Source organism: Populus alba, chromosome 4 (assembly GCF_005239225.2).
Source record: "Populus alba chromosome 4, ASM523922v2, whole genome shotgun sequence".
NCBI lineage: Eukaryota > Viridiplantae > Streptophyta > Magnoliopsida > Malpighiales > Salicaceae > Populus > Populus alba.
The window spans coordinates 20,942,444-20,992,925 of record NC_133287.1 but is presented as its reverse complement, the minus strand read 5'-3'; the positions used below and the strand labels follow the sequence as shown (position 1 = coordinate 20,992,925).

At 34.9% G+C, this 50,482-nt stretch overlaps 8 protein-coding genes across 11 annotated transcripts; 2 read left to right on the top strand and 6 right to left on the bottom strand.

The window, feature by feature from the left end:
- Positions 1-2,191: 2,191 nt before the first annotated feature.
- LOC118038874 (AT-hook motif nuclear-localized protein 25) lies at positions 2,192-3,757 on the bottom strand. Of its 2 annotated transcripts, none has more exons than XM_035045357.2 (2): positions 3,606-3,757; positions 2,192-3,387 (listed from the first exon to the last, which is right to left on the bottom strand). In XM_035045357.2, exon 2 carries the CDS (start codon positions 3,207-3,209, stop codon positions 2,316-2,318), a length of 894 nt encoding a protein of 297 aa, XP_034901248.1. In that variant the 5' UTR covers positions 3,210-3,387; positions 3,606-3,757; the 3' UTR covers positions 2,192-2,315. The 2 variants fall into 2 exon arrangements, with proteins under 2 accessions (XP_034901248.1, XP_034901247.1); XM_035045356.2 differs by having other exon boundaries at positions 3,547-3,734.
- An 8,528-nt stretch (positions 3,758-12,285) lies between these two features.
- On the bottom strand, positions 12,286-14,821 carry LOC118038875 (3-hydroxy-3-methylglutaryl-coenzyme A reductase 1). The gene is made up of 3 exons (XM_035045358.2): positions 13,439-14,821; positions 12,988-13,334; positions 12,286-12,852 (listed from the first exon to the last, which is right to left on the bottom strand). The coding sequence occupies exons 1-3, from the start codon at positions 14,631-14,633 to the stop codon at positions 12,610-12,612; spliced, it is 1,785 nt and encodes a 594-aa protein (XP_034901249.1). The 5' UTR covers positions 14,634-14,821; the 3' UTR covers positions 12,286-12,609.
- A 4,222-nt stretch (positions 14,822-19,043) lies between these two features.
- LOC118038876 (brefeldin A-inhibited guanine nucleotide-exchange protein 1) lies at positions 19,044-28,523 on the bottom strand. 2 transcript variants are annotated; one of them, XM_035045359.2, is made up of 11 exons: positions 27,159-28,523; positions 26,527-26,844; positions 25,843-26,176; positions 25,220-25,642; positions 24,417-24,709; positions 23,468-23,741; positions 22,690-23,192; positions 22,266-22,587; positions 21,790-22,147; positions 20,539-21,212; positions 19,044-19,856 (listed from the first exon to the last, which is right to left on the bottom strand). In XM_035045359.2, the coding sequence occupies exons 1-11, from the start codon at positions 28,253-28,255 to the stop codon at positions 19,248-19,250; spliced, it is 5,205 nt and encodes a 1,734-aa protein (XP_034901250.1). In that variant the 5' UTR covers positions 28,256-28,523; the 3' UTR covers positions 19,044-19,247. The 2 variants fall into 2 exon arrangements, with proteins under 2 accessions (XP_034901250.1, XP_034901251.1); XM_035045360.2 differs by lacking the exon at positions 27,159-28,523 and having other exon boundaries at positions 25,843-26,186; positions 26,527-26,710.
- A 4,866-nt stretch (positions 28,524-33,389) lies between these two features.
- LOC118038737 (uncharacterized) lies at positions 33,390-36,938 on the top strand (the record flags this gene model as incomplete). Its single annotated transcript, XM_073408926.1, has 5 exons — positions 33,390-33,532; positions 33,568-33,649; positions 33,879-34,242; positions 34,844-34,912; positions 35,653-36,938. Coding segments are annotated over 4 exons (600 nt in total), but the record flags the coding sequence as incomplete, so codon positions are not given.
- Positions 34,897-36,192, bottom strand: LOC118038877 (expansin-A20). Its single transcript, XM_035045361.2, has 3 exons — positions 36,059-36,192; positions 35,604-35,922; positions 34,897-35,502 (listed from the first exon to the last, which is right to left on the bottom strand). The coding sequence occupies exons 1-3, from the start codon at positions 36,186-36,188 to the stop codon at positions 35,199-35,201; spliced, it is 753 nt and encodes a 250-aa protein (XP_034901252.1). The 5' UTR covers positions 36,189-36,192; the 3' UTR covers positions 34,897-35,198.
- Positions 36,939-40,512: 3,574 nt separating the features above from the next.
- LOC118038880 (uncharacterized) lies at positions 40,513-43,817 on the top strand. Of its 2 annotated transcripts, none has more exons than XM_035045364.2 (5): positions 40,513-41,143; positions 41,217-41,479; positions 41,934-42,071; positions 42,872-43,111; positions 43,323-43,817. In XM_035045364.2, the coding sequence occupies exons 1-5, from the start codon at positions 40,537-40,539 to the stop codon at positions 43,434-43,436; spliced, it is 1,362 nt and encodes a 453-aa protein (XP_034901255.1). In that variant the 5' UTR covers positions 40,513-40,536; the 3' UTR covers positions 43,437-43,817. The 2 variants fall into 2 exon arrangements, with proteins under 2 accessions (XP_034901255.1, XP_034901254.1); XM_035045363.2 differs by having other exon boundaries at positions 42,863-43,111.
- Positions 43,818-43,990: 173 nt separating this feature from the next.
- On the bottom strand, positions 43,991-46,722 carry LOC118038879 (pentatricopeptide repeat-containing protein At2g03880, mitochondrial). The gene has a single exon (XM_035045362.2). The coding sequence runs from the start codon at positions 46,635-46,637 to the stop codon at positions 44,703-44,705; it is 1,935 nt and encodes a 644-aa protein (XP_034901253.1). The 5' UTR covers positions 46,638-46,722; the 3' UTR covers positions 43,991-44,702.
- A 398-nt stretch (positions 46,723-47,120) lies between these two features.
- Positions 47,121-50,105, bottom strand: LOC118038881 (probable galactinol--sucrose galactosyltransferase 5). The gene is made up of 4 exons (XM_035045366.2): positions 48,888-50,105; positions 48,587-48,764; positions 47,993-48,360; positions 47,121-47,837 (listed from the first exon to the last, which is right to left on the bottom strand). The coding sequence occupies exons 1-4, from the start codon at positions 50,103-50,105 to the stop codon at positions 47,274-47,276; spliced, it is 2,328 nt and encodes a 775-aa protein (XP_034901257.1). The 3' UTR covers positions 47,121-47,273.
- Positions 50,106-50,482: the final 377 nt, after the last annotated feature.

The following is a 50,482-nucleotide window of genomic DNA, read 5'->3' as shown; positions in this document are numbered from 1 at the left end:
GTTTTTCAGTTATAATTAATCAAGTTGACTATGGCCAATTTGATATTTTAATAAATATAAGATATAATAAAAAAAAAAATTTAATTGGCACATACAACGAATTACAATAATAATAAAAAATGTTCTTTGATGTTTTTGAAATCGTCTTAGTAAGCTCTCTCCATCTAGGTGCACATGTAGTTTACCGATCTTTGATTTGACGCCAACGATTTTTTTTTTTTTTTCTTTTCTCTTACCACCTTGATTTTTAAATTTGACGGGTTAACTTGAATCGGTTTTTTTTTAATTTTATTTTTTAATATTTGATTTGTTAGGAATTGAGGTTCAAATCTTATTTTTTATTTTGCTTACAATAAATTTATTACATTCTCATTTAGTTTTTAATTTGCTTATCAAATAAGATCATGAAGTACTTTTAAGAATACTAGAATAATATCTTCTTATAATATTTGACAGTTTGTTTTTTATAGTTAAATATTATTGCTATATTTTTTTTGTTCAATTTATCTAATTTCATTGATTTTTTTTTTTAATGATGATATTAAATTAACCCTGAAATCACTAACTCAAGCCTCAATTTTAATTTTATTTTTATTTCATTAAAAATACTATAATCACCCAAGTTGTCACTTGAAACAATTTGGAGTAGAAGTAGAGAGGATCTTTACCGAAGTCTGTAACTCCAATAAAATACAAAAGGAAAAGGACAAGAGATCAATTGAATTGCATGTCAAGGTCTGGATATAAAGGACATTACCATCGATGGCCTTAATGCATCTTGTGCTGTGGTGATTAGATGGATTGTATTTTAAAGTATTTTTTATTTAAAAAATATATTAAAATGATAATTTTTTAGTTTTTAAAAATTATTTTTAATATTAGTGTATTAAAATGATCTAAAAGCATAAAAAAATTTATTTAAAAAAAAAAATTTAAATTTTTTTTTAAAAATGATTTTTAAAATACAAAAACAAACCGAACTTAATCAAATAACAGTAATGTACCACGTGCACCGCATATACAACATGGCACCTGGCATAAACCCGCATCATAAATTGTCATAGGAGAAAATAACAAATTTGTTGGAGTGGTTGACCATGCTGTATAATTAATTACAAAAAATGATTAAATAAAACCTAACTTAATTAAGTTAACTTATAAAACTCGTGATTTGATTCACGAAATTATAATAACCTTATAAAAAATAAATTAAAATAAATATAATTTTTAATTTTTAATAAATTTAATATTAAAAAATAAATCATTAAAAAATATTATTTTAATAAATAGTATTTTATAAATAGAGTAGCTATAATTTCCATTTTCGATTGGTATTGTTAATAGCTTCAAGAAATTGATTACGTGAAGAAGGAATTTTTTTTTTTCTAAATTGAAATCATAAGGTAAAAAAATCTCCAAAACACACAAGGGGAGTATCTGAAGTGCGTCTTTAAAAATTTTTTAGAAAAAAAAAAAAAAAAAAAAAAAAAACATGATCTCAATTATTGTCACAAATTAATTTGAAAATACTCCTTATTATTAAATGAAAAAGAAAAAAAAAAGTAATGCACGTGAGACCAGTAGCTTTTTAGCTAGTGGCACATAGCCTCTTGACTCGTGTTAGTGAGTTCGATCCCTAGTCCCTACTTTTATCACAAGGATCCAAATTATTTAACCCCACATATTTGAGAGGGGACATAATAACACCCAAATTTTTCTTTGTGATGGCAATTAGAAAAAAAGCCCAAGAGGAGACGAAATATACAAGAAAAAAGCCCACCCAAGGAAGTAAGAAATAGAGCCCAAAACCTAGTCCATATAGGAGAATAAAAGGGTACCAAAACTGGGCCCAAGAGGAGACGAAATAGGTTCAAACCCAAGCCCATAAATTTTCAATTTTCTCTTGTTGCCTGTTTTCTCCAATTATCTATTTTAAGATGACATGACTCTTCATCATTAGCAGATACATAAAACGATTTTAAAATACTTTCATGATGTTGTGCGATCGCTTTTCCTGAACGTTCCATGATTTATGAGTATATAAGAAGCTACAAGTCACTAAATAAAAAACACAAGAGGCTCTAAGCTTATTTAATTCTTGAATTAATACTGAAAGACACAGAAACGACACAGAATTTCCTGCACTCTTCTTCTTCTTCTTCTTCTTCTTCTTCTTGATCTTGAAGAAATACTGATTTAGCACCAATATCCTTATCTAATTTTTGAAATTAATACGGGAAGACAACAATTAATCAGATCTTTAAATTGGGATTTTCATTATTAACGCTAGTAGCTAGCTAGCTAGCGGTATATACTCATTTAAAATGTAGACCTGCTGAACTAGTAAACATATGATCTCCTTCGCCATGACCGGAAAAAAGGTAGCTTCCCATACAGTTCACTCCCAGATTATAAAAGGGTACACCTCCACCACCACCACTTCCGTCGTTTCCGCCACCAGCAATTTGTCCTCCACCGGATCCAGCCACTCCCGGCGATTGTGAGGCTGCTGGCCGCTGCTGCTGTTGCACATCTACTGCTGGTACTGACTCCCGATCCTCCTCCACTGGTAACCGATCATACATTGCATTTGCAAAGGAGGCAGCCATCAAAACCACAAGACTTGAAGCCATCAAAGGCCCCACCACTCGTCCACCCACAACCTGCCCCTGTCCTCCAGCAAGAGATATCGAAAGGCCACCTGCTTCAGGTGGTGCTGGTGATGGAAGCGATGTCCCAGTTAGGGACAAGATCTCAAACCTCCCGTGCAGCGTCATCACAGCAGAACTACCCCCACCACCTGGCTGCCTCAAAGTAACATTTGTGACTGCTCCGCTACCGCTGAGAATGCAAACTCCATGGGCCCGGCGCCTTGCATAATTTGATATTGATTCAACTATATCTGAGCCCGGGGATATTTCAAGTAGGTTAGATCTTAAAGCATTTGGGGTGTCGCGAGCAATGATTATTGGGGGCTTGGGTTTGTTCTTTGAACCAGCAGGACGGCCTCGAGGCCTGCGTCCAGAGGAGGAATTACCGGCACCTGAACTACTAGTGGTGGCAGATTCAGGATCATTGATGTCGTCTTTATAATTACCTGGTTGTGGAGTTTTGGCATCTCTTTGAAGTTGCAGTTCCGGTCCCAGGAGATGATGAGCAGCATAACGAGACCCTGCACCAGCACCTGGGCTTGCTTCCTGGCCGGACATTGCTATATAATTAATTGCCAGGTGCTGCTGCTGATGACAATTAAATTAATGATCTCCGGCACCTCCGGCCGGAACCTTTCGCGTCCGCGCTGACTTATCGTTGGTAATCAATTGCTGTATATATGTATCACACAATATATGCTGCACTGTGCTTCCTTAGCAAACCTTATCGATCACTCTGACGTAGTATTCAAAATCAAGAAGAGATAGATCATGCATAAAAATCTTATTTAAAAAAAAACAAAACAAAACAAAGAAAGGAAACGGTAGAAAAATAAATATATTATCGTATGATGGAAATTTCAAAGATATATATATATATATATATGGAGCTTACAAGCTAGAATCAAACAGTATGATCATCGACCGATCTCTAGCTAGTTCACCAGTACTTACTACTTTCTCTAACTGATCTATATGAAGATATCCAGATCTTTGAAAGGAAGAAGCCATCGGAGAAGAGGAGGAGAAGCTTATAAGAAACTGCACAGACTAACAGGCAAACTTATTTTACATATCTATGAGATATATAGCACTGCATGCTATATAGAATTAGTAGGTGGAGTACTATATATTATATTATATTATATATTATATTGTATTGTATTGTACAACTTTATATTATTTTAATATGTAGGCAATTCCTTTTTTCATCGAGCTACGAGGGATGTATCGTGTATGGCCAAGTATGGACGTCCAGGAAAACCCAACTTTGAATGGGCACAAATTGAGGAATTTACGGGACGAAAAGGTGAAAAGCTGTGAGAGAGAGAGAGAGAGAGAGATATTTAAATGGCAAAGCAAATTAAAAAGAACAAAAAAGAGAGAAGCTTGCTGTCGTGACAATGAAGACAAGGAGCCTGATGGAACTCCGAGCAGTTCGATGCTTAAAACTATATATTATACCTTTTTTTTTTTATCCTATCACCAGCTTGGGTTTAGCTTGATTTTTTTAAAAAAAATAACATTAAAAAAAAACCTTAGATAAAAGGGATTTTTATTTAACTCTTCCTTACAAAGCACTATTTATTATAATAATGTTTTATTTAATTTTTTCTTTGTTTTTTTTTCAATCAATAGTTTTTTTTTTTTTTTTTTTATATTAGATTTGATTTTTTATTAAATTATCTCATTTTCATGAACATGAATTGCGGATTTGACGGGTTACCACAGTTGACTCGAGTTTATTTTTTTTAATTATTTTTTTCTCATAATTCCATCATTTTTAATGTTGAGTTGATAGGAAATTTGATTTCATGATTTATTTTTTTTGCTTTAAATTAGGTTATCCTGGTCTTATGACACGGGAATAACGCTTAACAGGTTAGCCCAAGTTTACTAGAGTTGTTTTTTGTGTCCTTTTTCTAATTAATTTTTTTTTTTAATTTTATTATTCAACATTGAGTCAATTGGGAATTAAGCTTCAAATATGTTTTGATATGTTTTATATTTGAATATCTTGGACTCGTAATCAAGGTCACAAGGTTTAGCATTTTAACCTTGATTAAATCATACCCTTTTTCTTTTTCTTTTTTTCTTTCTAAGAAGTTATCTCAGTCTTATAACCTGGATCACAAGTCCTTTAACATTGGATTTGATTTTTATTGGGTTGTCCACTTCTCATAACCTAAGTAGCAGGTTAATTTGACAGGTTAGCCTAATTGACGTAGCTCTTTTTAATTGACTTTTTCCCCTTAATTTTATTATTTAATATTGTGTTTGATTAAGAATTAGACTTTATAATTTATTCTAGCATGATTATAATTTTAAAATTTCATCATTTAACACTGTTCAACAATGTGAATTGAAAATTGAGTTTCATGAATTGTTTTAATTTGTTCTTTGTAGGGTTATTTAAGTCTCATAAACAGAGTCGTGAATTTAGTAGGTTAACCCGAGTTAAATCAAGTTATTTTTTTTTATTTCTTTCTATTAAGTTATCCTAATTTCATGATTTATATCATGAGTTTAGCATATCGACTCGAGTTATTTTTTATATATTTTTTAATTGATTTATTTTAATCTCATCATTCAATAGTAAGCTAATTGAGAATTGGACTTTATAATGGAAAAAGAAAAAAAAGAAAAGATAAGGTGATGTGATGTGATAAGAGAAATAATGGAGAAAGAAAATAAAAATAAAAAATTGGTCGCCATGAACACATTGAGGCTCTGTTTCCAACATACTCAGTACTGTTAAAAAGATTTGGATGAGACGATTCTAGCAACACCTTAGAAGAACATCAAAGGAGGTCGTAATTAACTCTAAATTAACCCCGAACAAAACCACTAGCATATTACGACTATATTTGGTGATCTTTAAAGATGTGGTTAAAATTATCTTGTGAAAATCTTTTTAAAGTTACTAGGTGTGTTGAAAATAGAGCTCTGGTATGTCCATGATGACTGATTCTTTCTTGATCATTAAATCTTGAATCTCATTTTTTGGTAATTGAATATTTATAAAAATTCGGGTTGATTTTTTTACATGTTAATTAAATTGAAAAAGACATCATTTTTAAATCGATAATTATTTCAAATAATGATGGTGTTTAACCACTATTTTCAATCACAGTTGTGTTCAACCATTATTTTCAATCACTATTTTCAATCATGTTTGTGTTCATCTATTATTTTCAACCATTATTTTCAAACACGTTTACGCTCAACCATTATTTTCAACTTTAGTTATATTCAAATGTTATTTTCTTCCTAATAATTTTTTAGCATGTGTCAAAGTTCCCAAATTAAAATTTTAAAATATCCAATTATAAAATAAGATCTCGCCATTACTAGCTCACAGTCCCCTTCCACGAATTGTATTTACTTATACATGGACTCCAAGCTAGCTATGAGACAATCATATTATCCATCATATCAAAGACTATGGAAGAAAAGGGTAGGTACCATTTATTTTATTCAACAAGTAGGTAAATATTCTAGTGTTTTTAGTCATGATCACATGTGGGAATTTTGAATGAAATGTCGGTGTAATCATGGCTTCACGGAGCATTTTCACATGCGTTGACCATAATTTCTATTGAAGTTACAAATTGATGCAATACACACACACACACGCCTTCTATTTTGCACAATATTTTTATCTTGGAAATTCTTATATTATTTGAATCATAATGCTGTAATTTTCTCGATTATAATTAAAAAAATCTATTTATTTTTATGGGATTCTGCGCTTTTTGTAGGAAGTTATTTTAGAAAATATTTTTTTTTATGAAAAAGCTTGATTAAGAAGTAAGCGGTAGAAGGCAAGACTAGAATGCGTGTATTCATGCAGAAAACGAGAGGGGAGAGGCTCCAAAATGCAAATTAAATGTAAATGGCGGTTTGCCAGTCCTCAGTACCCAACAATTTAAGGATTGGATGGAGCCAGTCAAGGAGAAGATAGACAGGACTTGTCGCCAAACGTGACAAACCTCGTGGTGCCTGGAATTTGGGATTGCAGAAAAAAAACATTATTTTCCTTCTGGAGAAACATGTTGCCTACTATTTTTTTTATTTTAATAAAAAGTATGGTGAACATGTGGGCTTGAAGGCCCACCAACACTCCTAAGCTCTTCGTTGTTGTGGCCCAGGCATGCCCGCGATTCTAAGCTATTTTTTGATATTTTTTGGGTTTAATTTAAATTTAAAGAGAAAAAATTGTTTAATCTAGTTGAGTTCATGATCTGGAATCACGAGTTTGATGAGTTAAGTCACAACACCTGATCTATTTTTTTTTTTTTTAATATTACTTTTTAAAATTTAAATATCTTCATTTATATTTACCTGTTGATTTTTTTACTTTATATTTAATTATTGTTAATAATTTTTTTCTATAAATTATTATCTATATATATAATTAGGTGATTTTCGATTTACTTTTAAAATTCCTCATTAACATTTTAGAGCCTAGTTGCCTACAGCCTGCCGGTGGTAATGATTTTTGAACTTTATAGAACCGACCACTTTATTTGTACGTAGTGTCCCTGAAGATCAGTGGATTACTGTGTCTGTCCGATTTGAACAAATGGAGTGTGTGATTAAAAAGCAAATTCCTTTTCAGCTGATTGGTTAATCCTTCCAGAGGAGAGATCAGTCACATACATGATGCTGTGCGTTTGATAGCTTTGCCCAGGATTAAAAACTTTGCCAATCAATTATATTATATATTTATATTTATCTAAATACAATTCCTTTCTTGAGCCACGGAAAAGGTTAGCACCAAATAATAATTAACAAACAACACCTTTTGAGTTAATTAGTGAAAGTGGAGAATAATTTAATACAACTAGCGCTGGGCTGGCTCATTGGCCGATTCGAGGAGTACTCCTTCAAGCCTTCTTCTTGCCTTTTGGCTAAAGATTAAAGCCGTGTTATCGTGTTTTTAAAAAAATTTTAAGTTTTTTTTAAATAATTTTTTTATATATTTTTAAATCGTTTTAATGTATTAAAATTTAAAAATAATTTTTAAAAAAAATAAAAATAAAAAAAAATTTATTTTAATATTTTTTTTAATAATTGTTTTTCAATGATTGTTAATACATTAAAATGATATATTTTTTATTTTTTAAAATTAAAGTATAAAAATGATTCAAAATATATAAAAAAATTAATTTTTAACAAAATAAAAAATTAAATTTTTTTAAAAACATGATTTGACACATATTTTTAAACAAGTTTTAAACCATCATTACTACCTACATCACAAACAACCCTCCAAGTCGCGTGGTGCTACTAATTAATTGCTATCATGGTCGCTCGTGTAAGAAATCTTGGAAATTGTAAGAGGATTTCGCAATTAATGAAGGATGAAATGTGCACGGTTCTAACATCATGTGTGTCAGCGTGGTGTGTGTGTGTGTGTGTGTGTGTATAAAGGTAGTAAATTGGCATCATTTGTGAAATAACAACAGTTTGTGAGATTTACTCTGTTCTGAAAATAAAATAAAGATGAAAAAAAAGTTAAATCAGGATTAATTTTGAACTGTATAAATTATAAATATAGTAAAAAAAAAAATAGTGTTTTCCTTGATAAAAATTGCATGGTTGTAAATTTTGCTATTTTTTTTAGATGTTGAAATTGTAATTCCTGTTTTTTTTTAAAAAAAAAAAAATTTTGCTTATTTTTTTCTCTTTCTTTATACTTGAAACTTAGCTGATTTATCATTTTTTCCTTTTCTTACATTAATTTTTTTATAATATTGTTTTTTAGTATTTTCTTTTTTTCTTTTTACACTTTCTTTTGAAAAAAATATCATTTTTTATTTTTTTACATTTTGAATATTTATTACTGTGCCTATTTATGTCATTCTCTTTGTTTTTATCTTTATTCTTTACATTTAAAAAAAAAAATTATTATACAACAACTAAGCAAATAGTATTTTATTGTAGCAATTGTAACATTATTCTATATTTCTGTTATGTTAAAAATTAGCTTGAAATCTTATATATTTTTATCAACATTTATGATTTTTACTATATTTTATTATATGCAAGCATCGACTATTTGATTCATAGTTATATTTTTTATTCGATATCAAAAAAATACGTTAATAAAATCTACATATTAATTATTTTGCGTTAAAAATAAAATTATTCAATCTGCATTGATGTGAGTTGAATAATACATAAACATATTGTTTTTTTTTTTTTTACATTTATTGGCATATGTGTTTCTCAATGTATTTAATTAAATGCATAAATAAATCTTGATTTATAATTTGAATTAAAAAAACACATTTAAAATTTAAAAAGCTTTTATATTTATTTTTTACCAAAAAAAATATCCCACCCTACGACAACACACTAGTCAAATAAGGATGGCCCAATGCCTCTAGTGCTAGACGGCTACTCTACTGGATAAGCATGAAGAATCGGAAGAATGGGCCAGGCCGAGGGCTTCTATGGGCTGCCAAATCGATGACCCAAAACATCTCTTATTGCAATCTCATCAGTACTCAGCGCCCTGTGCCTAAGTAATTTTAATATCATCTTTAAGGCCCACAACCACGATGTCTGATGGGGTATCTCTCATATCAGCATTTTAATTAATTTAATTTATTTTTATCGAATATTAACTCCATGATTAAAAAACAAAGAATCAAAGATGAAATTTCAATCATTAATGCAATCTTTTAAATTAACTAATTAACTACTCCCCTTAAATTAATTTTTCTTGAAACTAATTAGCGAGGGAAAACAATTACAAATATATATTTCAAAAATTTTAATTTTTTTTAAATTTTTTTTAATATTTTTATATTGTTTTCTTGTATTGATAAAAAATAATTTTTTAAAAATAAAAAACAATATTAATTTGATATATTTTTAAATATAAAAATATAGATCATCCCCTCGACATTTCCAAAATAGGTAGCTAATATGGACAAAATATTGTACAATATAATTTTGGTGGATATAATGATTCAACTTTGGCTGTTGCTGCTATGCCAACTGAATCCAAGGTGCTTACTAAACCATAGAAAAAAGTACAAGAAAACGCACAGAATGTTTAGTGGTCCAAGTCAACTTGATTTGTTTTGACTAGTCAACTTACTAGCTCAGCCTAAACCTAGCCTGCTGCCACCATTGACGGAGCAACGGTTAGATTGTTTCTGTACCAATTTTTTCCTTGGAATTCCCTTTTTGTTCTTCTACACTCCGAGCCTGACCTGTTAGTGCAGGGCGGCAGTGTTTTTTGAAAAAAATGGTTTTTATAAACATATATATTTTTAATTAATAAAACTCTTAGAAGATATTTGTCTCACTGTACCGAGCACACAATAATTGGATTTGGATGCACCAATGATATATATATTCTAATTTGAATGGTTCTTATTAATGCGCTCTATTCTTATTTTTTTAATTTTAAATATGCATAATATTTTATTTGTGTTAGACGGCATCTAGGAACACGGTCTAGTAAAATTTAATTTTTTTTATTAAAAATTATTTTTATATATATTTGGGATTGTTTTAATGTATTTATCTTAAAAATAATTTTTAAAAAATAAAAAATATATTATATTAATATATTTTAACATAAAAAATATTTTAAAAAATAACTATAATCACACTTTCAAAAAAAAAAATAATTAATATTTTTTTAGTCCAAAGTCTCAGCAAGAAGTCTAAATTCCAACCCTCCCTCTCGGTTCAACAAGGCGGGTCCAGCCACCCGACAAAGGAATAAAGGCGCCTCAGCTCATATCTTCATTAACTACAAACATAATGTCTGTGACCTAATCCCACAAAGCAGGGGTACTTCTGTACTTTCCGAACTTCAGTTTACAGGAAACCAACCCGTTGATATGAGAATTATTTATTTTTATATTTTTTAAAATAATTTTACTTTTTTAAAAAAATTAATATTTTTTACTATTTTTAAATCGTTGTTAAAAATAATTTTTTTAAAAATAAAAAATTTTATTTTAATATATTTCTAAACAAAAACTACCTAAAATACAATTATTATTAACCTTCAAACATTCCCATGTACCTAAAAGTTAATATTCCTAACATACTAAAAATATTTTTTAATTGAAAAAATATTTAAAATAATATTTTTTTAAATCAACACAGTAAAATTATTATTCAACGAGAAAAAATTTCATCCACGGATGTCCAAAGGATTAGGATTTGCGTGCTTGCTTTTGCTCTCCAAAACTTCGAGCATCAGAAAATTATCCAGGTACAATTAAAGGGGTGTGTGTACAATCGAGTTGAGTTTGAGATTATAATTATATTTAATTTAACTTTTAATATTTTATAAATTATAAATTTAATTTTATTAATTTTTTTAACTCAAGATAGATAAATATATTGGGCTGAGTTATTTTTTTTTTATATATTACAGATATTCACAAGTTGAGCTAATTAAACTTAATTTAGAATTAAGATTTTAGCATAATAAATTAATTTAAATTTATTATAAGCTATAATAAATAATTTAGATTTAATATAATAGAACAAATTATATAAGAAGAAGGATAAAAAAAAATGATAGGCTGAGCAACAAAAGAGAGAGAAATGGAACAAAGAGAGTATTAATATTAAAGATTTTTTAGAATATAAAGTCATACTATGATTGGGTTGTATAGGATATATTGTTAAAAAATCAATTTAATCTAAAAATTTAAATAATTAGATAAGTTTTTAATATATTATTTATATTATTTTTTAATATATCTCTTAAGTAAAAGCTATTTGACTTGGAACTTGCATTGACTTACACAATATTGTATTTAACTTTTTTATTAAATAAATAAAAATGTTAGATTCGAACCGTGATTGCTCGGTTATTAAAGTTTTGATACTATATTAAATAATCATTTTAATCTAATAATTTAAATTGTTACATGAGATTTTAAGATATGATTTATATTATTTTTTAAATATATATAAATTGAATTGATTAAATTTTAAAAACTTTAATTCATACTCCACGACCCATGATATCTATCTCTTATAAATTTTTTTGTTTATTATTATTTATAATATCTAAAATATGACAAGTCAGTTTTGCTGGATAATACAAATTAATATTACAATATTTTTTAAAAATTGTAGACAAAAGCTGCCAAAGCATTAAAATCCCCATGGGAATCTCTGTAACGTATAGAGGTGAAAGGAGACACAGAAATATGAATGAATAATAAAGATGAATTGCACACATACAGAAACACACCAGAGATGGAATTGGATGAATTAAAGAAAGAGCAGTACTATAGAAACATAAAAAAAAACGGAAAGGCATACTGATCTATTCTATGGCTACATCTGCCTGGGGATGAGATCTGAGGGTGTCATGGACCAATTACAGCAAAGTTTCTTTCCCGGTCGTCGGCGGGCCTTCTCGGAAGAAAGCTACGATCGATCCCCGCTCCACTAATTAACTATCAAACAGAAACACAGAAGAAACTGTAGATGGATCGGCAGAGAGAAAGTTTTTGACTTGGTGGTTTGCCACAGATCGATGCAAAGTACGCAGCATCATGTGATCTTGACTTCGAATAAAAATAATACGTGTAAAGAATCATGGCTCCCTGTATGAACTATGTACAAAAGAAACAGGAGATTCGAGTAATTTAAAAGGAGTGGAATATTCTTTCAAGAAAAAACAAATGTTTTGATAATTGTACACAATTTGCTGAATATTTCTTACATGGCTGTCATGGAGAAAATTTGGAGAAATAGAGGAAAGTACAACAGAGAGAACGAAAGAGAATACACATTAACATTGCCTAGCTATTCTAATCTCCATTTATTTTCAACTTTGAATCTCCTATTCCCATCTCTTTCTCTCCGTGTCTTCTGAAGTGCCTCGTTGATATGACTCGTCTTATGGATCTCTACACGTCCGAGGCTTCCTTGCCTCCAGCCCTCGATACATCCACGTATTTTATGAAGAAACCTTGGCAACATCCTTGTTTGCCCGGTTATACTGCATGTGGCTTTGGACAAGTTGTCCAGCTGCAATAGCGGACATGAGGGAAAGCTCTCCAGCAAGAACAGAACCGGCTACAATGGTGGCTAGCAGCCTTGCGTTGGCTCCAGGTGTCTCTCTGCAAGCACCCTTCACTCCGAGCAGGTTCAAGCATGCTGATTGAGATGCAAGCTGGGTACCTCCTCCAACAGTACCAACCTGAAATGATACATCATATAAAGCGAATTAGATTACTAATCAACCAAAAAACACCCAGAGAACATAAGCCTAGGATTAAAATTGCTATCTAATTTAGAGAGCATAAACGACTAAGATAGGATCCATGTGAAGTACCTCAATGGAAGGCATAGTGACTGAGACATGAAGATCCTCTCCGCCGTTAAGAGGTTCCATCATAGTAATGCAGTGAGAACTCTCCACGTTCTGTGCAGGATCCTGGCCAGTGGCAATATAGATAGCAGAAACAATGTTACTGGCATGAGCGTTGAAGCCTCCGAGAGCTCCAGCCATGGCAGAACCAGTAAGGTTCTTGAGCATATTAAGTTCCACCAAGGTATTCACGTTAGTCTTCAAGACTTTCCTCACCACATCACCCTTGATGATTGCCTCGCACACCACTGACTTGCCTCTTCCTTCAATCCAGTTGACAGCGGCAGGCTTCTTATCAGAACAGTAGTTTCCTGATAGAGAGCAATATTATATATGTATATAAATTCATCAGTTTCAATACAGATAACATTTGAACAAAACATGGTCATAGTTTCAATCAAAGAAGCTAGCTTACCAGAGATGCCAATAACATCCATATCAGGGAAATCATTCCGGACAAAGTCCAAGACATTCTGAACACCTTTAGAAACCATGTTCATGCCCATAGCATCACCAGTGCCGCAGGAGAATCTCATGTAAAGATTCTTGCCAGCGAGAGCACACTTGATGTTCTGAAGCCTGCCAAATCTGCTAGACTTGTTAAAAGCCGTGGACACAACCTCAAAATTAGCAGGATCCTCCAAGTACAGCTTCAATTGAGCAGCTCTTTTAGCAGTTCCAAACCTCACAACAGGTGCTCTTGTCATGGCATCTCTCAACAAGACACTTGTAGCACCACCACACAAATGAATTGCCTTACAACCCCTATTCGTACTAGCCACCAAGCACCCTTCAGTTGTAGCCATCGGAACGGAGTACTCCTTCCCATCAAGCAACAAAGGCCCAGCAATCCCTACAGGAATCTGCACGTACCCAACTGGCATCTCACAGCACTGTCCCAAAATCGACTCGTAATCAAAACCCTCCAGGGGTAACCCTGACAAAGACTTGGAAGTAATCCTCTGCAAAGCCTCACGCCTTATTGCCGCAGCGCGCTTGCAATCCCCCAATTTAGACTCGAGTGAATAAGATGGAGTTTTTCCAGCCACCACGGAGTTGATAATTTCTTCATCTTCTTCAGTTAAAGTGGTTGGAAATGGGACTTCATCGACCGCCTTGGGCTTGAGCGGAGGAGAAGGCACAACAACGATCGGGTCCACAGTGAGTTTTTGCGGTGGTGGTGCAGTGCAATCAAGAGCCTGTCCGCAGGGAACTTTACAGGCATCTTCTTTGAGAAGATCTTCTTCATCTTCCTCGTCATCGTGGGCAGCCCAGACATCAGGAGAAGGACGGAGAATAAGGGACTGAACGAAGTCGATGCCGAAGAAACCAAGCATATAAATGAAAGAAGTAAAAAAGGCAAAAATAGCAGCGATTTCAGAGAGAGTGAGAAGATGAAGAGGAGTGGAATTGCGAATCTTCTCACGCCAGCGAGTAAGCAAGAAATAAACAACGGAAAAGAATACGGTGAAGAAGAGAGCATTGGTTATATATAAAGGAAGGGGTAATGCATCGGATGCTTTTGGGCCAATCACTGCACTACTTTCGTCGTGATCAACTAATTTGTGATCATGAATGGATTTGGTTGATCTCCGGCTAGTCCCCTCCATTGTGGCGGCGGCGAGTTACTGTAGGTGAATGGAGGAGGGAATCAGCGAACGGCGGATGGGGAAATGAGAAGCACAGAAGCAAAGGAAGAAAGCTAGAGTTGTGTTTGAATGAATGGTGAGTCGATGGAGATGGAACAGAGGTTGGGTGCTCTATATATAATGATTTCGGACGCTGCTTCTTGCTAGTGCCATCAAGACGAAAAACGTGTTTGGGAGCAGGCTGGCGACCCCTTTAAAAATTTTCTTCTTCTTTAAAATTATTCATTTTTTTATTTAATTTTAAATTTGATCTGTATATATTCTTTTTTTTCTAAAAATTATTTAAATATATTTTTTATTGAAAAATATATTTTAAATACACTAGAATATTAAAAATTTATTTAATTGTTTTTTAAAGTATTTTTCACTTAAAAATAAATCAAAATAATAATTTTAATTGTGAAAATTTTTTAATGTCAATATATTAAAATAATTTTAAAAAATAAAATAAAATAGAAAAATAAATAGAATCGTTGCATATAAAATATTTCATAATCTTCTTTAAAATAAATAGATAAAAAAAATAAAAAAAATAGTGGCGTGTTAGCATGGTAGGGCAAGTTCCAATTAATGAGTCAAACACTAAGCAGACAGGTGTTTCGCAGCTACTTCTTTTGTTGGACACCGTAGGTTGCCTTCCGTTGTCTTGCCAATTTTATACTTTCTTTCAATCTATTTTTAAAATTGTTCTTTAAATCCTTTTTATCTTAAAAAATTATCTATTTACATGTTTTTTTTAAATATTTAAATTTACTAATTTAAAAAATAAAAAATTATTTTAATATATTTTTAATTAAAAATATTTTTATAAAATTACTATTCACCACAAGTTACCAAAACCAATTAGCCTGTTTAGGAGTATGATTACTTTTATTTTTTAAAATATTTTTTATATTGAAATATATTAAAATAATATTTTTTTATTTTTAAAAAATCATTTTTAAAATCAGCGCATCAAAACTATTTAAAAAAAAATAAAAAATTTTATTTTTTAACAAAAAAAAAAAAAAAAACACGTTCCCAAACAGTTAAAAAGTCTTTTTGTTGTCTTTACTAAGCATCCCTCCTGTTTCCATCCATAATTAAACCTGGGGCTTAGTATTTGCCTGATTAATAAGACCACAGAATATTCTTCAAACAAACAGAGATTAGCTCAGAAACGCAGTCCATAGGTGTAGGGTTAATGGTAATCTTCACATGGGTGTATAGAGGGCTGGATAGGAATATATTAATATTAATATAACAAACTGATAAGGCTGCGGTCCAACTACTACTTCAATGCCATATATACCCCTGGTTTGATATGGTTTCGTGAATAATGGATTATTATTGGATGGCTGTCCCCACAGTGCCATGTAAAAAACATGGAGTCGTCATTAAAACGTGTTTCACATCAAGGGATCCATCCATATTTTCAAGCTTCCAATAAGCTACATACATACATTACATGCATGCATGCATGCATGCATGCATATATATATAATCAAGATTAAATAATTTGGACATGGGATTTCCGGATATATTTATTTAGGCAGAGATAGGATATCCACTCGAGCACACCAAAAGAGAAGATTGAAGATTGAAGATTGCAGAATATTTAGCTTTAATTTGCACTAATAAATTATATTAAGTTTAACCATTCAACAAATCCCACAGCCTCGCGCCAAACATTCGGTAAAATATAGAGGGACGGTGTGTTCAAGTTTGTTCATGCATGTGCGCGATGAATTCGTCTTCCTTGTATTATTATAAATATAAATCCTGCCATTACTATATATATATATATATACTATTTCCTGCTGGTTGATTATTAGAGCCAGCTACATAATTAATTACCTGATTAAAAATTATGTACAAACTTGAGCAAGGATGATTTGATCCGCAAAATAATGATCCATGTTATGACAAGATAATTAACAATACATTAAAACGTTCGGGGAAATCACTGGAGCAATGAACAATATTAGATTTCGCAAGTTGCTAGGTGCACCGATATTAAGCATTTTTTTTTCTTTGGTGTTTTTCAATCAATGTTTTTTATTATTATTTAATATTATATTTATTTTTTTAAGTTAGATCTCACTTTACAACATGAATCCAAAAATAATAGGGTAACCCAAGCAGACAAGGATCTGACAAGTTGTTAGGCGCACCAATAATGGACTAGACACCATGCCGAGATAGTTGATAGACCCGGTGCCCTTGAGCTTGGCTGCGCGCCGAGCCGAATGAGGCATGGTTCTAGCAAGCTGTCAAACCCATTGAACTTTGCACCAAGCCTTTTTGGGCATGTATTTGGCAACTAGCTCGACCATCAACCTTTAATTTGGCTACGTGCCAAGCCCAATTGCCATAAATGTGGCTTGTCGCCATAGCTATTGACCGCGAGCTTGGCAGTGCACCAAGCATGAAGGGTTAGAGGTCTGGAGATCATTACAGACCTCATATTATGCCTTAAGGCTCTGTTTGTTTATTCTTATAATTTTTAATATAAAATATTAATGACAATAATATTTATCCCACTACTTATCCAGGTGTATAAAAATACTTTCAATGACCTATCATATTTTCATCTCGTTAATTTTGTGTAAGGGGTATTTGCCACTCGTTAATGTTATGTAAGAGATATTTATCCCTCATTAATGCTACTAAGAGGAAATGATTCTCTAGCCCCCTTTACTTCATTAAAATAACAAGGTTCAAGGCTATAAATACCTCATTGAATCATAGGTAAATGATGCACAATTTCTATTCTCTAGACATTAATACTTTTAAATCTCATAACATCTATCATATAAAAACAAGAACAAATACTTTTATTCTTAAAATTTAAAGTTCTTTCTCTTATTCATTGTAATTATTTTTTTAAAAAATTACTAACTTTATCATTCGAGGATCTTTAATCTGTTTTGCAAATATTAAGTTTTCCACTACCAACCATCTACTTTTTCCAAGCTCTAGAAAATAAAATATTAACATGAACATATAACTACCAATTATCCAAACAAAAAAAGAATCTTATTTTATCTATATGTATATCAAGCAAAATTATTATTTTTGTTTTATTTTTCCTTTCCATTAGACTAGGGGCTTGATATATTAGATGTAAGCCGAGCACGCAGCCCTATTGATTCATGTGCTCGGTATTTATTTATGTAGTTTGATACTTTCAACGAGTTAAGATATGTATGAATACAGGAAATCTGCATTGAATATAGGAAATCTGCAATAATTTTTTTTTTGGAGTAAATAAATTAAAAAGGGAACATGGAGTGATTCTTCCGTGACTGATTAATTTTGACTAAGAAAACAAAATTGGACTAACGCATACATTGGAGTGGAAGATCAAGACCGCCATTTCATTGTGCCTAATCATGGTAAATCATGGGAGGCCCTTAATTTGCTTGCATGATTTGGCTCATGTTTTATAGTGTATGGAAACTAATGCATTCATATTAATTCACATGATGAAGAGTGGATTTAGTTATTTTTATTTGAAAATATATTAAAATAATTTATTTTAATTTATTTTTTATATCAATTTATTGAAACGATCTAAAAATATAAAAAATTAATTTGCAGTAAAATGTATTTTCAAAATTTGACAAAATAGTGATGACATCCGTATAAACTCTTAAATTGAAGACTAAATCAAATTGATGTTGTGCTTGATTTTGTCAATTTTGACATTGAAAGTTAAAAACATGACAAACAGGGAGAAATTGTTTTTTCAGTGAAAAATATTTTTTTTTCCTGAAAAAAAGGCAAATATAATTGCAACGGCATGTTGTTGAAAATGTCGGAAAGCAAACTTTTCTCACGAGTAAATGATTTTTTTTTTTTTTTATATGGTCGATTGGTAACCATAATCTCTGTTATGATGATGAATGCGCAGAAGTTCACGCTCGTTATATATATATAATTAGTTAAATACATGTATAAATATTGAATACCAATTATATTTATTTATACCTTTCTAAGTCAATTTGTTTGAACACGAAAAGGCCTTCCAACGGACCCAGTGGGAGCAAAGTAGCATTATATATATTAAAAAACAGATTTGACCCACTCAGTTTCGACAAGTTCAATGAACATACATTTATGAATCCATAATCCAATTTAAGTAGAGTTTAATCACTAAAAACAGCCAAACAATTATTAATTATAGCATTATCCAACCCCTCGGTGTTCAAATGAGGAAAATTTATTACCATGAACTAGCCCTTGAATAATTCCTGCAGCATCAACATATGCCGGAAAATAAAAAATGGCGACCAGTTCTTTGTCGTTATCAGGCATCTTTCCCTTCGTTTACCGCCCCTTCCGAGCCGGCAGCAGCCAGACATCCATTTTGAAGTTATCAAAGGCATGGACTTCAAACAGCAGAGCGCTAAGAAATTATATTTCAATCCTTACACTATTACATCTGCAATGGCGTGCTTTTCCGGGGGGTGGAAAAGAAAGAAAAGACCAAAAAAAAAAAGAAAAGCATCATCATGGCTTTGTATTCTATCGAGTGAGATCAAAACTGTGATAACATACATGTGTTGACTCTGAAAAAAATACTATGATATGTCATCCCATTATAATGGGGCCTATACATGATCGGAAAATGTTGCTCAGAATACGCTGGACTTCACCTGAGCTGTGCTCACACCGCACAAGGTCAACCAACAAAGGAAATAATTGTCTGGCATAGCCCCTAAATGAATCCCTTTCTAAACCACTCAATACCCGCAAAGCTGACAAAAGCAAAGAAGTCCTTGCTGCTAGTTCTTCCTTTTTGGCCGAACCTGAAGGAAGAATCCAGTGTATCACTGGCTTGTTCGCGGGATCTTGCTGCACGGTCTGCAATCCAGTACAGTTCAGATAAATCTGCAATATCGTTTCACACACTGCTGCAAGTTGTGCCTCGACGTTCAACGCCTCAGACATGGATGGGTTATCATCTAGCAAATCTCGGAGGAAGTCGAGGTATTTCTCGTAGGACTCGTTTTCAAAATGTACCATTGGAGGATCAGATATACCTGCTATAGAGCACGCTTTCAGCAGTTTCTTCAGCAGGTCCGTCTCAGAATTCAGCTGGTGGGCATGGGATGCTATTGAGGAAAATATATCAATAAGGATTCTGACATTGGCCGCTGACAAGAGTCGCTGGTTTGCTTTGTATAAATCACTTACAACCTGACGTGATAAAAGAAAATCAGTATCACCAAAATACTATTGAAATCTCCGTGCATGAAAAACAGTCCATGAATCAAGCTACCAGTTTAACACACTGTTGGTAAAATCTAAAATGGAAGTGACTGCAAAGTCCTGTTAGCAAAATAAAGCTAAAAAGTGAAATGCCATGAAAAGCCAAAGAAAATGTCAGACACTACTGAGTTTTGGAAAGCTCCTTGGTTGATCATAAGACAGAATAACATCAAACAATCTTGTTAGAAACTTTTATATTTCCTGTCCTGCAGTACTTCTACCAAAATATTCTTTCATTGATAGATTGCCAGTCACAGCCCTGGACGGGCAAACCATGCAGTGTATACCAAACCATCTAAAATAATAATTAAAAAGAGAGCAAGAAAAGGGAAATTTGCACTGGAGCCAGTAAAAATAAATGAAAGATACAAATTGCACGTTGATGGCATCTTTCAGATGATTGGGCAACTAAGTCTCTCTCTACATGTGTGTGCGCGGATGTGTGCGTAAACTTAAAAATCTTTCTATATATATATATATATATATATATATATATATATATAGAGCAATGTGTACTTGGAGGCATAAACATCAAATGTAGAAAACAGAAGCACAATTTGCACACATGCACGTGTCTTTTCTGAGTGAATGTGAGAGTTAGAGGGAAAACCTGCACAATAAGTAGCTGCACAGCAATATGACTCTTCACTCTTGAAACCACATATGCTGCAGTTTGGAGATTGTCATCCTCAAGATCATCATTTGTGAAGCCATGATCAGAAGACACATCCGCATCCGCAAAAGGGTGAGAGCTTTCAGGCATCTCAATCCCATCCATGATTCTTAAGACCTTCATAAAACCTGGTAACAATGATGCAGCGGCCTCCTTCAAAGATAGAAAAATCTCTCTATATTCATCTTCTGAAATCCTGCTGCCCAGTTCACCTATTAAACGCAACAATGCAGCAACCCCAGCGCTAGCAGGACCCTTAACAGGACTCCTAATAAATCCCATCAATATAGATACTACACTCTGTAGTTGAGACCTAACAATGTTGAAAAACTTGACAAATAGGAATACTAGACACTGGACTGCGATTGTAGAAGTTTCAGAATCCCATGCACTTCCTACTGAATGAGGTGGTGCTGAAGTTGGTGAATCCTGATCTTTAACATCTTTCATGTCACTGAAGCTATTGAAGATGGGGAAAATGGCAGAGTTGAAAACAGTGGTCCAAAATGAGTGTGAGAATAGATGACCATGGTCATTGAGAATGTTAAATAGCACTTCTAAAGCACTCTTTCGAATAGCTGATCTGGGATCAGATGTAAGTTTCGATAACCCTGCAACCATAACAACGAGACATTAAAAAAATAAGACACGAGTTGCCTGCAATTCTTCATAAAGCATGTGCTGTGTGTCCAAATGGCAGGCTCGTGTATTTATTCATGCTAAAACAAGTTATCTATCCATTCATCTTTTGCTTGATGTTTATAAATAAGATCAGATTATTACATTTCCTTACATGTATTGAGCAAAAAACAAACAGGAGCTATAAGTCACATAATTCAATCGATAAACAGGGTGCTTTAAAGCTTTATCAGTACAAGCATAATTGTCACAAGGGATTGGAAGAATGCAACATGTTAGCAGAAAAAAGTGAATCATCAATTCCTGGATACTTTCTGTTAGCCTTTTCTCTCTTTTTATGGGGGTGGGGGTGGTGGGGTTTAACTTGCAAGCAAATGTCTTTTGAAATGTGGCAAAGTACAAGGTGCACGTGTTCTGTGTACATGGCATAAATTTAAGCAAGGCAGCTAAAAATCAATGTGGAGTACAGCCATCCACATTTTCTGGGCTATTTTGCCGTGCAGAAGTGTCAGGCAGCATCTAAAAAATCTTTCCTTGAAAGCAGGTTACCTGTTAGCAAAGGAATCCAAAAGGACACATGATCATCTTTGTCACTGGAGTCTACATCCGAAGCAACTTCATCTACTATTGGGATGGATGGATCATCAACACTGCTCTTTACGTTGCAAATAAGTCCTCCATCTGCCAGTTTCAGAGCACAGAATCGGAGAAATGCAATTGCATTGAGGCTCACATCACTATTAAATCTGCTATTTGTGAAGGTGGTGAGGCATCTAACACAGTCAGTGAAAGTTGTTGTCTCCGTCTCTGTTATATAAGGAAAGTACTCTCGGACAATTTTTTCCATGGTCTCAAATGCCAACAAGACAACATTCTTCCGCTCATCAGCTGCAGCAACAGTAAAAACCTGAGAGAAGATCATGGCATCACTGGAACAATTAGAAAGAAGAATTTCCCATGGATCAGCATTTTAAAAGTTGACAGAATTAAAAAATTTAAGAAAATAAAAAAGAATGCTACCATACCATAAAAACACTTTTCCAACCAGATTTCACATTACTGACACGACTAAGGACCATCTGTGAAATACACCTAACTATTAATTCCCTGATCTCTGTAGAGCTGCTTTTCTGCATCACAATCACAAATGGCCTCAAAAATTCATTCTGGAAGTTGTAATTTGCCAACTCCTCGCGCTCTAAGAATTTCATAGCAAGTTGTCTCAGAGAATCCATCACAAAAATAGCAACAGAGAGATTTTCTGACAAGCCAACTGATACAAAAAATTCAGAGAGAACATTCCATATGCGGGACCAAACTAATCTGATGCGGTTCATATTATAATGCCTGCAAATAGGGAAAAGAATATAATGTACTCTTTCATATAAATTCTCATGGAACTTCAAGAGGCAATAAAAAGTTCTCAAAGGAAAGGGAAAAGGATGTTACGCAATTTCTACGATTTTCGTAAGGCTAAATACACGAGGATCTGTTGGAGACTGCAACTCAGATATTGAAACTTTACAAAGAGCTTTCACAAAAGCTACTATTGCTTCACTGTTCAACCTTTGGCTATTAGCAAACACATGGTTCAATTCAAAATTCCCAATCTGGTCAAGCAAATTCAAATTTGAAATGAAGTTATTAATCTGTTCTGGAGATACTAGTCCTGGAGAATTGACTCCAACAGCGGTGCTATCATATGAACCCCCTCTAACAATAGCCATTACAGCCAGATTCTGGAGTGTTCCCTTTTTCTTTAGAGAAGGATAACCCATTGACTTCAGTGCCTTTTCTTCTGTTTCCCCATTAGATGGTGTCAAATAAGAGGCATCAGGTGGTGCACCTTCTCCAAGCAGTTGCAGATGCTCAATACGGGAGAGGCAAGTTAAGATATGCTCCCAAGCATCCTGAAGATTATTTCCATCTTCAATGGCAATTGATATTATTGCCTGCATGAATTAAAATATATAGAATTATAAATTAAAAAAATGTAAATGACTGTACAGGAATTGACACCAAATCCATGAAGCCTGCTGATATACAGTATGGCTGTTTGACATGAACTGAAGTAACTAGACCAATCCAATCTATTTAAAGCATCACTGCTTCTGTATGAACAGTTAAATGGCTAGTAAACAAAACACAAAAATTCTTCCTTCAGGGTCATGATTTTTTTATTCTTTTCCTTCTTTTTTTTTTAATAAAATCTAATGATGCGATTTACCTTCACAGCATCTACATTTCTTTGCTTCATATCTGCAGCACAGTGCAGATATGTAAACTTGGCCACAGATGTAACAAAAGCATCTCTCTGGGTCTGCATACCCATGACTGCAGTAACATGCACAGCATATCGAAACCCCTGTAAGCACTGAGAGGCAGCAAGCCTATCATCACTCTGATCAAGAGTCACACTAAAAGCAGCCAGCATAGGACCCCAGCAGACCTCAACCATAAACCTCAGAATCGCTGCATCTGTTACAACATGATAAATAGACCTGCAACAAAAGAATCAAACTACTATTTTCAACACAAGGACAGCAAAGTTGTTAACATGTCTTTTATCATTTGCAACAGCCTAGGTAAGATTGACACGGCCCAGATTGGAAAAGGAAAGCAGCTAGAAGAAGAAAACCATCCCTTCAGAGAAAGGTACCATATCATAAGCATTAGTTTATTTATGAAATTTATGGTGCGCTCAGTTGGCTAAGTCCATCTCAGTTCTTAACTAATTTCTACAAGATTTGGCACATGCACAAGCACGAGAGAGGGGGGGATCAAAATTATTTAACTCAAGCAAACATTAAACCAACTTCAACTCCCCCAAACATCTCACTTTAATTCAAGCCTGGTCAATGGATCATCTGCATTACTGCTAATGTCTGTTGCCCTTCAACCCATCTGTCTCCTATAAGTAGTAAACATACCTTGGTTTTTCTCGGAACCCCAACCAAGTAAGTTTTTCTCTAAGATTTTAGATTGTCAAATATGGCCCATTAGGGATTAAATGAAAAACAGATGTGTTTGAGACAAGGGTCGATGAGAGTCAAGGGACTAAGCTATAGGTTCTCAAACATGAATGATTAAGTTATGATCATGTTCAACCCCCATGAACTAAATAATAATTTACTCTAGAAAGAATCAACTGTGAAACATACTATAACATAGCTTACTCTGATTTTCCTGACTTTGCCTTGAACTGCTCTTGGATATGCCTGATAAGAAGCCCATTTGCACCCAAAGCCTTTTCCTCAGTCTGCTTCCCAGTAACTAGATTGAGTATACCATCCAAACCTAATAGCTTATTTAAGCTGTTACCCTGCTTGCTTTGAGGAACAGAAGAATTTGCACTCATCTTAATTTCATTTTTGACAATGTGATCATAAAGAGCACCCAGATACTCTTCAGGCAAATCCTTGCCATCATCTATTCCTCGGTTGTTCCGAATAAAATCGGCCTTGCTCATCTAAATGGAACCAATTTCAAGAGGGAAGTTAGAAGATAAACAAAATTGAATCTACAGTCATTTAAGCACAATTGACAATATGATGCCCCACTGTAGCCAAATTTATTAATACATGGAGAAGTTCTACTAGCATTTGCTATCCCGTTCTTTATATTTCTCCAATTGCATTTTTCATATTGATAGGTTCCATCTGGAGATTTGCTGCTAACTATCAATCTAACTTAACAACTACCCTGACAAGGAAAATCAACTGTGAAGATTATTTACAATTACAAAAAGGCAATTTTATAAAGAACATCCATAATTCTTTAGGATCAAGTAAGCCTAATCTTCTGATTCAATAAAAAAACCAAAAAAGATGAAAATTGTCCTGAAGCACGGAATAACTATCAGGACCAAAACCAAAGCACACCTTTTATCAACTTATAATAGAAAAGAAGGGAGTAAAAAGAGAAGCTCGCTAGTCATGATAGTGGCCAAAGATAAAGGAAAGAGGTTTTGCAAGGAAACCTTATCTTTCACCATGCTGTTATGAGCATCTGTATTGAGCATTATCACAGAGTATGCAAGAACGTAAGCAGTATCTGCACTGGTAAATGAATTTGGATTGCATTTACAATAGCGCTCAGCAAACTTTTCCATGATACGATCAATCTTCTGTGCTTCTCCAGGTAACCTGAAGCCCCGTAAGAAAAACCTTATCGCTTCACCAAAACCCATCACCTTAAAGTTAAACGAGTCTACATAAGCATGCATAACTCTCAAACAAAACTCATCCCTTTCACCTAAATAGTCACCAATCACTGTTTCATTTAGGCCAGTAGTGTTTTTCAGGAAGGCAGCAACTTCTTCTGGAGAACCACCAACTTTTTTGGCATTTATCAGAAACTCAATGCCCTTGGAAGGTTTCCTATTGAATATGGAGATACCTTTCTGCATTTAATAGAGTAAAGTTGTCACTAAAGGAAAAGCAAGGCCCATTTCTGATAAAGTGTAACAAGGCAAGAAATTCCAAAAGAAAAAAATGGTGGCACAAGAAGCTTGCTAGTGATACTAGTAAAAAAGCAACCAATTATAATATCAGTACCATGTACCACAAATGACCATCCCTTGTAAATAAAAAGGAAACTAACCTGGAGTTCAATTTTATATGCCCGACGTTGTTCAAGGGTAGCAGCATCAGATGTTTCAGAGTTCACTTCTGGATGCAAATCATACTCAGGAGCACTTGCATCTTCTCCATTCAGAGTTGAATGATTCTCAGTTGAAGTTGAACTTTGAGAGATCTTAGGCAAGTAGGAATCTCCAATTCTCAGCTGTTGATCCATCCATGCACCCATTGACCTGATGATGCTAACCAAGCACTTCACAGATTCATGCCTAAAAGTAATATCCTGAACCGAAGACAAAGTTGTTGATGAACCAGGAGGGGGTCCTAGAGCAGTTTTCAGAAGGCCATTGACAATCCTGCAAATATCTGATGGAATTATAAGTGTTTTAATACATTAAAAAAATACATGGAACCAAGAAATGACAAAAGAAATAATAACCAAAATAAAAGACATCAAATGTTTACAAACAAGAGAGAGAATCCACCGACTTTCCCCTATTGATTAAAGAGATCTCATATAACTCTAAGCCCATCATAGTATAACTCTAAGCCCATCATAGTATAAGATCAATGATTCATATACAAACTATAAGATCCTTGTCTTCTGAAAATTTACAAGCAATTAGCTGATCAAATCTCACAACTTCTTGAACAGATGCATATATTGCAAGCAAGGCATGAGTAACAACAGATGCTCATGTAATACCTTTCATATATGTTTGGAGCATCCACATCGCAGTCATAGTTTACAAAAATATCAATAATGATCTGGGAATCTTGGCTGATTTTGTCCAAAAGATTCAGGACAGTCATTTTCTGCAAGAAGCTAGGCTGGTTAACATTCTCAAGCACTCGAAGGACAAGCATGGGAAAGAATATTCCAATTTCCTCCTTCAATCCAGATCTGAATTTCACTAACAGCATCATAAAAATGGAACACTGAAGCTGGAAAATAGCCATAACTGACAACGTACTGTTCTTTATCAATGACAAGCATAGGAATTGCTTGATAATGTTGAGAAACCTGTGCAGGATAGAAGAAAATGTTACATTCTACGTTAAAAAAAAAAAGAGCATGAAAATAGTGCAAAAGAAAAAAGAAGTAGTTAATTAACAACTCATGATGGTAAAATCAGACCAATTTATGCAAAATATTCACAAGAAAACCATATACAATTTGTAAGCAGGCAATAAAATGTTTAAATAAAATCAACTAAAAAGGAAAACAGCAAGGGCTTTCTAAATTGAAATAAAATTTGATGGCAAACTGTGGACAATACAGGTATAAGCATAATGGCTGAAGTTCAAAACACTGTAAATGGATGTATAATGACTTGCCTCTCATCGGTGCGCCAGATTGGACCGCCATTGTCAATGATCACCTTAAGCAACTCAAGAGACAAAATCTTCCCTCTCAAAAGAATTTGATCATCTGGGGTCTCCTGCGATGAGAACTTCATTGACAATTTGCACAAATTCCTAAAAAGAAGAAACCCATCCTCCCTGATCTTACTCCCCCCAGCTTCAACACCACCACTACCACCCACACCACCATCGGTTTCAGCTTCACCATTTGCTTCCTTATCCCTTAATTCACTTTTATGATCCCCTTCACCTACTTTATCATTATCATCACCGGCACCTCCACTACCATTTTGGAGTTTATCAGAAGGCGGACTATGCAACAGCAACAACTTATCATCAGGAACCCCTTCACTTGCCATCATAACCTCATTAACAAAATTCTGACAAAAATGAATAGAACTCCCTTCATTCAAATTCTTATCAGTAAACAGTAACATTTCACTAACAGAAACCGGTTTAACATTGACATCCATAGAATCCTCCTCGACTCTGGTAAAAACAATGAGCATTACCTGTGCAAGTACAGATTTCGCACAGATCTGATTGGTCCCAGTCAATCCACCAAGATAAACATTATAACAAGTCCTAACAACGTGCACTAAACATTCACCGCGAATCAAAACACAAGGAGATCGAACAGCAGAGAGCAAAACTCTAAGCACAGAAAGCTCAACAGCTTCGTCACCAATTCCACAAACCTTACAAACACTCTCGATTATCTTAAAAATGATCACATTTTTTGAACCATTATCGATCTCACCTCGAATCAGGCCTGAGGAAAACAATTTGAACAAGCATTCGAGTGCGGGGTCCACGACCTTGGCGTAAGCGGAATCTAAGGCGAGAAGAATTGGATGGAGAACGAATTCGGCATCCGAAGGGGAGAGCCCGAAGAGAGGAGAGTGAGAATTAGAATCCGTGAGTGATTCGAGCTTGTCGAGGACCGATTTGCAGGAGGAAACGAGGTGAGAGTGCTTCCTCCAGGCGGCGTTTTTAACGATCTTGTCGAGAGAAGGACCTAAGGAACGGCCGCAGCGAGAAGGACCGCCAAGGGTTTGTGAAGCAGACATTCTGGTGATAAAAAGGGATGATGGTATGCCTTGTTGAATCAGTCATTCATTAGAGAGATGTAGATCTGCTGTTGCTGCAACAATGTTAGTGTAGAGAGAAAGAAGATGGAGCATTAAGCATGGTGGAAGAGAATGGAGGAGGAGATTGAATTTGGAAGAAGAAGATGATGGATGGAAAGGGCGCCGATTATGGATTTGATGAAGAGAAGAGAAGAGCCGAGCCGAGCCGGTAGATGCGTTCCTGAGAGGTGGAAATTGGAAAAAATTAGCATATTTTGGATTTGGAGCGCTGTCCTTTAAAAAAAAAAAAAATTATATATATATATATATATATATATATATTATTTCCCCTCTGCCTTTTCAATTTTTTTTATGGTTTTTTATATTAAAAATAATTTTTAAACAATAAAAAATATATATTTATAATTAAAACATATTTTAAATTACAACCCACTACTATAATTGCAAACACTCCATCTAATGAGTCCCACTCCGGTGAAAATGGACCATGCCTACTCCCGAGCATTTAATTAAACTCGGCCTGACATTCAAGTCAGTTTAAGGTTTGATGAATGAGTTCACTTGTATTTATTAAAATAATATTATTTTATTTTTAAAAAATTAAAAAAGTCGTTTTACAAAATAAAAAAAAAAAAAAATCAAAATCAAGTTTGATTGGTTCCAGATCGACCCTTTGACGCCCTACAGGAAATCGAATTAGTCAGGTTTAATAATTGTGCTTTCAAATCCCCACCACACATGAGTGATGTATCTCTTGCTTAGTGTATAAGATAGAAAAAATAAATATATAAAAAAAGATAAAAATTTGCTTGATTAAGAAGATGAAAATAAAAAATATATATTTTTAAAATAAATTTTTATATTTTAAAATATAATATATACTAAGATATTTTTAAGAACCACGACATGTGTTTTTTTTTTCTTGTAATTGTGAATGTTCGGTCAGATTACGCACATCTTGACTAATGCCTTGAAACCCTAAAGTTAATGATTAGGTAAGTCTCTAATGACCCTGAGATTTATGATATTCGAACTAATGATTTCTAGAAAGTAAAATTTAGAACCTGACTAATTAAACTACACTCCTTAAATTGTACATGTATAGTTTTCGGTGATCATTTTATAACACTCAAACTAATAATTTTTTAAAAATAAATTAGAAATTGATTTAAGCTACACCCTATAATTGCATGCATATATATTTTTTTTATTAACATAAATATTTATATCAGTTTGTAGATATTTTAACTAATATTATAAATTCTAAAATTAATAATTATATTAATCTCTAGCTTTCCTAAAATTTATACAACCCAAATTAATAGAAATATTCCCAACCAAGTTGATGGGTTTTGCATTCGAACGTGCTTACTTCTAGCCAAGGTAGCGTCGAAGTGTCTTCACTTATTCGCATGAAGACAAATATAGAATGATTATTTTTCTTGTCTCTACAGAGGTTTTGCATACGAAGATGTATCGATATAAAGACATATAAAGGGTAGTAAGCCTCCGTCAAGACAAACGAATGGGTGCATCTTTCATTTTCCCTGTTGCGCTAAACACCAAAGGAGGCTGATCCTTGTTCAATGCTTCCCAGTTCCCGGTCTATTTCCCTCAGCACTGCAAACCTCTCATCCAATGTCACAGACGCAGCTTGAGAAGAAACAATGTCCCGAGTTCCAGCTTGACGGAGCAGACTATGCCAGAGCCCATGTCAGGGCCGGGGAGCTTTCCGGTTAGCAACGCCGGAGAGGCATGGAAAGGGATTTCCCCTGACATTAATTAGGATGGAAACACGGGAGAGAAGCTTAGGGTTGAGTGACATAAAAAACAGGTACAGTCAAACCAGACCTTTCAAATATGAAGCCTTAGCTTGCTCTCTGATGAAGTGCCGCTATATAAATGCATCACAAATATGCTACCATTTTTGGACAAGAAAGTGCTTGAAATACAAAACCAGATCTAGCTACTCGTTTATGGAGACAACAACAATTGTAGTTAAAAGCACATACGATGACGTCACTTGAAACCAGCTGAACATTGCTCTTGTGCGCCCTCATCATCCGCGCAAGTAAATGAGCCTACCTGGACAACAGATTCCAGCTCATTACGTACTTTCACCGTTGTCTTAGCAGTTGGGATTTTGAAATTGTTATTGTTTTTTAAAATATTTTTTATTTAAAATTATTTTTAATATTATCATAATAAAATAATTATTAATTATATTTTAAAACTTAAAATTGTCTAATTTGGCCCGGAGAGAGGGTAAGACATCTCCGTGGATGATGAATGTTCTAGAACATCCATCAGTTCTAATTTTATTACTGTTATTTTCTACGCATCAATTTTAGTGCCTCCAGATCCAAACCCGCTCCTGCAGCAGTCTGTCTTGACTCTTCAGTAACTGCGAAGCCATCCTGTACAGTCAAAAGAACAAAGTTGTAAGGAATGCTTAAAGAATTGCATTTGGAAAGTACGAGATAAATTAGGGGTCTTTTTTTTTTTTTTTTTTTACAAGAGAGAGAGAGAGAGCGCGCGCAAAAGGTAGGTGGTCTTGAAGATTTGCGAGGAGTCATAATATTCAAAATATTTTTAACTTAATATTTTTATGTTTTAAAATATTTAAAATCCATAGATAGAGGTGCAAGGCCAATCATATGTAAATCTGGTAAGATGCTGAGAAAAATATAACTAGATTACATCATAATCCGGATCATTATAAATTTAGTAAAATATCATGTCTAATATTCGTGGATTTATTCAAGAGTTAAACCCATATGATCATGGATATGATAGGACATAGATTTATTTTCTTTAAATTTTAGTTATATGTCAAACCTAATTGAACTTAAAGATCCAAGTTAAAATCATAAAGTTCTATGTTCAAATTATGTATATGAATTATTTATGTATTAAGAGGTAATCATCTCTTCACTTATAAATGTATAAAAAATCTCTTAAAAGGTTTATCGTATTTTTCATTTTATCAATAACATATAAGAAATATTGATCTCATATTAATTATATGTAAAGAATATTTATATCTTATTAATATCCATAAAAAATAAAAGGATTTTCTAGTCTTTTCTTCTCTCATGGATAACAAGATTCAAAATACCTTATGAACCATTCAGGTAAAAAAATTATTTTTTTCCTACTCTAAGAGCTATATGTATATCTTATAACATCAATCACAATATATCAAGAATAAACCCACTTATTTTTTGAAATAAAAGTTTTTTATTTCATTTATTATTATCTCATTTGAAGTTATTAACCTTATCATTAGATGATCTTTAAATCTCACCAACAAGGACTGTTTTTACAAATACCATGATTAGTATTATCAATTTTTGCACTTCTTGGGCTAAGAAAAAAAATATAAGTAGATTGACATTTGATTAATCATTATTCATATATCAAATAACATGTTCTTTGAATATATTAGATTTTTAAAATATCATCAATTTGATTAAAGTGGGTGTCCCATTTAAAGTTGTTATTATTTTTTTAACGTGGTTGTCTAGGCCAGCTTGCATGTATCTCGACTAATTCCACAAACCTGAAATTAGCGACCATGTAAGCTTTCAATAGTCCTGAGATTTGCAAGATTCAAACTGGTGATCTTTAGAAAGCAAATATATAGTATAACCAGTTGAGCTACACCCCTCAAAGTTTTCATTTAAAATCATTGATTTTATTATTGAAGGGCTTTTAAGTCCCACCAACATTAAATGTTTTTACAAATACAATGACTGTTATTGTCAATTTTTGTATTTTTTGGGCTAAGAAAAAAGAAATAAGTGCATGAACATTTAATCAATCATTATTCATATTACTGAATAATATGTTTGTTTATTCGGGATATAAAATATAATTTTTGAAATAAAAATACAAAATAAATAAATAAACTATAATTTGTTTATGTAATTAACCATTTTCGGATTTATCTGCATTACCTACTAGAGTAATGTAACATTGAAAGGCGATAAAAACGTTGTTCTTCATGGTTCATTTATAATATAATATATATTTTTTACTAGCATCGACTAAAATTATAAGATTTACTTTAAAATATAAAAATACATATTTTATTTGATCTGTAATTTGAAAAAATAAATTCATAAATACCCAGATAGAGTATACGTTGTTTCTTAAATAGTCTTTCTCTCTCTCTCTCTCTCTCTCAATAATCTTTAAAAAATTTGTATTTATGTTTACCTGAAAACACATATTATAATTACATTAAATTAAAAAAAAAAGTTAAAATGCGTGTACGTTAATTTGAAAATATTTTCTTTTATTATCCAATAAAAAACTAGAATAATTAAATAATTTTCTTTTTCAAAATTTCATATATGATTAATAATTAATATGTTATTTTATTTTGAAACAAAGTTTATTTTTTACTTGTTTTAATCTTTTAATATTTTCTTATTCGCTCTCAAAATTAAATTAAAATTTTTCAATCACGTCCTCACCTACCTATCTCATTTTTTTAGTATTTATTTAGAAATATAATAAAAAAAAATTGTATTTAACTTTTTTTTGAAGTAATATTATTTGTATTTTTTAAAATTTATTTTAAATAATAAAATATAAAAATAATAATTTAAAACTAAAGTATATTTATTAACACTGCGCTGCAATCTATTCTCTTACAAGTTAATAAAAAAATATTCATTTAATAGGTGGTGAATAATAAAAATTTAGAATTAAAAAGTTTATTTTTCATGTAATTGAATAGTAAAATTATTAATATTAACAGTAATTGGAGGTCTAACGTTGATTTTAAAATGTATAAAAATTAATCATATGTAAACTGTTGCTGGTTTACATATGTCCGAACAGTCAAAGTAAATTAAAAAAGAAAGAAAGTGAAAGTACTATCTCATGTCACTACTCACCACCACCATCCTCTCACTGGTCACTGCTGCCGGTGCGGTGCGGTGCGGTGCGGACAGAAGAAATAATTAAATTCAAAGAGGCTGATGATAGAGAAAAACAACCAGCTACACTAGTAGTAGTTATCCTTAATCGAAAGCCAATCGTTTCGGAAAAGCAGAAACCTCAGCATCGACGCCATTCAAACAATACAAGCCTTCAAAAATAAAACGAGCTTACTTACAAAAACGACAAGTCGCTGCTTGATCAAGCCTTCCGTTCTAAATTCAACCGATTGTTGAAGTTCGTTTTGACTGCCGTTCCTCGCCAACTCCTCCGCCAGAACCACTGCCTTTTGGCTCTCAAGGTCAAATATCATTCATTATTTATTTTTAAAACCCAATCACAGAGGAGTACTGGTACAAACCACAAGTGGTGTTTTATGATGAGATGATTAAAGTAATGTCTAGCAATCGATTTATTGACGAGGTTCGGCTTCTTTTTTTTAGGTATTTGGAGACTGAAATTAGTGGTGATTTACAGTGAATTTAATCAACTGTTAATGACTCTGATTAGTTTTAAGCTGCGTGGACTTTTTATGGAGTGCTATGAAGTTCCTGTTTGTGTTCATATAAATTGATTTTCAAAATGATTTTTATTTTGAAATGTAAAAAGTAATTAATTTTTTTTTTAATACCACCATCAATTAAAAAAATAAAAAATAAATAATTTAAAATTAGAAAAAAAACTCCAAAATACAAAGTCTGTTGTAATAGGATGTGAACCTAACAGGTCTCCATTTAAATTACTCGTGAGTGGTTTAGAATACATTGGCGAATCTGTTACTGTCAGGCAGGATGCTTACAAGTATTACGGTGATTCCCTGAACTACGACGGGGGAAGAGATAGCAAGTTGAGTTACTTAATCAGAGATAGATCAAAATTCCAGCTTTTGAAGTGGTTAGTTCACCATAACTTGGCAGTACGAGTACCTTGTGAAGAACAACCTGGAATGTGTGTTCAACTTCATGTTGCTGACAGAGAAATCATACATGGCCTTTTGGTTCTGCAATGCCAACATGGTATATGTTTCTTCATTTAACTCCATCTCTATGATCTCTTCTTTCATTACCAATAGCCTGTGTTTTTCTTTTGCTGCTTTGTTTAATTTTGGTCATTTTTGTAGTTGTATCAGATATGTAGTAGAAACTCACTTCTTTTACTCTCATTTCACTGGAGCATGAAAGTTGAAGTGGGTGATTTTCTTTCCTCTGTTAATCTATCCTACTTTCCTTGTTATGATTACTTTTATTAGAAAAAAAAACCCATTTTACACACTGGAAATGTATAGAGCAAGGACTCTGTGGAGACAACTGTATCTCAATTGTCTCCCAGATGAATTAAAGTAAGAAATGTTTTATCCTGGTAGCTCATGTGACTGGAAAGGTTCAGCAACTTTTTCTAGACCTAGTAGCTGTGTCATCTCTACAACAGCATAAATTCACTTCTTTGGTTATGCTTTACTTACCTCAGTTTTCAATATTGAGCCTCTGTAATTTCGACATCAAATGAGTGTCTCTCTTTGTTTTCCCCTGCTATACATACTAGCAGTTGCATTTGATGAGAAAGCTTCCATCATTGATGATTTCCTCAGCTGTGCTTAATTTATAATCATTCTTGTAGAATCCAAGTAAATCATCTCAAAGTACAGCCTAGTTCATGAAGCAAGGATTGCCTGGTTAAAAACTCACGGTAAGAGATACATATCCTAAACTTTTCTCTTGTCTTTTGAAGTGAATATAAACCTTAAACATTTCAGTAGTTACACATTTCAAGAGCAGTTAACTTTCTACTCTCAAAAGCACGCAATGAGACAAAACTGGGACCTTGCATTCCTTTTTTTTTCCCCAACTTTCTTTTACAACTTTCTTACCTTCTTTTGACCAAGAACCAACTTCATCACATAGCAAGAGAATTTTAGTCATTCTAAGCAAAAGGGAAGTGTGAACCTATGCCTCGAGCCTAAAAGCCTCTCACACTAGAATTGTTTGCCTTCAAATGTCTGACCGAATTGCCATTTTGCTGGTGCAACATTGTAAGATGTGAGTGTTTTTCTGCTGCTGGTTGTAACCTCGAAAGATAGAGGCTGTCCAATAAGGTTGACATTAGATTGCCAGTTTTGTCCCCAGTTTCTTGCCATAGGTATCCATGCTGTTTTCGAACCCTTCACTTTCACAGCAATCACCTCACCATCCAACCCCACATTGGAGATCAGGACTTGATAGAAGTGAGAATTTCCACTCACTGTGAATCTCAGCCCACCCCTTCTTTCACACTTCACCCTACACAAAATTAGCATAATCAAAGTTTGTTCATCTAAGGTACTAAAAAATAGAGAAGCCTATACTCATTTAGCAAGTAATTGCGAATTGATCAGTGATACCTTCTGTGTTGAACTGGCACAATATCGGCTTTTTTCTCTGCGATTTCAGTAAATGCTGCCTCTGACATCTCGAAGTGTTCTTTCGGGAAATTACACCAGCCACCATAATCCTCCGAAAGCCCGTAATTTGGAGGGCAGAAATCTGTTGCAGTGAGAATGACCGAGGGGCTACCCTGCAGGCACCATAAGATGTGGTCGACACATCTGACCTCGAAGCAAGCCCCACAGGTACTCCCTCTGTTGAACAGCATGCTACTTAGTCCAGCACTGTACTTTCCATAGGTGGCCGTGTGAAGGTCCGCATACCCACAAGCACCTTCTGCAACATTAAACAATGGTAGTTTAATCTTTACAATCCAAACTGGAACTTTTTTTTTTGGAATATGAAACACCATTACGAGTTGAAGAAACAGAATGTTTCACCCTTACTAGGACCAGTTGGTAGAAAATATTACCTACAACGATCGATCCATTTGTTTCCTTAACGTATGTTGCAGTGGCAGACTTCCATTCCTCATCATCAGCGGTGATCTTCCATGTCTGGTGTATAATCAAGTAGAGAAGCATGGCTTTTAGAGCACCCATTTGATAAGCAACGACTATGAGAATTCTGATTTGTACTTGATGAGATCCTTTTCTTCTTGTTTCTTCCCTATCTTCTCTTCTCTGTGAAATTATGGTCTTGGGTGAAGAGAAAGACCGCCCTTTTCTTTGGGAAATGACTCGAATCTCCTTGCTGAAATGAAGCTAGCTTTGCTGGTTAGATGGCCACCCCATAGATGAAACTGTGAAATTTTGACAAATAGGCTCTTTGGGAGACCGTAGTCCAAAATGTAGGGACGTGCAGCAAGCCCGAGAGGAAGGGCAGCTTTGGTCTATCATGGACAAAAGCAATGCCTTCTTTTCTTTGATTTTTTCAAGCAGGGAATGTAAACTCAAAAAAGGGTTTAGGGATTGTGTATGGAGGTTGCATGTTTGTTGTTGTGGCAGACACGGAGAGCGGAAAGTCTTCGGCCCTGCTTCTACTTGCGTGCACACATTTGTTGTTATTTACATAATTTGGCTCGTCTTTTGAGAAGAAACCCGCTGGGTTCCCCATGGCCATATGGAAGAGAAAGTGTGATTGACTAATTGGAAGCTTGATGAGTATATTTGGAGTTGATTGGCTTCTATGAGATGAAGCAAAGATGTATGGTGAAATTGTGACCACGCAGTTGCCTCTGCTGTGCCTGCAGCCTGCTCATAAAGAAACTGTGTGCTCGAACGGTTGGCTTGGGCATTCGCGCTGTAAATAATGAAAATAATAAATATTATTTTAAAAGGTTTTTTTTTTTATTTGTATTCATGTAATAAATTTTGATATGATATAGCAGGTAATAAAAAAAATAGTAGGTTCGAGTGTACAAGGTTTAGCTACAAGAAAAACCTTTGATTACACCTTGTGCCCGAAACAATGCCTATAATTTTTAAACGTTTTTTTTCTTTTGAAACCATAATTTTTTAAACACTTAAAATTAATTTGTTAATAATCATAAAATCATAATAAATTTTTTATTTTAAAATCTTTTTATTAGTTACAAATCTTTAATTTCTTGACAGCTATTTAATTTTGTAATTTATCTATTTAGTTGTTATATGTTAGCAATCTATATATACAATGCACTTTTACAGTCAAAATATGCTGAAAAAAACAATAATATTATTTTACAGCACTAAAATTCGACATCAAATGCCTAGTAATTTCACCAGCTTGACTGTTAGAAAAGTTAGCAGAGGACGGATGGAAGATATAGAAAATTTTGTTCAGAAAGTAGAAGCAGCTGGGAGTGGGAACGTAATAAGCAGATTACTGTATAGATTAGTCTTGAACAAAATAAATAAAAAAGAAAAAGAAAAAGAAAAATCAATTGCCTAATGCATGGTGATCATTTAAGAATGGAAAAGAGGAGCTGAATCATACAACTATAATGTCTTTCAAAGGGACGATGCATGTAATGGGAGCGTTTTTGCCCTTGTCACGAATGAGCACAGAATCATCGCCATTGCCACTGCTTGGCTTGTTCAAATGATAGAGATGGTAAGTCGTTTGATCTAGAGTCCCTTCTCTGTAAACAAACACAGTCTCCTCCTCTTCCATTCGACGCCACTTCCAATCTCTATCCACACTTCGAGAAAGCGGCATTCCCCTATCATCATCATCATCATAAATGAGCATTGATGTATTTATGAAAAGAAACCAAGTAAATTAATGCATTGATGTATTTACCTGACGTGGAAGAGATCGGAGATGTCAGACATCTCGAGGTAGAGGTTAACGGAGTCGATGAAAGCTTGGTAAGTATATTGGTGGAGGCCATCTATCTTAGGGTAAGGCAGCTTGGGTCGCGGTGGCACTGGCGACTGCTCCTCCGAGTGATCGTAGCAGTATTTGCAATATTTAGGCGGCTTAGCCATGTAAGCGTACTCCTTCCACGACGAAGAGGCAGATGGAGGGAGCCCCACGAAGCCCATGGTAGTCATGAGGGGTTCAAGCTCTTCGTGAGTCATAATGGGATTGAATGTTCGAGTGTGCCATAAAGCTAGCTTTCTCATGCACTCCTCCATTAGAATGATCAGTACTGTGCGTGCTGCCTCTTTTTGTTTCCTGAGGTTTTCTTTTTTTCAATTTATATATATAACTTTTGGGTAGTAATTCTGGGGAGGGAATAGATCAGACTCTAGAGAGAGTCTGCTGTGGCGGTGGTTAAGCGGTGAAAGGCTGGAAAGTAGGGGTTTTGTTTCTGGAGGTCGTCGTCTTCTACGGTGGGATTTGAAAAAGGGATCAGCTTCTTCTGTTTTGCTATTTGTCTACGTTTAGTAATAACTCCATTAATTTAATTCATTGCTTGGACTAACCTAAACCTAAACCTAACCTATATTGGGAGATAGAGATCTAGTTAAAGAGGAAACATGGCGGCGGCGACCACTGGGAGAGGCGGTTTCGTCATGCAATCTGGGCTCTTTTCCAGGACGCGTTATTTACAATTTTGGAGGGGTGGCATGGCCGCATCTCACGTGCATGAATCTCTCCAGTCTTTATCTCCGCGTTAAATTAGAATTCTTATATCTGCAACATATCTGTATTGGAAATTCTTAATTTATCTTACTTTCAACTTTATCTTTGTTTCGGTTCATGAAAAAAATAAATTTAACACAGTACCGTTTAATCTTTTCAATGTTTATTTCTCAGCGACTCCTCTCTATTTGCACTTGTGGCCCACTACAAGTTAACCTAGTGAATCGTCACATGCCTAGGTTTCAAAATAAATCTACTCGTAATTAACTCCATTAAATTTGATTAATCTAGCTAGTAGATGAACTTATGATGTTTTTGATATTATTATAATAAAAACTAAATGGTATTAGTGTTCTACTATGGATTATAAATGTTTTTATTATAGATTAAAGCAGTATTTATCAAGAAGAAATTGACTGATTCTTGTAATAAATTATGAACAGTTTGTTTTTTGTTATTTTTTTATAGTGTGCATGTCGGGACATGCCATTCTTTTTATTTGTTAGATACATGTCTTATTGTGATATATGTCATTCTCCTTATTTATTCAGTGAAGAGGGGCTGTTAGTTAGATACAAGCCTTATTGCAATGTACCCGGTTACGTGATAGCTCTTAAATTTAGTTGATTTTGCATGGGATGACAAATGTTTCATTGTTTTTTTTTTTGTTATAGGCATGTATTTGCTCTATCACTATGCTCAGTCAGTTGATACAAGTTGCATTGAATTGTTTGTTTTAATTATTTTTTTGGATTCTCTGGATTCAAGGGACATAAAAAGGATTTTGCATTTGAGATTGATTGGGTCTGGTGCTAAGCTAGATCCAGCGCAATATTTGGGTAATAATAATATTAATATTAGTAGTAATATTAATATTATTTTTATTATAATTAATATTATTAATATAATAATTAATGAATTTTAAAAAATTATTATTAATATTAAAAAAACAACTATAAATTTGATTTGAAGTGTAAAATCATCATCATCATCATTAATAAATATGAAAAAAATATTATTATTAATGAAGAAAAACTATAAATTTGATTTGAAGGGATTAAAAACTATAAGAATTTGGTTCAGATGAGTTTATTATTATTATTAATAATTTTTTTTAAAAAAATATTATTACTATCAAAGAAAAACCATAAAATTTATTTGAAGAGATTAAAAATTATAAAAACTTAAGTAAGATAAGTTTAATATTATTATACTCATTAATATTACTAATTTTTTTTAAAATATAAGTATTATAAAAAAAATTAAATTAAATTTAAATGATAAAATCAATTATTATTGTTGTTATATACTTCTCATATACCGCTATTATTTTATGTTTTTTTTTTATAACACACGTTGCTTTTATTTTTGAGATGATTGTTGCTAGACGTTCATGAACTGGTTTTTACTTCTTTTTTTTTTTTTTTTTTTAAATGATTGATAAGAGTGGGGGGAGAGAGAGAGGGGGGGGGGGGGGGGGGAGATCTAGGTTTATTATATTTATTATTTCCAATAATCAAATCAATCTTCATAGCTGACATGAAAACAAAGGGAGAATGAAGGGCGTAATTTATGCTGTGTTAAAAGAAAAGAAAAGGTTGCCTGTGATTCGACTCATCCATTCGGCTGATCGTGAAAAAGGATAAGGTAGGATCATGGGATTGAAAATCTTAACTTTGTTAAGTAGATGGTTTGGTGGAAAATATTTTTTTTAAAAAATAAATTTTTTAAAAATAAATTTAAAAAAAGTGAATTATTTTTAATGTTTAATAATATAATAAAAAATAAATAAAAAATATTTTTTAATATTTAATTTTATTATAAAAAATAAATTAAAAAACAATTAATGTCGTGACTTACTTTAAGTGACTGGCAGAAATGGAGACAGCCTTCTTCAGCTTCAAAAACCATCTTCTCCTTCTCCTCCTCTTCTCAGTGCTTCTACTAATCCTTACAATCCATCCATTAGAAGCAGAATCAGAAGATGCAGCAATCATATCAAGGTTCCAACAATACCTTCAGATCAACACTGCACAGCCCTCTCCTCAATACCAACAATCAGCTGACTTCCTTATCTCCCAAGCCAAATCCATCGGCCTCGAGTTCCAATCCATCGAATTTGCCCAGAACAAGCCTCTCGTCCTCCTCAAATGGCCTGGTTCTGACCCATCTCTCCCTTCAATCCTTCTCAACTCACACACAGATGTTGTCCCTGTAGAACAGCATAAGTGGGCCCACCATCCTTTTGGAGCCCATGTTGATTCTGATGGTAATATCTTTGCTAGAGGGTCTCAGGACATGAAGTGCGTTGGCATGCAGTATTTGGAAGCTATTAGACGCTTGAAGTCTTCTGGATTTCACCCTCTTCGTTCTGTTTACTTGTCTTTTGTCCCCGATGAAGAAATCGGTAGCCGTGATGGTGCTAAGAAGTTTGCTGATTCTGAAATCTTTAACAGCATGAACGTTGGGATAGCCCTTGATGAAGGTAAAAAGTTTTGTATATAATTTTCTTTTCCGATTATTAGTTAGCTGTAAATTTTGTGTTTTGGAAATTACAGGGTTGGCATCGCCGAGTGAGAATTACAGGACGTTTTATGCGGAGAGGAATCCGTGGTGGTTGGTGATTAAGGCCACTGGACCACCAGGACATGGAGCTAAGTTATATGATAATAGTGCTATTGAGAATCTTTTGAAAAGTGTGGAGAGTATAAGGAGGTTTAGAGCTTCTCAGTTTGATTTGGTGAAGGCTGGTTTGAAAGCTGAAGGAGAGGTCTTTTCTGTCAACATGGTCTTCCTCAAGGCTGGCACTCCTTCTCCTACTGTAAGTTGGGATGAAATTTTAATTTTTCTAGTTGTTTTGCTGATACATTTAGGTCACTAATGAATATTATGCTAGCTAGAACAATTATGGTAGAACTGGGAGTCATTATTCTGAAGAAAGAGCAAAGGATTTAGGGACAGTTTGAGACAGTCTTTGTCCAATCATGTTATGCTGTAGATGTTGCAAGAATGCTCCAACACGTAAACATAGGGCCCAAGGCAGGGGTTTTTCTGCACTTTGCGTGAATGCCTCAGGACAAAAGTCACAAGCTTTGTCAAATGAACATCTTATTTTTTTCATAAATGCACTCAATCTCTGTTATAAATTATCTGTTGATTGGCTGATTTATTTGGAAAAGTACTAATCTTTATGGCACTCCATGATGAGAGCATTGTGAGTTTACAATCCTACATGTTATTGATTAGATGGACTGATATTCTCCCTTCTATTCCAGGGATTTGTCATGAATTTGCAGCCATCTGAAGCAGAAGCAGGTTTTGATATTCGAGTCCCACCAACTGCGGATCCTGAATCTTTGGAGAGACAATTTGCTGAAGAGTGGGCACCTATTTCACGCAATATGACATTCCAGGTATTAATGCACTTGCTGGGAGGCTAATATCCCCCCCCCTGCTGTATCTGAAAAACATGAAACTCACAATTGCCTTGCTTTATATGGTAACCAGTGATATTCTTGAATTAAGAAGTGGGAAAAAGGTGACGATTATGCTGGTGTCTTTTGGTAGTTGTTTTTCACGCTACAATTGGTACTTGTCATCTAAAATAAAAGTTCCCATTTATCATGAAGCTTAAAGAGCACGTCTTTACTTCTTTGCACCTCTTTTATAAATACATTGTGACTTGCATTTATAAAAGCTCTAAAGTTGGGGCATTAATTAACTCGGAAGGAATGGGAAGGGAAGAGATTATTGCATTTTGATCAGTAGCTTCGGAAATATGATCTGACTATATAACCCTTTCATATACCCCATTCAGGGCCCTGTCCTGGCAAAACTAGCTCAAGCCAATGGCCTTTTCTTGCTAGGATGGCAAGTAATAAGAGCCTTAAAAGGAGGTGACACGATTCCTGCTGCAAATATTTTGACTTACACTGTGAACAAGGAAGGAGAAGTATAATCTATCAAGAGAGGCTTTTGGCAATTTAGGCTAAAGGAAACCTTGTTAACTGATACAAGTTTAACTCATATCTGTGTACTTACATGCAATATGGGCACAGCATGTAGAAGAAACATTATCCGGAGGAATATGTGATATCTGATCACTTGTTGGAACCCTTGCTCTTTGATCATGGCACTTTTAACACAATAACTATTTGAAGAGTTCCCTTTTCATTTCCAAAGCCAGTTTTAATTGTGTTTATAGCTTGGGCAGTTTAAGGAGAAAGCTTCTATACACGATAAGTTTGGGAGGCCAATGCTCACGAAGACTGACAGTTCTAACCCATGGTGGATCCTGCTTGAGGAAGCTGTCAGAAAAGCTAATGGAAAACTCAGTAAGCCAGAGATCTTTCCTGCATCAACTGATGCTCGCTACATTCGGGAACGAGGCCTGCCTGCAATTGGCTTCTCTCCTATGGCAAACACACCTATACTTCTGCATGATCATAACGAGGCGAGTGTTTAATTCACTGCGTCCATTTATATTTCTCCATTTGTAGGCTAATACTTGTGGCTGTTTTTCTCATACAATATTGTCAGTCATTGCGCGCTAATCTCCGTGTGTGAATGAGAGTGCATGCAGCTATGTTCTATGCAGACTCGTTGCACTTAATTGGAATCGATATAATGCATATTAAACCATCATCGTGTCTGCTCTGTTGCAGTTCCTGAACCAAGATGAGTACCTGAAAGGCATCAATATCTATGAGTCAATAATTAAAGCTTATGCATCTTATGTTGAGGACAAAAGCACTGGAAGCTCCAGGGATGAGTTGTGAGGGAGCTAATGCATTATCTCATGTTGAGATACAAGAAACGAAGGCTGCATATATGAGTTGTGAGGGAGCAGCATCACCACTCATACCCCATCCTTGAGACCATATATGTTTTATGAGTTTCTGGCGGTGAAACACAACGATATTTGAGATTTGCAAAAGTGATGCATGTGTCAATAAATAGGTGGATTGATTATGACTATAAGTCAAGAATTGCGCTATGCATTCTCAGTTCCTCTTCACTTTGAACCTGCTTAAATGTTCATTATCTTGAAAAATGTACATAATTTCTTAGTAATCAATCATGTATCTTGATCAAAGTAGTTGAATGGCAGGTGGTTGAAAAGCCATTCCCAGGATTTAAATCCAAGTTATATACCAGTATGTTAGATGTCTGGGATCATCAAAGTGATCGCACTCTTATTTCAATTTTTTGTTTGATTTTGAGCTTGGTAAAGTGAGGAAAGCATAGAAATGTATGGACAGAACCATTTTTTACAACTCGATTTATTAGTTGTCCAGTTGAATGTCTAATTAGCTTTACGTGCGTGTGTGTAGGCTATAAAACAATTATTCTATACATTTGACGGGATAAAAAAATGCAAGTTATTGCATGCGTGCGTTGAAGAGGCTAGAGAAAATATTGAAGTGTCACTCTTTGTTTTGTTTTTCGCTTAAAGTCTTTAATTACATGAACAGTGCAAGGAATGGGGGAAAAGCACGAGACTACTACATAACAGTTGATAATATGAATTCCAGTGAAGAACAAATTTTTTGCAGCAGCGGTCACAATCCCGAGGATGGCAAGCAGTTGGAGGATATTCATCAAAGTCATCCATCCCGCTTGATTTCAGTTTGCTTACTAATAGATCGATTGATGTATAGAGGCAAGTGACAATTTATTTGGTCAATCAGTTCATCCGTGGACCATTCATCATTTTTTTGAGGGCTTTGAGCTTTGATGTGCCATCGCAGCATTCGTAGCTATAGGTCATTGGAATGGAACAACTTACCTGATATTTTTGACTTGGTTTTTCAAATCAGTTTCGAGTGATCACACATTCTGTAATGGAATCTTTTTCATTGAAACGGTTTTTCAGTGCCGGTGTGCCACCCATTGTTTCCGGCAAGTTGGAGGCAGCATTTATTGAATGATCAGATAAATCCAATCAGGCAGTTGAGTTGTTCTATGGGTCGCCGTCTTCTCTCCTTTCCCCACTCTCTAGATGCTAAAAAGATGCAAACCACAAGGGCCAACTTGATCTCCTGTCACCAAAAATCTCCACAAGAACAAAGCCCGTCTTGGAAATGATGGTATCGAACGGGATCTCTGATAACAATAATCCGCTGCTCCATCTTTGCTAGAAGTTTTGTAAAGAGATGACAGTCTCCACAAATCCTCAGATTTTTTCTGATTCTTATAGTTTGACCCCTGGGCAAACTCATCAAACCAAATACAATTGCCAGTTTCTCACTGTGGTATCTGAGGGAGTCTTGCATTTGCTCCCCCTCCAGATCTTGCAAGACAAAATTGGTGTCAGGAACATAGCCGACTCCCATGAGTTTATAAATTAACTGGTTCAGCTGAATGTTGATTTCACTGATTTGTGGATGTGATCTGTCTCCTAAGATGAAAGCATGAATCTGCTTACTCACTTCAATCCAGCTACATCCTGGTTCTTTCCTGATTCCTCTGTTGGTCATGGCTCTCCTAACTTCTGCAACATCATTCCACCTTTGAGTATTTGCATAAATGTTGGATAACAATACATAGGTTCCTGCATCCTGGGGATCCAATCTCAGAATTTGTTTGGCAGCATGAATAGCTACATCCACATTCCGGTGGACCCTGCATGCATTAAGCAAAGCCCTCCATGTAACAGCGTCTGGTTCACATTCCTTTTCATTTATCAAGTCAACAGCTTCACTGAGCCGTCCAGCTCTTCCAAGAAGGTCAATCATGCATCCATAGTGTTCTCTTCCCGGATCAATCCCAAACAGCTCTTTCATTGAATGGAAATAGTACAGGCCTTCTTCCACAAGACCAGCATGGCTGCAAGCAAAAAGAACACCAACAATAGTTACGTAGTTTGGTTTTATCCCCAAAACTTTCATCGACTCGAACAACTTCAGGGCCTCTTTGCTGTATCCATTTTGTGCCAAACCAGCAATCATGGTACTCCAGGAGATCACATCCTTCTCTAACATCCGAACAAAAACAGCATTAGCATCTTCCAAACTTCCACACTTGCAATACATATCCAAAAGAGCATTATTCAAAATCAAATCTTGATCGTACTTCAACACATGAACATGGACTTGCCTCCCCAATTCTAACAATGCCAACCCAGTACAAGCTCTCAAAACACTTGTTAGCGTCGTTTGTTGGGCTAAGAACCCAGCTCTCTTCATTCTCTTAAAAAGCCTCAACGCTTCATCACCATCGCTATTTTGAGCAAACCCTGCAATTATCGAACTCCAAACAACCAAATCCCCAGTCACCATCTCATCAAAAACACGCAGTGCATTCTCCAATTCACCCCATCTGGAATAAACATCAATCAAAGCACTCCTAACAAACACATCAGAGTCTAAACCAATCTTAATTATACAGCAATGCAACTGCCTAAGATTAAACAGCCCATCACAGGCTCTCAAAACCGAAGAGTACGTGAACATATTCGGTCTCACACCTTCTCTTAGCATCAAAACCAAGAACTCCAACGCCTTATCATTTAATTTAGCAGCAGAATAAGCTGATATCATCGTTGTCCAAGAAACGACATTTCTATCAGGCATTTTGTCAAACACGTCCTGTGCATCGTGTAGAAGACCAAACTTGACATACATGTTGATCAAAATGTTGATTAAAAACGTTTTGGGCAAGTGCCCGTTGGAGAAGAGGTGGACGTGAATACGTTTGCCATGTTGAATAGCTCGACGGGCCAGGCAGCACTTGATTAGCTCTGAGTACGTAATACAATCAGCCCGTATACAATGTGTGTGCATGAGTTCCAAGGCTTGCATGGCTCTGGGCAAGTCTCTTTGATAACAAAACTTGGTGAAATCATCGAGTAGGGAAGATGGGAATGCCTTGTTGGAGACATTGAAGGACGCTATGGAGGTGAGAGAAGCAGTTGATGATAGCAAAGACGGTGGCTTTGTTATAAATTTCTTCACCACCTTGCTTGAAATTGTTTTCATAGCGTAGTAGTGTTCAGGTTTTAAAATTAGTGGGTGGGCTTTGAAATGAGAGAATTACAAATTAAGTTCATAAACTTTTTATCGTTTTCTTTTTTAAAGTCTATGTCTACTCTTTTTTAATGTGTATGATATTTGTAGCAGTGTTTATTTTTTTTTTAAAAAAAAATATTTAAAATTTTATTACAAATAATATATATTTACAATTTTTTAAAATTTATTTTTAACATCAAAATTTTAAAATAAAATAAAATAAAAATATTTTTTAAAGAAACCCACGCAAAGAAAAACAGTTTTAATGTGATGGTAGCATGTACAAATACAAAAGCCCACTTTTAATTGAATTAATTTGTAGCGATTAATGATGATCCAGAGTATATAGAATCGGCAAATTGTACCAATTATAAGGTGATAAAATTTAGTTGATACAATGAAAAGCATATCAATATTATTATAAACGAGAGAAAAGGTCTCATATACCGGGCCATCAATCTGAACAGCAACAGCACCTCCTTGTTTCTTTTTCCCAATTTAGAGGGAGGATAGGATAATAATCCGTCCCTTCAAATTCAAACCAATAATAAAATGATGTTTGATGATGATAGCAATCAATTTCCTTCCTAATCAAAACCCTAAACTCTAAAACAAGTACTCAGCCATAGATTGGCCAGAAGGAGCAGACCATGGCACTTGAGTGACAACCATGCACTCCTCGTACTCAAATGGGACCTCTCTTCCATCAATTTTGCAAGCAATTGGTTTCTCAGATGCAAAGACCCTCATTTCTCCGGTTCCCGTGACGCCAATTTGGACAGAGCTACTAGCATCGTTGTAGGCCAATGACTGGATAGCACCGCCTGTGTTGAGCATGTTCACCAAGCCTATAGGAGCAAACTGGACTCGTTTCCCCGCCAAGGCAGTAACCGGGGAGACAGTAATGAGCTCAAAATTGAATGGTTCCAGGGCCATCTCAATGTTATCGTATGGTTTGCAGAGAACCAGCATCTTGGACTGGGAAAAGTACATGGCAAACACCTGCACTCCTTCAATGGAGATTGGGTTCTTGCCACTATTCCATTCGATGTCGTTGGAGTTGGTCTTAGCAGTCACCAGGTGAGAAAATTGGGATGCGCATTTGTTGCGTCTAGTCTCGCGGCACCATCCTCCTCCTTGGCAGTTAAATGCTCCGATGACTCCAGTGAACTGTCGTAATTCCCGGTGATAAAATTGGCAAAGTCAGCAAAACAGTTCGACATGAAATGAAATCCAAAGTCTAGCTGCATATATAGGCACAAGACAATCTCTTTTTTAACATGGAGCACAGTAAGAATACTTCAGAACCAAAATTTGCTGCTTACCTTGTTGAGGTTCCAGATTTTAAGCATGGTATTGCCATCATGCAGAGGGTCCTCAAACAGGCAATCCTTGGTTGGGAGGGCGTAGTACTCACACCGGAGAATTGTACCATCCGGCAACACTAGCCTCCTGAGCAAGGGGAAGTTGTGGTTCCCAACGGTGTCACTGACATAAATTGGGCCACCAGAAATTGCCCTGGAAGCAGCGTGGAACTCAGCACAGGGATGAGTAGACTGGAACATGTCCCAGTCAGGGCGAATGAAGTTGCCCATCCACAAGCTATTGTAAGCACAGTGCACCATGTGACATCCTTGGAGCCAAAATGTGCCATTAGGATCACCAGATGGATCTGTGCACCAGAAATCATCACCTGTTGCAGCAGTATAATAGGGTATTTATATAAATGAACTAGATATCATTTAAAAAAGAAGATTAACCAGCAGTCATAAGATGTTTATTAGCTAGCAGCATATAAAGCTGCTGTATAACCAGATTACTAAAACTTCTACCAAAGAAACAGGTAGTACTTAAATCTCATTGTAACTTCACAGATTTTTGAGCAACAAATCGATCCATAGGAAGTTGAAGCGACATACCAACACGACCAAGAGAGATGGTCTCTGTACCAAGGAACATGAAGTCGTTGCAGTGTTCCATGCTGGCGATCACACCATTTCCATTGAAATGCTTCCTCACCGAGGCTGTCAAGGCCTTGTAATATGCCTTCGCTAGCTCAACTCTGCCTCCATAGTTTTCACTCAACATTTCCAGCAACTGCACATTATTCAGAGAAATGTATTTATATGATCAACTGGACATCAATTAACAGGGCTTGTACTTCGTATATTAAGAAATCATAAATTTAAAAACAGATTAAATATTTGCGTACGAACTCACATGGATGACGTCCACCTTAACACCATCAACCCCAACATTCTCCAAGTGTGAATGAAGCCCCTCGTACATCTGGCTAACTATCTCCGGCGGCACCAGCCCTATGTCATTGTTGACGATCTTATCAACGGCAAGGTCCTCCATTGTCATCTCCAATCCCGGCGACAGTTTTGGCTTCACAATCTCAGTTTCAGGCAAGCCAGGCACATTAGGCCTCAGACCACCCCAGTACCCACATAGTGCATGCCACACATAAACATAGTCCACAGACTTAAATTCCTCCTTGAGGTCCTTTATAAAGGCTCCCATGCCTTTATTATCGTTGGCACCAATAGCCAAACTCTTGGGACTCACATAGTCCCTGAACTTGTAATTCTCCTGGAACTTCAATAGTCTGCATGGCATCTGCTCACCAGCAACAGCAGCGTTCATACCTTCTTTTGTGATCGGGTCCTCATCATGACTAATAGATTGCCAACCATCATCAATCAACACAAGACCAGGTGGGCAACCACCTTCAACCAGACCCTTTACACCTTCCCAGACACCTTGAGGGTGCACAGTAAGATAAAAGGCATCCCAGGTACACCAACCAAATTTGTCGACAATACCTGGAGGAGTTTTCTCCTCCAAAAGCCTAAAAGTACCCAAATGCTTCCTCGCCACCTTTATGGCCTCCTTCACCAAATTGTAAGGATCATCACCAACATGCACATAAAGAACACTTCCGAATTCGGCACCAGAAACTTTTGTGGAACCACTTTCCACACAAATATCAATGTTGTCGTTGTTTCCGGGCTGGAGAGAGGCCCGGAAAGGCCCCTCAATAAGAGGAAGGAGGAGGACGTAGGGTCGTCCCGAGTCAGACTTATCAAGCATGACCATCTGAGTCTCATGTTCAAGGTCTCTGCCATTGGAGCCAACCCAGTGAGTTGTCCACCAGACCTTAAACCTGAATATGCTCATAAACCTTATGCTTTTCAGTTTCCCAATAGGGACGACATGCCTGTCTGCGGGTTCTTTCGATTCGAACCCAACAAAGGATCCGGCAATGGGGGAATAGGGAGAGGAAGTCATGGTGATGTTTTCAGGGACATCAGAGAGAAAGATTTGGCCATTGGCAGTGAAGTTTGATCCCTCAAGAGAGATCAAAGACGGGTTAATGCCATCAACCACCCCTGAATCACCAGTGTTAGCCCTGCTAATGCCTGGAGGCGACATGGTTGACCACAAAAGGAAAAAAACGAGAAGATGGGTTCTGCCTAGCCTTAAAAGAGAACAATATAGAGAAAATTGGAGAAAAAAACTAGGGTTGTTGGAGTGTTTATGATGAGAGGAAAAGGGCTGAAGTGTGCTTTTATATATACAGAAGAATGGGAGACTGAAAAAGGTAAGTGCAATATCGAAGGAGATTCAGTGTGATTCTGACAGCAAGTAATTTACGTAGTTAATATTTGCGTTTTAATGGAAACCTTGAACTTGCCTTTATTATTGTTAAGCTCCACAGAAATGGTAAGTTCTTTGTTATTAATTTGTGCAGGATTTGGGGGGATACATTGGATGCAGATATACAAGACAGGATTATGACTATGAAGGAG

Coding starts and splice junctions, on each gene's coding strand:
- LOC118038874 (XM_035045357.2), bottom strand. CDS start 3,209: ATGTCCGGCCAGGAAGCAAGCCCAGGTGCTGGTGCAGGGTCTCGTTAT.
- LOC118038879 (XM_035045362.2), bottom strand. CDS start 46,637: ATGAAAACAATTTCAAGCAAGGTGGTGAAGAAATTTATAACAAAGCCA.
- LOC118038880 (XM_035045363.2), top strand. CDS start 40,537: ATGGAGACAGCCTTCTTCAGCTTCAAAAACCATCTTCTCCTTCTCCTC. Junction 41,144..41,216: donor TGGGATAGCCCTTGATGAAG/GTAAAAAGTTTT, acceptor TGGAAATTACAG/GGTTGGCATCGCCGAGTGAG. Junction 42,072..42,862: donor CACGCAATATGACATTCCAG/GTATTAATGCAC, acceptor TTGTGTTTATAG/CTTGGGCAGTTTAAGGAGAA.
- LOC118038876 (XM_035045359.2), bottom strand. CDS start 28,255: ATGTCTGCTTCACAAACCCTTGGCGGTCCTTCTCGCTGCGGCCGTTCC. Junction 26,177..26,526: donor GCTCCAAACATATATGAAAG/GTATTACATGAG, acceptor AGATATTTGCAG/GATTGTCAATGGCCTTCTGA. Junction 23,742..24,416: donor GCAAAGTCAGGAAAATCAGA/GTAAGCTATGTT, acceptor CTTTTGTTGCAG/GTCTATTTATCATGTTGTAA.
- LOC118038881 (XM_035045366.2), bottom strand. CDS start 50,105: ATGTCGCCTCCAGGCATTAGCAGGGCTAACACTGGTGATTCAGGGGTG. Junction 48,765..48,887: donor TTAAGGTGGACGTCATCCAT/GTGAGTTCGTAC, acceptor AATAATGTGCAG/TTGCTGGAAATGTTGAGTGA. Junction 47,838..47,992: donor AAATCTGGAACCTCAACAAG/GTAAGCAGCAAA, acceptor GAATTACGACAG/TTCACTGGAGTCATCGGAGC.
- LOC118038877 (XM_035045361.2), bottom strand. CDS start 36,188: ATGGGTGCTCTAAAAGCCATGCTTCTCTACTTGATTATACACCAGACA. Junction 35,923..36,058: donor AAATGGATCGATCGTTGTAG/GTAATATTTTCT, acceptor TTAATGTTGCAG/AAGGTGCTTGTGGGTATGCG. Junction 35,503..35,603: donor GTGCCAGTTCAACACAGAAG/GTATCACTGATC, acceptor AATTTTGTGTAG/GGTGAAGTGTGAAAGAAGGG.
- LOC118038875 (XM_035045358.2), bottom strand. CDS start 14,633: ATGGAGGGGACTAGCCGGAGATCAACCAAATCCATTCATGATCACAAA. Junction 13,335..13,438: donor GGATGTTATTGGCATCTCTG/GTAAGCTAGCTT, acceptor GCTCTCTATCAG/GAAACTACTGTTCTGATAAG. Junction 12,853..12,987: donor TCACTATGCCTTCCATTGAG/GTACTTCACATG, acceptor GTATCATTTCAG/GTTGGTACTGTTGGAGGAGG.